The sequence below is a fragment of the Sparus aurata genome, chromosome 20 (assembly GCF_900880675.1).
Source record: "Sparus aurata chromosome 20, fSpaAur1.1, whole genome shotgun sequence".
In the NCBI taxonomy this organism is placed as follows: domain Eukaryota; kingdom Metazoa; phylum Chordata; class Actinopteri; order Spariformes; family Sparidae; genus Sparus; species Sparus aurata.
The window spans coordinates 3,079,874-3,151,962 of NC_044206.1; the positions used below are offsets into that span (position 1 = coordinate 3,079,874).

The 72,089-nt window shown below is 42.5% G+C and overlaps 2 protein-coding genes and 1 long non-coding RNA gene across 3 annotated transcripts in view; 2 read left to right on the forward strand and 1 right to left on the reverse strand.

Annotated features, from left to right (window-relative positions):
• Positions 1–2,308: 2,308 nt before the first annotated feature.
• On the forward strand, positions 2,309–17,844 carry hs3st3l (heparan sulfate (glucosamine) 3-O-sulfotransferase 3-like). Its single transcript, XM_030401464.1, has 3 exons — positions 2,309–3,184; positions 13,854–14,083; positions 15,421–17,844. Exons 1-3 carry the CDS (start codon positions 2,712–2,714, stop codon positions 15,807–15,809), a joined length of 1,092 nt encoding a protein of 363 aa, XP_030257324.1. The 5' UTR covers positions 2,309–2,711; the 3' UTR covers positions 15,810–17,844.
• Positions 17,845–20,573: 2,729 nt separating this feature from the next.
• gsg1l2b (gsg1-like 2b) lies at positions 20,574–50,363 on the reverse strand. Its single transcript, XM_030399250.1, has 5 exons — positions 49,686–50,363; positions 48,410–48,457; positions 45,287–45,439; positions 21,611–21,722; positions 20,574–21,144 (listed from the first exon to the last, which is right to left on the reverse strand). Exons 1-5 carry the CDS (start codon positions 49,984–49,986, stop codon positions 20,844–20,846), a joined length of 915 nt encoding a protein of 304 aa, XP_030255110.1. The 5' UTR covers positions 49,987–50,363; the 3' UTR covers positions 20,574–20,843.
• A 21,336-nt stretch (positions 50,364–71,699) lies between these two features.
• LOC115571710 (uncharacterized) overlaps positions 71,700–72,089 on the forward strand; it is a 1,428-nt gene continuing 1,038 nt past the window's right edge. The window contains exon 1 of the long non-coding RNA XR_003981972.1: positions 71,700–71,782. This is a non-coding gene — a long non-coding RNA (uncharacterized LOC115571710). The remainder of the gene's footprint in view (positions 71,783–72,089) is intronic.

Consider the following 72,089-nt stretch of genomic DNA (forward strand, 5'->3'; position numbering starts at 1 on the left):
ATCTTATATTTCAAGTTAGAATGATTTTTGTCAGGTAAATCAGTATTTTATATAGGATCTTTTGCACTTTAATGGTTCTAAATTATTGTATATGCTGTAATATAGTGCAACAACACTGAATCAGGAATGCAGAGATTTATTGCTTTTTTGTGCTTTTGCATAAGTACTTCAGGACCATGCAAAAAATAAAGATTACGTAAACAGAATGATGCAGAATCTCAAATTCCAGGGGTAGAATACAAATTACAGTAAGAGATAAAACTAAAAAACAACACATGTATACTGTAATATTCAGACCCTGTCATCTGCATTCGGCCACATGCTTTCCTCAACGTCACATCTTATATCTTCTCTGGCAAGGCACCTAGGGTAGAATCTTCTTGAATGTCTGATCCATCCCTGGCAGGCTTCGGGAGAAATATCTCCACAACCAGCATTCATTGCATCCAGCAAGGAGAGCTGGTTGTGTGGAGAGCCTTCCTCTCCTGGCTGCTCTTCTCACTCTACCAACTTCACTCGCTGCTCTTTGATCCATACTTGCACAGGAAAAAGAATCAGAAGCCACTCCTTTTGTATATGCTTTCTAATGAGGCCAAACGCAGATCACCTGAATCAGTTTTCAGCTGAAAACTACCATCAGCTGTTTGGAATTGCATCTTCGTTTTATTTATTTTTATTGTCAATATTTTGATATAATTTTCAATAGATTTCAATGTGGCTGCAGCAGAAATTCCCAGTATTTTTTCCCCTATCATTCTGTTTTGAGTGTGTTTTTAACTGTTTTGAACAAAGTGTGTTAGCATTTGAAAAATGTGCTGTTAAAGCATAGTGTTTTGCAGGTGTGAACTAGTGAATGAGAAAAGACTTCTTTCATTTCGGTGACTGTGGTCACTGAATGAACTTCGTCTGAAAGCAATGAAAAGTGAGACACAGTTTAGCCCACATGCATTTCTGTTTTGCAGACTGTGCTAAGAGTTTTGAACATGTCGCTTCAGTTTCAACAAATGCGTCTTAGCAATCGAAAAAAACTGTAATGGAGTTAATGCTAACTGGTGCTAACTGCAGCTTGCATCTTCAAATTCTTTAAGCTAAAATTTGTACATATTGCATCCTTAAAGACGGCTCAGTCTGGCTCAGTACAACTCATTTTCCATCAGGATCTGGTGACTCACTGTGTCCAAACCGACCAGGAGTCTTCTGGTGATGTTTTATTGGAAGAAGAGAAAGTGAAAACCTCAGTCGCACTTCAGCATTCAGGAGATCTGAACTCTCTTGGTCTACTGAAGACATTTTGTCCAATCAAATGGCAGCTGGCCAATAAATTAAATCATACTTCCTTTTGATTCAGCCAGACTAAATGTTTTATGCAAATGACTTACCATGAATATATCACGTATAGCTCACACCTTATATCACAGGTTCTGTATACAGTAAAGCCTGTCTTCTCTGGTGACTGCTTGTTTTTTCTCTTTGGACCACAAAGTTGAATCTTGCTGTTGGCAGATCAGTGTAGTCTCTCACTGCAGGACAATGCAGTGGTTTAAAGGCACGGGTCACATCTGCTGCAGGATAATGACAGGGGTAAGCCAAATGGAACATGAAGTATGTGCGTATTGGTGAGTGTGTACGTGCCAGCACGTGCGCGTGCCTGTGCATGTGTGGGTGGAGGGGGGAACTAATGAGTCTCCCATGAGCTATTATCCGTACCTTAGCTCCGCACTCTGCAATAATAAAAGCCAACAATGCAGCGCTCCCTAACAGGAGGCTACCGCATAACACACTCCTCTGATAATGTTGTGATAAAGCATCCACTCAGGACGTGCACACCTCTTCTTGGATCACTTTGAGTGTTGTTGGTGTGATTGTCACATTTGAGACGTGGTGTCTGGATGTGGGTTCACACGGGCCCTTCTCTGGGGTCAGGATCAGACTACTGGCAGCTGCACTACGTAGACACAGTCTGACCACTAAGCCAATTATGTGATCGGTCCTAGTGTGATAACCCAGTTCACTTGTTTACCTTCAGATTCTGTGGAGCTGAAGAAGACACAACACAATATGTGACAGAATCTCAGTCAATCAGTCAAATTAGATGGGAGTGGCACAAGTAAGGTAAGGGGCAAGACCATGGTCTGCCACTGGATCCATCCCATCAGGGGTTCCCCCAATAAATAATACTAGAATTATACCAGCCTCAGACCATGACTTTCCAATCTATAGAGAGAGACACAGAGAGGCAGATAGAGACAGACAGAGAGAGACAGACAGAAAGAGAGACAGAAAGAGAGAGAGACAGAAAGAGAGAGACAGACAGAGAGAGGGAGGGAGAGAGAGAGAGAGAGAGAGAGAGAGAGAGAATCCCGGAGAGATGAGCCGTGGTGCTGGAGACACGCAGAGTAACCGTGTGGCGTGGAAAGAGAGAAAGATCTCCGCAGGAGGCCGGCTCGGATATTACAGCTTTATTCTCTCTTATTAGGGAGGGTGAGTAAGTGGGTTCACACTCTGGATGTCACGCAAAAAACTAGCTCCCCTGATTGCTGGATTCGGGAGAGAGAGGGGTCTCCGCTCCGGACGCGCGGCATGAAGGAGGAGGAGGGCAGCGGAGCGCGCTGAGAGACTCTTCAAGAGTGTATCACCGGCGTCAGAGTATGAAGGGATGTGAGCTGAACTTGTGGTAGAATGGCACCTCATCCCACATGGATCTCTGAGGGATGGCAGCTTTTCACCACCATCACCACCACTACCACCACCAGAGCGCGGACCTGCGGCGGCTCTTCCACCGGGTCACCATCGCCACCTCTCTGAGCATCCTCTGCTTCTCTTTGGTCTACCTCCTCACCGGATGCTGCGAGTCGGAGCTGACAGAAAACTTTCAGATCAAGGCACCCTCGCGCGAGTTCCTCGTAGCAGGGTCAGAATGGCCGTACGACAGAAACGGAACCAGGGAGGTGACCGCCTCGGTTGGCGAAGGCGCGTCCAGCGCTCATCCCGGGCTGGAGGCGAACAGCTCGGGGAAAGAATGGACAGCCACGCGAAGATTACCCCAGGCTCTCATCATAGGGGTTAAAAAGGGAGGCACCAGGGCTCTGCTTGAGTTTCTGCGGCTCCACCCGGACATCCGCGCCCTTGGGTCGGAGCCGCACTTCTTCGACCGGCATTACGCACGGGGACTGGACTGGTACAGGTACGCACACATTGCGCAAAGATTTTGTCTCAGCAAAGTCACTGAATCTCCCAACGAATAGCCAAATCTGATCATCTTTAATTCTTCCTCTTGCCTTATGTAAAAGGAGACACTTTTTCTCGCTGGAAGTTTGTCTTCGGTGTATAGAAGTATAGAATTTCCCTGAGGGGATGAATAAAGTATCTATCTATCTTAAGTGCAATTCAACGCTCGACTAAAACTTAATGAGAACATTTAAATAAATGACTTTGACTCGAGTGTTTGTGCAGTTAAGATTTTGAAGTGTAAGTCAGAATGCCGAACAGGAGCCTCCAGCTCCACAACAAATCAATCTCTTTGTGTTTTTTTTTTTGCATACCCAGACACATCCACAGTTATTCCGCGGAGGGTTAGGTGACAGTCAAAGAGACTTTGCCATCTGGCTATGCCAATCTGTGCATGTGTGCATGCGTGTGCCCGCGGTGCTTGCTGCGTCTGTGTGTGTTTGTGCATGTGCGTGTGTACAGTAGGGAGAGAGGGAGGCCTTGCAGGATGAGTCGTCACACAGCAGCAGAGTAATCATCTCTGGAGCCTGAGCCAGATGTTACTGTTGTCATGTGGCTTTGTTCTCAGCCTGTTCCCTGAAAACTTGGATGTACTCAGAGCACATGCACACACCAGTGAGAATCAGGGGAACCGGATTCAAGTCAGTCACATTGCTTGAGGAAAGATTTCAGATGTCTGGCCCTCATTTAGCATTCTCTGTGAGTGAATGTACCTATAGACCCACACACTGCTCCAAATGTGGCTGATTAAAAATGCATCCAAATCTGGCCTACAGCGCAGCCTGCTAACAGCTTACAGTATATTACTGGGGCTCAATAGTATCATTGGCTCAACTCTGGGAGCCTCTGTGGTGTGTCAGCAGAAATGTAACCTATGAGATAAAGTGAGGGGATAAATTTCTGTTTTTAGGTTAATGTGACTCAGACAGACAGACAGACAGACAGACAGAAGAACTCTATAATCTGATGTACACAGAGGCAGAGAATTTGTAAAATCGGGAGGTTCTGGAAAGCTCCTGCAGCCTCTGTGTTCTGCCAGCATGTGTGTGAGTGTGTGTCACACCAGGTGATGTGCATGTGACACCAGATTGTCACGTCCTCCCCTCGGACCAGATGGGGCTCGCTGCGTGTCGAGACACTTGACATCAGTGTCAGCTCTGCCAGTTGACCTCTGACTGCAGGTCACTTTACGCTGGGAGTTAATGATGTGTTCACACCACTTCATAACAAACACACGCTCGCACGCACGCACGCACGCACACACACACACACACACACACAAACACACACACACACACACACACACACACACACACACACACACACACACACACGCACACACACTGTTCTGTCTTTGAGGATAATTCTGCCTTATTTACTTGGGTGTTATTTTTGTAGTTGGGTCTATTCTTTCTGTCAGTAATGATAACATTACGTAACTGCTGCGATCATGATGACATCACTGGAACAGAGCGGTCAGACGGCTTGTGATCACGAGCCAGAACTTACTGAAGCACATGTGGAGGGAAAACTCCTGGTCCACTGAGGATGATCCCGCCCCTGGAAACTGTGATGGGAGACACTCGTCATAATGGTACAACCTGCTAGTTGAGCTGGCCTGATGCTAATGAGCTAATCTGCTAGCATGTTTATTTGTGACGGACTGCTTTGTACTAGTAGGCAGCTACACTGTCTTCTTATAGACCGCACTGTGTGTCTCACTCATTTATACAAAAAACACGTTTTGTGAACACGTACCCCCTATGGGTATAGAGGGTCAGCTGCAGCTGTAACATCACTTCTCTGTGTAGATGCCTTTTCTCTCAAACCCCATCAAGGACAGCCAAAGAGGAGGAGACATGGTGTATCTTCCTCAGAATCACTCCTCGTCTCTCTCAGAGTAAAATGACATTTACCCTCACCAGGGCAATTGAGATCAGAGCCCCTGACAAAGATCCACTAATGGTGCTGTGAGCAGAGATTGGATCTGAAGCAAGGCTGCGATGAGCCCTGAGATGGACTGGAAGTTTCTTTCTCACTGTGTTGTCTGGGATCGATAGCTCTATCTCTTTGCTCTGACCTTGGGTTGACTCCAGCATTAGAGCAGTTAGCGTTGGTCAGCTCGGCTTCTGTTACAATTAGCAGGAAGCTTTATCCTACACTGGCACACGGGTCATGTTACACACAGCCTTTTCTCTCTCTGGAGCTGGGGGAATCCATTAAAACTGCTCAGCTGGAAATTCACATCTCACTCGTGATGGTTCGCTGCTGAAAGATGGCATGACAGGTGGACGGTGAGAACAGGGGGATAACATAGAGGGTGAAGAGATAAGGCTCGGGTGAGCTGGAGGTTAAAGGGTGAAGTCAGTCAGTCAACATCACACATCCTCGCTGACCTTTGCCTCAGCCAGGGGGACTGTCATCAGAGCCGGGCTGGTGTGTGTGTTTGTGTGTCAGGCTGACTTCTTCAGGTCTTATTTTCTTCTTGCTCTCTACAGCAACATTCATCGATGTATTATTGACTCTGAGTTACTGGCACAGCTTTAACCTGATAGGTTACATTGTCAATGTTTGCTGCTTGTGTTCATTTCCAAGAAGTCATATTTAAAAACAGCATAGAAAACAGAGCACTGTTGTGTTTTTTGGTGGACGACTGTCCTGTTTTCTTTGGACAAATCCTCAGCGTCATCATTCCACAGGATATAATACAATTAATAGGATGAACAATGCTTTCTGTAATTTTTTAATCTATTTTTGATTTTCACACAGAGATAAGAGAAAACAGCTTCACATTTCGAGCCAACAACCACCAACTTTGTGGGTTGAAATGACGACCGCATCCAGTGAGCAGATTTAACCGGCTATAGCTAGCTGGTTTAACATAATGCTAATGTTAAATTTAATGTCATGTGTGTGAGTTTGTTGAAAATGCGTAGGCTACATGAAAATATGAAAATGAAAAAAACAGAGCAAAAGCTGACTGCTGAGTGATGAACAAGCAATGATTTTAGCTAACACAATGTCATCTAATGATGTTTGGCTGTTCCTGCGTGAGCGCAAACTTCCAAAAGACAAATGCAGACCAGGACAGAGCAGCTAGCTCGATGTTTCGGTCCTGTACACATTTTCCTGTAAACTGACAACAAAGTGTAGTAATGCATAACATGAGCCTTCCATTTGCTAGCTAATGCTAATGCTAACTATAGTGGTAACCAAGTTAGCTGGAGATGCTAACCAGTGTAGCTAGCTACATTTATGCACATTGTTGCTTTTGCATGTTTTTTTTGTTTTGTAGAAGCTAAAAGAGCATATTCCTCTGCCAAGGCCTTACAGCCCCCTTTGTTTAATCAAGCTTAATCCAGGATTAAATGATACATATTTAAATCAACAGATTTTTCTTTGGATCGACATCAAATTGTACTCATTTATATATACGAGCCACCTTAATATGAATGAATTTTTTCATCAGGATCCATGCCTTATTCCTCGAGGAATTTATGAATATGTGAAAACATCTTATCTCGCAATGGTAAAGAAAGTGAGAGAAAATCCCAGGATCTGTCTCTTTATCTGGATCTGCACCAAAAAGTTAATGTGGTCTATTCTGGACACAGACCAATCCTCCACCCAAGCTTCATGGAAATCTGTTCAGTAGTGATTGTGTAATCCTGCTGACTAACCAACCAACCAACACCAAATGGACATGTGTTAAAACATACGCTCCATGGTAGAGGTAATGAAACCATTCATTATGTTTCTCTTTCCCTGTTTGTTGTACTGTCCAAACTATTTTAATTCCCAGAGGATCTTCAGTTTGACTCCTCTTCAACGCAAAGATGTATAAGAAGAACAGAGATACTAAATGCAAAGATGGTGCATAGAGAAGTGCTCACTTGGATTGATGGTAAAAAAAAAGGTTCTAGCCTCCTGTTGCACCTGCTGGTTATAATGCCCCCTGGTCAGAAGTGTTTCTCTCACTGTTTACAATCGACCTATATACTTTAAATTGTGATGAGTTCACAGATTTTTTTGTTTAGTATAAGGACATTTATCCAAATATAATGTAATATAGAGCTTTCATGGATCAAAAAGCCATAAAAGTAAGACACATAATCAGCTTTGGTTGCAGGTCGAGGTGTCCTGCCCAGTTTTAAAGATGTTGCTTATAAATCCTATGTGTGAGACCTCAGTTTGAATTCATTTGGAGGCACTATACCTCGGAGGCAGGGACAGAATCCCTCCTTCCTCTCAGAATCAGCTGCTCTGATGGCACAGATTAATTTGCAATTCATATTGACCTCGTTAAAGGAGGCTTTTATATTCATACCCATACATTGGTGGCTTTGTCCTGCCGTGACACAGCACATGGTGCTACTTGTGTTTTTGTGTTTGTACAATGGGATATAATTGCCATGCAAATGACAGAAGAATGGCTGCCAAAACATTGGCTGTCCAGCAGGATTGAGTGGGCGGGAATCAGCAGCAAGCACAGATGAATCAGATTTATTGATCTGCAGCAGGGGAATCAAATGTTAACACACAGTGAGATTCAAGTTTGGATGCCACACTAGGTTTTGTATGTGTGTGTGTGTGTAACCGGGGTTCAGGTGTGGTCGGTCCACTCCCTGTACTGTACTGGAGGTGATCACCATAAGGCCCAGACTGGTGAGGCGATCTGGCTCTCATTAAGGCCTTCCTCTGGGGATTGGGAAATGGGGGCGGGGGGGTCTGGGGCCCCTCTATGATGGATGTCTCCTGGAAGTGGACAGGGCACAGCCACAATGGACCGAGCCCTAATGGTCCCCCATACAGAGGAAATGGATGAGCAGTCCCCAATAATAAACACAAAACACACTTTCAAGCATTCATAAGGACGAACACAGACACACTCAGATATCTGATGAATAAATAAGTAGTCGAGTGTGTGTCATAAACACAGTCAGTACTCCGCTCTCTGATTGGTTGTTGTTTCCACCTTGGATCAAAAATCATATATAAACAAACCAGATTTTGACATCTTTGATCCAGCACTCCCTCACCTCCCACAATCCTTTGCTGCATATTTCCTGTGCTGTATGACTCTCATTGCAATTGCTTCACATTTATTAGTGCGCGCACATGCACATGCACACACACACAGACCCACACACACACACACACGCAGACACACACACACACACACACACACACACACACACACACACACACACACACACACACACACCACATGACACAGCATGCTACTGATGGGGCTCCAGAGGGTCCTGGCTCCCTCAGTCTCCACCTGCCACTCTTGGTCCCAGCTGAGGCCCCGTGCTGCATTACCATTCTCAGCCCGTCCCCTCCACATTCACACCAGCAACTTCCCGCTTCATACACCCCGTCATACCACACTCATCTTAATACACAAATCCCTACTGTTCCCAGTTGTACTCCATCCACACCCTCCTACGCATACTTACCCTAAGCCCCCACAGGATCAATAGCCAGTGGCCTTGGCTGGCCCGGGTTTATTCACCAGGGAGGGTTCCTGAAATATTGGGAAATGGACGACAAAAGTGAGGTTCCTCAAAGGCAAACAGAGGCTTATTATAAACTGCTGGATAATCCCTGTGTTCACCATACTGGATGTTTGATCTTACTCTCAATTGTAAATTGTTGCTGGGATTTCCTCTGGAACACATCGTGTCACCAGCTGCTTCTGTTCACCTGCTGGGGACGGGCTGTAACAACTCCCAATCCCCTTTCCACTCCAGCAGTGTGCAAGCATGCAGGCCAACCAGCAGGAGTCACTAGTGGGGTAACGAGGAGACGATCCCTCACTGGCTTCCCATCTGTGTTAATCATTTTGTGATAAGTAGCAAAGGGGGAGGATGACGTTTGTTTACATATAGAGGCCGGTGACCTGTCTAAGAAATAATATCACAGTCTATTTAATTTGTGACCAGACTCACTTGGCCCCCTCAGTTTCTTCATTTGCACCATTAAAACACAACCTTGCATTAAAGATAGCTGTTTTTTGCACAAGCTCTTAATTGGCCATGTTGCAAACTATAACTCATGAAACATTATTTACAGTGCGTCACCCAAGGAAGAGCCATGTGAAGTCATTGTCCAATAAGTGTAGTCATCTAGTTTACTACATCACTGCAGGCATTCCAGATCAATCACAATCACAATTACAATCACAGATCATGTCAGATCAGATCAGTTCAGATCATGGTTTGTTCATGGAACAGACTTGTGAGTCATAATGGAGGAAAGTCAGCTAGCAGCAGGCAGAAATTACTTTTGTTTTCATGTGTAATGCAACAGTGGCCGCACAGGTGTCAGTAGAGCTACCACTGTGCAGTATGTTCACCCGGGCACAGGCGATTCAGGGCATGGATAAAATGAAAACTACTCAGGTAATTTTATAATCCAGAAGTCTAGAGATACAAACACAATCTGATCTGACAAACAAGAAATCAATTTATTGTCATGCCATTGTTTGTTTCACACATGAATGGCAGCAGTAATGTGGACAGTGTAAAGTCCTGAGACTCTGAGGATGTGGGCTGAGATTAACTTAGAAGTTTGTCAAAGAAAGCCACTGTGAAATATAGTGAAGGGATCTTCCATATTTACCTGCCCAATGCAACACTGAAGGTGTGTGTGATTGAACCCTGTTGTTGAAGTCCATCCTTAGCACCAACACTCTCCACTGTCAGGGAGTCCTCCCTAACACCCTGTCACAGTCACTTGTGTAGGATTTAGCTACATCTAGTGTCACAAATGACTGAATACCTGTCATCTCATCCTTTCTTATGACCAAAGTAGCGTGAGGGCATATTTGGTTATTGGCTATTCTGTCTGTTGATTAGTGAATCTGTGCAGATCTTATGGCAGACGCATATTTATAATAGATGTGTTTTGTCCTGATGGTGTTCTGTGGGGCAGTGATTAGCTCTTTGTGCTCAGGTAATGGTGTGTGTGTGGGGCTCTTGGCGCTGGGGCCATTCACAGACAGATTGCTAATGGAGGCACGTTTGTATCCATCCCATCATTCCCTCATCAGTCACACCCCTCTCATTTAAAACACTCCAGCAAATGTTCTCTCTGTCTGTCTGTATATCTCTCTCTCTTACACACACACACACACGCACACACACACACCCACACACACACACACACACATACATACACATACACACAGACAATCTTTGAAGGGAAAGTCCACCACACCCACCCTTTATGTCTGCAGAATGTATGTTTGTAATTTTGTGATTTTCAGAATGTGTCTTTTGTATTTATGTGTGTGTGTGTGTGTTTGTGTGTGTGTGTGTGCGTGTATCCAGTGGGAGGCCAGAAGCATGATGGCAAATGCTTTAGTAATAACTGAGTAATGGGTTTATATTTGTGTTTGCAGTGTGTGTGTGTGTGTGTGTGTGTGTGTGTGTGTAACAGTGTGGCACCTAAAGCTTGGGGTATTGGAGTTAAAAGGGAAGTCTTCAGGCTAAGTGGTGGTAAGCGCTGCCTCTCACCGATCAGATCAAATGAAATCACTGTGCATGAGTGTGTGTGTGTGTGTAGGTAGGTGGATGTATTGACAGGAGGTCATGTTGCAGGCTCCTCTGAAACCTTAGCAGAGACCAGAGGACAGTCAGAGAGCGTCCTGTCCTCACTCTCAGTGTGTCCATGTGTTGTCTCTTTCTGTTCGTCCGTCTCTTATTAACGTCTCATTTATAACTCTTGGGAACATTTTTTATTGACTCTGTTTTGTGATACATCTATAAAATAGGACGCAAATGACGCGGTCACTGCAGTACTTTCTCACTTCTCAATAAGACAGAAAATACATTGAAAAGATCAAATGGTGAACACATTGTACTCATCTAAAACGGTGATAGCAACTATGAACAACTGAAAGCTGCTTTAAAAAATAATGTAATATTAGCAATGGGTCAGCTGACAATGTCTAATATGAAGGTCATCTCTCAAAGTGATGGTCACACAGAGAATCATCACTGACTCAGCAGTCCTCTCAGTGCTTCGGTGTCTTTCAGCTCATTGTTTTGGTTATCAGGCGACAACTTCAGTGTTTCTGCTCAGTCTCTCTTTCTTTGAAAAGGCTCTGATAAACCCATAGTAACATTTGTATTGAACAGAGACAAAAGGTGGATAATATTTGACCTACATTCATCACATGAACACAATCACAACTTCCTAATGAATGCTAATGTTACTCTGTGATGTGTAAAGTGCCCCCAAACAACAATCAAAAATAAAAAGAAGAACTGACGCAACTTTTAGGTTTTGGTTAGCCGATGCCATCTAATGAAGAGCCGACCTCTTCTCACTTCAAACCACAACCCCCTACCTACACTTTAGTGTCAGTTCTGCACCTGAAGGGCTCCGAGGTCAAGTTAGCAATAATATGTTTTATACAATATTCGGTTTGACTGACAAACAGTTCACACATTATGATGTTTTATGACTCTTGGACTGTTAAGATGTTTTGAAAACGCTGCACTCTGGTTAGGTTTAGGCACAGGAAGTACTTGCTTAGGCTGAGGAAAAGATCAAGGTTTTGGTTAAAACGATACATAAGAATGTGAGATCAGGTTGAGAGTTAAATAATTTTTGCGATGTCGTGGTTGAATACCAATACATTTGTTTTTTTAATCTTATATTTTATAAAGCTTTGGATCAGTCAAGAAACAAAGTCCTTTAGTTGGTTTTATATAAGTCTTTTGGGGCTTTTTTAGACAACAATTGACCTCCATTCATACCTGAACTAAATGAATGGCAACCGATGGCAAATTCACTTTAATCAAAATGTAATAGCTGCAGTTAAAATGCATTATTGTAGAGTTATAATATAAAAGTAATACCAGATAATTCACCCATGATGTTCACCCTCAAACATATTTAAAATCTAGTTGTTTTGACCGTAAAGAAATGAATGCAAACTAACAGATTCTTGGAAGAGTAAGAGAAATACAATCTGAATATCTGAAAGTGTACCTCATGCATTTGATAATGGTCAGAAAATATAAGGTTTAGATTACTTAGAGGAGAGTAAAGGAGATAAAAACACTGGTATCCGTCTTTGTACTTGAAACAAGCCGATATGCTGATTCAGGGCTGTGTGTGACCATGCTGCTGAGGCCGTGTGTGTTTGGTCAGACGGTCAGGTGTGTGGCAGGTGTGTTGGCAGATGTCCCTGAGTCCCCAGCCGGTCCTGTGGGCCCTCTGGAGTCATTTATCTCTAAATGAGTCCCATCTGCTGTGCTTCTGCTGGAGGTAGAGGTGAGCAGAGCCAGACTTGTGTGTTTCTGGAGCACGGCTGTCAGCGGCCTGCGTGTCTGGATCACTGGAGGTCTACTGTGTATAAACTCTATCACTGCTCAGTTTGTAACAGTATGTTTGTCAGAATGACTGATGTGCATATATGCGTATATGTGTGTGTGTGTGTGTTTCTGAATGCTGAACACACTGCAAAGGCATCGTGGATGATAACCTCAGTGTCAGGCTGTGGGCGGCTGTGGCTCAGGAGTAGAGCCAGTGTCTTGTTATCAGAAGGTTGCTGGTTTGATTCCTCTGCTCTGCATGTCAAGGTGTCCTTGGCGAGATATTGAACCCCAAACTGCTCCTGATGTGCTGGTCGGCACCTTGCATGGCAGACACCACCATCAGTGTATGAATGTATGAATTACTGTAAGTCGCTTCGGACAAAAGCGTCTGCTAAGTGTCAGGCAAATATCTTCATGCATTGTTTACTTAATGAGCAAATTTCCCTCTAAATCCTCCACAATTACTTGTAAAATGTTAAAGCAGTAGTTTGATGTTGTGGGAAATACACTCAGATCAATATCACTCTCCTATCTGCCTACATATGGACCAGATTCAGGAAACAGTTCGCCTAGCCTAGCATAAAGACGGTAAGCACGTGGAAACAGCTAGCCGGGTTCTGTCCACAGTTTAAAACATCTGCCTGATTACGCTTCTAAAGTTCACCAATGACCTCATTTATGTAGCTGTTTTGCCCCTCTTCCAGTCTTTATGCTAAACTAAGCTAATCCATCCATATTCTCATCTAACTCTGAGTAAGAATGCGAAGTAATAAGCATAGTATTTCCCAAAATGTTTCTAATCCTTTAAATTCACTTTATGAATACTGTATTGCTATGCTATAAAGGTGCAATATCCCATCTCCCAAAGCGAATCCCAAGAAGCTGCATGCAAAATGTGTAGTGTGCTCCTTTTTGTTTTTGATGTAACTGCTAATTAAATGGAGTCGATCCGTTCTGGTGCGCTGGATTATTGATTTTTTTTCCGTCAATATCCTGGATATTATATAGAATTATGTAGATAATATAAAATAAAACACAGTCTATCCAGAATATTTCCATTTTGATGGTGCAGTGCACCAGTGAAACACTAATTTAATAGTAAATAATTCCCAGTCTGGGATCATTAAAGTAATTCTATTCTAATGAAACAATCTCTGAGATTAGTGTAAAGCAACCTGAAGTAATTGTGGTGCAGTCTGATGACAAACAAATCGTGACAGTTTTATCTGCTCTTCTACTGGTATTTTGCCAGCAGTTTGTCTTAACAGCACATTTTTCTTGTACTTCCAGAAGTATGATGCCCAAAGCCCTGGACGGACAGATTGTTATGGAGAAAACGCCTCGTTACTTTGTTACTGTGGAAACACCAGCACGAGTCCATGCTATGTCGCAGGACGTGAAGCTGATCGTGGTCGTCCGTGACCCCGTGACCAGAGCCATATCTGACTACACACAGATCATCTCCAAGACCCCCGACATCCCTCCCTTTGCGAGCCTCGCCTTCAAGAACCGCACCACAGGTACGATTCTTCATCAGTTTGATCTTTTATTTTTCTTTACTGTGTACAAGCAAGTGAAGGCAGATATAGACATATACTGTAACTCATCAACAAACAGTAAATCCCAAGTGCAGATCTACAGGCAGGCAGCATGAGACAAAGCTTCATGATCACAGGTGAAGCCTCAGGCAGAACGGAGGGAACAGAGGTGTTTTGGATAGAAGAATCAGCTCCACTCATCAGTTCTATTTGTGTGAAATCCTTTACATCTTTAGTATCAATTTAAACTAAAACGGTTATTTGAAATTAACAATATCTTATGTAGTTTTAATGTATAAATATTTGAATAGGAAATTGTTTTTATATGGCAACACAGAGGACAGAAATTCTGCTGCTGGGACATCAGAGAAATTATAAGGAGAATTAGTTCAGACAATGAAGATGCAGCTTTATTTGTGTTGTTTAATGAAAAAAGCAAAATGTACAGTATGTCGAAAGCCTTCACAGAAATAATTCACCCAAAACATAAAGCCCAGTCATCATCTCCTCCCTCCATGCTGATGGACAGTCGAGTGTTTGCTAGTCCAAATTTCTGGAGCTTCACAGAAAAACACCGTTGCAGGATTCTCCTAAACAACTGAAGGAGCTGGAGACTTGTTCTAAAACGGAAAAAAAAACAAAAACAAAAACATAAGATGGCTTCATACAGCTCGTCTGCTGTAATCCAATTCTGCAATAAAGACATTATTAACACCCTTTGTTAAACTTAAATCTTCACTGTAGCTAATAAACTGACTTCCTGAGAGCTTTATTTTATAGTTTTCTCAATATTTTGCTGTCACTGTTAACTTTTTTTACTATGTTCGAAGATGCGTTTCTTGATCTGTTGAACTCTTCTGTCTTTACATATGTGTTTTCTGTATGGATGGCGGGCCAATCTTAATGTCATTTTATCTCTCATATTATTATAACTGCAGAACCTGCCTATGAACCATCAGTTTTTAAAGTTGTATTCAGAATTAAAGTAATCCACTGTTAGTCTGCAGTCTGAACATGTCACAAAAAACTGATAACAGCTGAGTCTGCATACCAATTTGCCTAAATGTAAACGAATATAGATGAACACGGTTCAAGTTGTCACCCACACCCACAACGATCTGACTCTCTAACATTATACTTCTTGCTTACAGTCTAAAATTAGTTCATATATTCCTGGAATATAAAAAAGTCTTTGGTCTTAGAAAGCCCCTGGACAAGGCCCATAGCTAAAGGGTAAATATTAAATGTCAAGGTTGGATGAGATATTTGGTGCCAGCAGCTCTGATGAGTTTGAATAAAGATATCTGTCTTGTCTCCAGGTCAGATTGACTCTCTGTGGAGCCCACTGTGGATCGGCCTGTATGCCCAGCACCTAGAGCGATGGCTGGCCTGGTTCCCCAGGACTCAGATCCATCTGGTCAACGGGGAGAGGCTCATATCCAACCCGGCCGGAGAGCTGGGCAAAGTCCAGGACTTCCTGGGTCTCCAGAGGATCGTCACGGACAAGCACTTCTACTTCAACAAAACTAAAGGCTTCCCCTGCCTGAAGAAGCCGGAGGGCAGCAGTAAACCTCACTGCCTGGGGAAGACCAAAGGGAGGATGCATGCCTTCATTGACCCAGAGGTGATGCAAAGACTGAGGGATTTCTATAAGCCACATAACCAGCGCTTCTATCAGATGGTGGGCCAGGACTTTGGATGGCAGTGACCCCGTGATTGTGCTGCTTTGTGCAAATTTTCCATCTGATTGAGACAGATGCAAAGAATCGGACAGCAGAAGATTCAGAGAACAGAGCTGCTTCTGACCAGCAGACAGACATGTCACCTAATGATGAGAACCCAGTGTCAATAAATCCGCCTCCATCAATCAGTCGTCTTGTTTTAGAGTTTGAAAGACAGGACACAGTTGTTTTACCCGTCATAGATGTTCAATAAAAGGTGCTTTTGTGGTCCGAAACAAGGCGGGCCCCCTGCACCTTTCGTTTGGCAGGATACTTCCTCCTACCTATGGTGGTTAATTGAAGCATTTGTGTGCACAGTCTGTCATGTGACTGTGGTTGCTATAGGTTACTGCTGTAAAAAGTTGAACGGTGAAATACGCAGTGTAGCTTTTAGTGTCTCTTGTCGGCAGTGTAATCCCGATGCTCTAGTTGGTTGGCTGTAGTGGCACAATCAACAGACACATCTTCCTTCACATTCCCCAATTTCCATAACTTTCTTTTTTTTTACCTGTTTGTTCTTAAGTCTCACCAGTTGAGAATTTCAAACCAATCAATGCATTCGTATTGAGTATTGTCCCCAAGCATTGCTCCTGAAAAAGGGGGGATGAATCTTTTATGTGGCGAGCAGCAGAGGGATGAGCAAGAGAATCTTTATATGAGCTCAGATTTGACTGAGTGGTTTTGTATTCCTGAATAATGAATGTGGATAAATGGATGTAGGGGAACTGGTGCACATCACTCGCCTCTCTGCCTATTGGCACATTTATGTGCTCGACTTAGGTTAGCATCCGACTGCAGAAGCATCCTGCTATCCCCTTAGAGAAGTAAAAGGACCACTGGAGAACAACCAAAACAAGACCAGGTCACATCAGTGAGAGAAGGTCGACCTATCGCTGGTCAGGGTTTTATTGTGTTACTGTGAGAAGGCGTGCTGACAAGGTTGTCTCTTTTCAGTTTGCATGTATTTGCACTAGTTTGGACGCATCAAAAATAAAACTATTTTTAAGAAAAGGACTTGCAATGGATTTTTGTGCCGATCCCCCGTCTTGGTAACACATTATAATAAAGGGGCTCTGTGAAACTTCTTTGTTGTGCTCAGTTTATGTAAGCGGACTGCATTTGTAGGTAACGTTAACTACTGTTGCTCTCTGTTGGTGAAGTGGAGAGAGGCCTTGGATGAGGCATTTGATAACATGCATATTCACAAAGAGTCCTTCACAAAGAAATCCACAGTCCAGCAGCATTAAACCTCTCCAACATATCATTCACAGGCTGGTATAGACAATAAAACAATGTTTATACAATAATAGTAAATGACTAAAAACTGTCACAAGCCCCTTGAAGGTTCCTTTAATAAACATTGGTTAGTAGGGAATAAAGTCTTTAAAAGCGATGCTTATTAATATTAATAAGAATCTATAAGCATTTAAAACAGCAATATAACACTTAACTTGGTAAACGTTTATAGATTCTTTACAGTGAGAATGTTGGTTAATGTGCATAGTACTTATTAACCTTGATAAGGCATATCTAGAAAAAGCATAGTAACCTGTTAATAAATGCAGAACTAACTGGTGATACATGTCTAATAACATATGTATTAATTCTGATAAAGCGACTGAAAAAGCACAATAAAATGTTAAGGACGACACAAAAGGTAAGTTGATTAAATGAATGTGTAATGTTATAATGAACGTTTTGAAAGAGCTATTAACATTCTTAAGCAATCTAAAAACTGATTTTCTTTAAGTGGTTAAAAATGTCTTAGACTCTAACAATAATCATGTATATTGTGTTTATAAGGGCCTCATTACTTATTGACTAATGCTTATTACAAGGAGCCTAATGTAAAGTGTCACTATCTCATTGGTTCTTAATGAATCAGCTTTGGATTTATGTTGAATGTGAGTTCTGCTTTGCAAAATGTAAATCTGCAACGCCAGAGATGTAGCTCCTGCTTGATAAGGTCTGGTGGTCCCTGTCACAATCTGAATGAAAAGAATTAAACGGGTTGAATTTGAAGGATTTTCTGTGATTGCTGATGTTGTTGGTGTGTGTGTGGGTGATTCTGATTTTAAAGTGAACAGTTGATGTCTGTAACAGAACCCAGTCTGCAATCCCGGTCCTGCATGTGTGCGCTGAAAGAACATTGAAAGTAACCAGGTTTTAAAGAACATGCGTACCTGCGTGTTAATGTGAGAGAACACTGCCATCTGGTGGTCAGTTAAGGAAGCAGAGGACGTGGTAAAAACAAGTTCATTCTTTATTATGCTGTTCCCTCCCCCCATTTATCTTTAAATAATAACTTCTCATAGAAATGTATTCATATCAATACATTAGGTTGCAATTAATTTTCCACAAGAAAGTAACTAAAGCACACTACACAAAAAGACACCACGATCCATGCTCCGGCTTATAATGCAACCCAGGCTGATGGAATAGAATTCAAACTGAGCCAGAGTCAATCTATATCTTGTTTACATTACATTTCACTTTCGATTGACCAAATAAATAAAATACACAAATATATAACGTACAGTTTCAAATGCACTTAAAATGTAAAGAACAACACTCCTGGTCTGTTTCTCCACCAATATAATTCTGAGAATACATAAGAAAAGTTATCAAGTAAATGTTACACAGAGAGCTTCAAAAGAGGCGCGCTCCTCTCGCTGATGACTTTTGGCAGTTTTGCACAGACAGCTACATGTTTCCTCTAAAGCAGTTATTAGTTATCAGAAACAGCATCGCCCTGGTTAAAATGAGCATGCTGTTCGATCAGAGGCATGCTGCTGTAAGTAAAGGCACTCAGCATCGCCTGCAGGCATCCTCCATCCATGTCATTCTCTCAGGTCCACCCTCTGTCACCTCCCTTGTCAATACTGTAGTAGAGGGATTAACACCTGATGAGGAGTGCTTCTTAAACTACTTAACGCTGTATGGTTCCGTTCTGGGGTGGAGGCAGTCTATCCAATATACAGTATGTGCACCATATTAGAAGCAATGTGTGGAGCTTCTTGTCACTGGGCTGTCCAGCAACGTGTATGTACAGCTGAGTGAGTCACAGAGTTACGGACGCGCAGCTTTAGCAACTTTTCTTTCCTCAATGAATAAAAATCCAACGGGCAGTGAGCTGAGAGGTGCGACAAACATCAGAGTGTGCTACTTTTGGATGGAAGAGTGTTGAAGAGGTCAGCGTCATCTCCACACAGCAGGCTTCATCTCTGTACTGAGGATCCTGGATTCACAGCAGTATTGCTTAAGCAGAGGTACACAGTAAGTTACACCCACTAACACAGCTGTAGGATCGATGTGGCGATTTAAAGATACAGTGTGTGGTTCAGCACTGGTCCTTAAAGGTTCTACATGTAACATTTACGCATCAATATGTCATCACCCCGTCAATTCTGAGACACTAATACAGTTTCTGTAAACAACTGAGACCACAGCAAGAAAGACAGCAAAACTTTATGAGCAGAGCTATGAGCAGAAACACAGAGGTCAAGAACTATTTCTGCTTGGCTTCAATAATGCCTGGGCAGAAGGACTGTGTTCAAACTATAATTAAATGTTAATTATGTAAAACATTTATGGAGGCTATATGTTAGCAAAGAAAGGCCCACTGAAACATGAGTTCCCAGCCATCTGGCAGATGGCAATTGCCAGGAAACAATAGGCCTATGATCTGTAAGACCTTGAACTTCAGTTCAGGACAGTTGTCCTGTATTTTAGAACTCTTTAGTAGTCCACAGTCACAAGTTTCTCATTTTGAACTTGTTAGGTTAGTAGTCTGTTTTCACCTACCTAATCCGTCTGTGCTGTTGGACTGTTGCAACCAAGCTAACTAACATGAGTCCAAAGAAGACACATTAAATGTTTGACATAACTTGAAGGTCTTATTTAATGAGGTTGTAACATCCATACGTTTAGCCTGTATGGAGCCGAATCTTTGAAACGTGTTTGCAACAACAGAGCCGGTGTTATGCCGAGAAGTGCCTGCACGCCGGGATGTGCATGCCGCTCGCAGCATGAGGGGGGTGCAGTATTCGGCAGAGCTGGTTTTGAACTTGCCAAGATATGCATCCCTGGCTGCTTAAGACAGACACACTGCTTTATGTATGGAGTCCATGTTCATATGAATAAACAATCTTAATAACAATTTCTCTAACCTCATAAGAGTGTTTATTTATATGAACATGGACTCCATACATGTAGCAGTGTGTCTGTCTTAAGCAGCCAGGGATGCATATCTTGGCAAGTTCAAAACCAGCTCTGCCAAATACTGCACCCCCCTCATGCTGCGAGCGGCATGTAGATCCCGGCGTGCAGGCACTTCTCGACATAACACCGGCCCTGGGCATAGGCAGTATAGGCAAATGCTAGGGGCGCCATCATCCGCGGGGGGCGCCGAAAAGGGGGGAGAAAAAAAATAAAATAATAAAAAATACAAATTTAAAGAATATATATTTTTATCAGTGCCATTACTACTATTATTTCAAAATATTATATAAGCCCACAGCAATATAACGTAATAGCAAGGACTATTAAATAATGGAGAAGCCTTTTTTTCTGGGTTCTGGCTCGGTGCAGTGTACCTGTCCTCTGTGAGGGGGGTGAGCTGCCTGAATCTGACCGGACCGAGACCCCATGACCCAGAGAGAGATTTACTGATGCTGTAGCGGAATTACAAGGTCCAAAAGACTGAAACCATCCGGCGCCCAGTGAAAGAAAAGACGGAAAGAAGAGGAAGAAATATGTGAAGAAGATACAGGTACAGTAACGTCAATGTGATGAAGCGAATGAAATTAATAGCTTAATGATCGTAGTTACCGTTGTGGGAGCAGAGTGTTAGCTTGCTAGCTTACTTCGGATGTTGGCAGCATAACTGTGTCTTGTTCAGCTTATAGTGAAACACCAGAGCCTCCAACTTGGTCTCACTTTGTTAACAGTAATTATATTATTGTCCCACAATGAACATGACAATGACCTGCTGATGTCTGAAAATGCTACAGGCAGCTCCTCTAGCAGTACTCCTCTCCCTGTGGGTCGGGCAGGTCGTTGAGGTCCAGGAAAATGGAGGTGTTGGAGAGTTTGCGGCCGTTGGACGACAGATCCAGCAGCTCCTCGGCAGTGCTTGGCACTGAGCTGATGTACATATCCCACACCTGCTCAGGAGAGTCCAGCTCCAGCAGCTTCTGCTTGATCTTCAGGTTCTTCTCAATGTTCCTCCGCTTGTGCTTGAACTCCAGGATAGTTTTGGTGTAGCGGTTGATGGTGGTGACCGAGGAAGCCATGCAGGCTGTGAAGGAGCTCCACGCCAAACTAAAGGGAAGAGACACAGTTTGTCCTCACTGTATGCACCAGGACATTATTGATTCAGATGTATCTGCTAATAATGGAGAAATATACATATGGTTAATGTATTAATTACAATAGAATGAACTAGATAATGGACCTCTTCTTCTAGACCCAACAATCCGTCAGGACCATTTTTGTCATGATCAAGTAACAATGACTGTGTGACAGGGAAACTAATGCTTGTTGTGACAAGTGAAGACGAGCAAACCTATAACTGATAACTACATGCCTGTTTCTGACAACTTGTATATCAAACTTGTAAAAGTTGTCAATTCAAGCACACAGTACAAGGTTGTGTACTTTTGCTCTGAGGTTGTTGTTCCAAATAAATGCACCAGGTATTAAATAAATGAGTAACTAAACATTGTGTCATCACTGGTAACATAAACCCTCCGTGTATGTGTGTGCAGAGTGCTGTATGTGAACTCACATGTATGACCAGCTGTAGTCCCATGTCTGAGGCTTCCAGTCCTCGGGGCCCAGACTGACAGTGAGCTGGAAGGCTGTGGTGAACATCATGTGGGCCACCATACCCAACAGACCTGCAGCACACCCAGACACACACAGAGGGGAAGAGAGGTGACACCGATCCTGACATCCCCCTCACACACCAATCGCACTTCTCCCTCAGCATCACTTGGTGGCAGTGTTACACTTTACTGAGTTGAATACACACTGTAAAGCTCAATCCTGTGTGTGTGTGTGTGTGTCATGTAAGAAATAAACTGATCAACACATTTAAATCTGTCATAAACCACATTTACACTCATATACAAGGGTCAAGCCACTTGATGATTTTCTGACAACTGTTCAAATCAGTGTCTGTTTTGTGTGACCTCTGCTTAACATTTCAAATTCCAACATAAAATATGAGCTTCCTCGCAGCAATGGAAAGCAATCCATTTGACTAAGTACTTTATGTGAGTAAAGGGGAAATACAATTTTGAATGCCTTAGACTTCTTTCACAGCTACAGTAATCTAAAGGTGTCATTTGTAAGAAATGGCCCAAATGCAAAGGTATGGGGACAGCATAACAGCTAACTGCTGCCCACTTTACTCCTTGCTGTAGCTATTTTTGGCTGTAGTGATTAGCTGCTGTTAGCAAGTAATTCTCTTAGCCATGGAGTGAGTAAGATTATATCATTTACTGATCAAACTAAAACTATGGGAGCTATCAGATCACCTGTTGTGGTACAAAGTGGTATTAAGAGGCAGGATGGGCTGGTGCTAGCTGGTTAGCATGCTAACATCCACAAAGAAAAAGACCTTTACTTGTAATGGAGTAGTTTGACACCGTAGTACTGATTATTACAGGCCAACGTGAGTTACAGTGAGTCACATTCAATATGCAGCACAAAGGACACAAATGAGTTGTACGAGCTGCTGAAATATTTGGGTTATATGGTAGATATATGACCATGGTCACAAATCCATATCAACAAAACAGAATGAACAGTTAACATTTTATCATAACAGTGAATGTTATTGCAGCAGAAAGTCAGATCACCAGCAGCCAAAGAAGCAAACAACGTTCGTCTTTCTTTGGTGGTTTGGGAACAATGTAGATAAATGATTTATTCATGCATGAGTCACAGGCCTCAGACTATGACTTACTAATAGGATCAACTGGTGTGATGGAATATACTGAGGGATGAATATGCTAGTCATCCAATCTCTGAGTGTTTTGTCTGCGAGACAAAAAGAGTGAGGAAGAGACAGAATCGACTTCATTCGTCGTTGCAATGCATGCAAAGCTGTTCTCACAGGGTGTACATGCAGTTTATAAGATAACATGGGCGGATTTATCACTCTAAATTCAGTCATTTTCAAACAATGAGTCCTTGATTGCAGAAGAAAGGCTTCTTATTTCCAGGCAGTGACGGCTGTCGCCAGCAGATATTCTCATTTATAGTTCACTAGTTTTGTGATGTTTTGTAATGCTGACTCTGTGTTGTCTATAAAGTACAGGCTGCTGCATCTTCAGGCACCGCCGTTGCAATATTTTTATTTTTTTTTTGAAAACTGTTGAAAGAACAGCCTCAGAGTTGAGCTTCAGATCAATGATCACAAGGTTAGAGATCCATTCACTGACTAACTATTCAACTGTTTTTATACACTTGAGTAGATATGGATGCTTTACTTGGATGATACTTGTACTAGAAAGTACATTATCTGTACCAGATACTCGTTTTTGGCTTAGTACTCATTCCACCCTAAAACTCCAGATGGTTTGTTTGGGTGTGCTGCTAAAGTATATTTGGCCACCCATTTTAGCATTTCATACTTTTATTTTTCCTATCTATCCAAGGAGACAACATCATTAATAAGTAGGCAAGTTTTGCTTCTTCCTGAAGCTGTAGAAAGAATGCCAATTTTGAACCATCGGTTGTAAGATGAAACATGTGTCAGCAAGGGAACAGACTCTGACACAACATCAGAGCGCTCTCGATCCACTGAATGCCTGTCTGTTCACTCTGGCTTTACCTCTGTTTCTATCTCTCTCTTACTTTTCTTTTGCAGTGTAGAGTTTCCACAGTTATGCCACAGTTACCTGTGGATAGTGACCGGGGAAAACAATGCCTCTTCCTACTTTAGTTGAGCAATGACAGGAGCTGTTCCTTCATGCTGTATTTTAACCTTGATTGTACCATTAAAAAACCAGCCTGGCGGCAGGCAGAGTGTCACAGTTAACTAGAGGTTGACAGTGAACCAGTCTGTACGTGGCTGCTGTCATTCTTCTCCAGCCGTTACAGTGTGGAACCACATCCCTGACCTCAGGATTTACTTCAGGATCAAAACTGATAGCAAGTGTCACAAGTTTCGGATCTAAAACTGAGATGGGTTTTTACCTAATTAGGTGCGTCACCAGAGTCATTAGCTGATCTGAAAACACCAAAGTAACACACTGGTGGAATCTAGAGCCTGACCAATATTAGTCAGAAATTAGGTAATTAGGTAGATATTAGAAAGTAAAAAAGAAATTATAACATAGATATGTCGGTCCAGAATACACACATATAGGCACATCTTTTGTATTGTGTGTGTGTGTGTGTGTGTATATGTACATACCAGACAAAGATACGTATGTAATGGAGGCAGTATATTTCGTAGTTTAAAAATTAACATCAACACATCATTATACGCTCATACCAATAAATCTGTGATATGCCAATATTGGCAGACAGTATGGATCAGGTTCAGGCTCTGAAGGAATCATGATAAACCTATACCAATAATCCTTCAGACTGATGGACATGATGGGATAGAAAGTTTGTCTTTCATCCACTTTCTCAATGTTTTTATCCACTCACTAATTCATATAGAAGCACACCGTCTGCTACTTTGAACGACAATGCTCTACTTTTACTTACTTTTAATGCATCGGGTTGGATTAACTAACGGACCCAATATCTTGTATAATGTTAGCTGGGGTTCCTGTGAACTTAACCAAATCCATCCAAGTGCAGGGCAGAGCTGCTAACATTAGCCTAAACTCTGTTATAGTAGCATTTTGGCTTCCTCAGAGCTATTTTTTCTCACATAACCTCTAAAGTATTAAACTAATGATGGCCTTTGGCTTGGGAATTAATGCTAGATTTCTTACCGTAGTAGTACTATAGTGAGCTGGTTAGCTGGCCATGCAAAGACATTGTTTAATTAGTTCATTAACATTTTGTTCTTTTTGAGGATAAAAAACCCCCTCTCTTTACGAGTAGGAAGCGTCACTCTCCCTACAGTCCCATACACAATGAAGAAATGACAGTGCAGATTAAGAGTTCAGTCAGTGATTATTTATATTCCACTCCTCCAAACAGTGCTACTCATTGTCCTTCTCCTCAAGTCTCCCTCTCCATGTCTCTTCTACTTTTCTAGCCTTTGTATGGTTTTCTCCACTTCCCCTTTCATTTACGTTTTTTTAAAAACATTTTTGTCATAGTTATGTTCCAGATTGTGTCAGCTGAAGCAGCTCCTCTAGCTCTCCTCACTCTGGATTTCTCAATGACTATAAAATAGAGCAGGAATAAAAACCAGCATGTGTAGCCACCAATCCGATTACCACATAAGCCCCTCAAATCCTCGGACTGAACAAGAGCACACCAGATTCAGCACCAAACACCTACATTCCCATCTCATCCCTATCAGTGCTCATGTTTATTCCAACAGATATCCCAGTGCAATATTATCATAATGTTATGCAGATCACAGGCAGCTCTGTGTCAGAATGAGAGGAACAAACCTGACACTGGAGTCATGGCACGTTGTGTCATGTGGAAATGATGCGTGTTGGGCTCACGCAAGGTCGGATTAATCCATCGAAGTCAATACGTGTCAATCCAGGTTGTTTAATGTTAACAAGGACTTGCAGGATCACAGACGAGACGCTCCTCTCGCTGTTCACATGTATCAGTGAGACAATGTGCTTTAGTGTTGTCACTAAACGTTACATGCCCAACAACAGCCACTAGAGGGCAGCAAGGTTAACCATGAATGACAGAATGAATCAATGGTTGAACAAGAACAAGGCTTTTGAAGGAAATGTGATCTATAGATCACAGAATCCCCTGTCTATCTAGTCTGTTTACTTTCTGTCCTGTTTTATGAAGACATGTTGTGCACAGGCCCCAACAAAAGCTTTCTGATAAATGTTATGTCTTCATTATTATGATGTTTATAAGTGCTACTTTTATTTTGGTCAATTATTGTATTTATTTAAAATGAAAATATATATATAAATTAGATTCACTAGGAGTACTAAACTCAGTTGAGATGGTATTTCCCCACATTAGGATACAGACACATTTGGACTCCAACATAAAAGCAAACTGGATCAATAACAGGACAAGAAAGCCAAAGAAATCATGATCTGGTCACAACTGCATGGTAACAAGCCATCAGAAAGAGATGCAGATTCATGGCATGTTACAGTTTAATACAATCACAATCCGTGTCAGACTGTATGATATCAATATTTAGGCATGTCAGATTGTGTGGTGACTGCGTGGTTAACTGTAACACTACAATGTCAACAGAAACAAACTTGAGTGTGGCACTGTTGCAATTCTATTTTACAGAAACAGTATTAAAAAAAAAAACACTTTATGGATGTTCCTAAGCCTGTGGACAATTTGATTTATCTCTTAAATAATGCTGAATAGTGTTGGGCGTGGTTTCAAGGTGACAGACAGTCACAGAGCAGAGCGAGACGGACGTGTTGGCTCTCTTGGTCATTATGGATTTAAAGCATCGTTTTACAGACGGGCTTTGTGGTGTCCGTGGGCTTGCCCTTACTGTCGGCAACGTTAGCGAAATATTTCCATATTTCTCTCCGTGCGTCTGCTTCTTCAACAAGCCTAGGACGGTCGGCAGGAGCACTCATGCCACTTTCAGCTGACAGACATGCGGACTTGTTCAAAGAGCTGCAGGTTAGCGATAGATAACATAAATATCCCCCGGATGGAAGTCAAGCGAACTATTTTCACCATCAGAGTTGCAGGAGGCAGTCAGGGGTAAAGCTAACTGTTTAACAGTCCGATGTGGTTCCACACATCTCTGTATGCAAACACAACGTTCACACTGGTAACATGAACTTCACCATAACATGTGCTGGTGTTCACAAGTATGCTGATCAACAACACCACTTATAAATGATCTTTTTTAAGTCAATCAGTACTAGTAATATAATCATAGCATGTACATTTTTGTCAATAATTCACAATATATATTATTAGAAAATGGTGTGATTAGAGCACCTCCACCAGGTCTGGGTCATTTGTGTTGTACTTTGGTGCACTAATGTAGTTTGCAGGCTAATAATCCAGGGTTTGAACTTTGAAATGAAATGACATGACATGAAATGCAAATTGCAAATTTCCAAATTATCTTACTATATGAATTGCCAGACTTACAGTTTATGTCATTTATGTTCATTATTTTTATGCTGAATAAAATTGTAGTTAATGTGCTGTTAATTTTTTTCTGCTACAAGCACTGAGCTTTTAATGGACACTTGTCTTCTTGGATACAGAAGCTATAAAGCTCAGCAGCTTTTACAAAATTTATATTTTTATTTTGACCTTTGAAATGTTATAGTTAATAAAAATAAATAAATCATTTTAAGTTCCACATTCTGTTATCTGATATTTTATTCCATTACTTTTGATGATGTTCTAGTTTTCTGCCGTGGTATCGTTTCAGTATCGGTATCAAGATATTTTAGGCAGGTATCGTACCAAAGTCATAATTTTGGTATCGTGACAACACTAATGCTGCAGATATGTCAGAAAAATAATGTTGGATTGTTTTCATATGAACGTATCTCTCCTGTCTCTTCCTGTAAAGTGTTGCTGATGACTCAGACTGAATTCAGAGAAATACACAATACATCTGTTTATCCTGTCAGATTGATTTAGGGTGATAAGCTAACCCCCGTCCAGCATATTAAACTACATTTGGCTTTTAGCTCATGGCTCGTAACAGCTAGCAGAGTGATATGGGTCAGTTGGCAAAAAAACTCCAAAAGAGATGTGGTTGTGCTCTCATTATTTCTCCCTCCTCCTCCTGCTGCTGGTGTACTACTGTGGGTGGAGTCAACAGCTCCTTGTCTGCTGTATTTACTAAGCCATGCCACTTTAGACGGATTTGATTTAAATCCCTCTTGTAATTATAGCCTGCCCGCATTTGTTTACCTAAGAAAAAACATCATTTTAAGGAGGATGCAGACGCTCTGACTCCTGTGTCTCTGTGGAATCACAAATGATGCTCTCAGTGTCACTTTTGCCAGTGCAGTCAGCATCAGTTCATGTTGTGCTTTGATTGGTTGGCATCAGGATGCCACCTCATATAAAGGGCAGATGATGTTGCTTGGCACCAGAAAAGTTCAAAAGGCTGAGAGAGCAGGAGCAATGTGGTAAAAAAGAATGCAGTGAATGATGGAAGATACTGACACAGAGGCAAAGTTACACTGAAAAAAAAAACAAGCTGGAGCATAATGAAAAAAAAAATGAATGAAAGCTGCAGCCTCACAACCAGCTGCCACCTCCCTCCTCTTCCCTGCTCCAGTTTATGTGACCCTCTCAAGCCACACCTAAAATGAACCTCCCGACTGACCAGGTACACAGATACAACAAAATGATTAACAAAACACTGATGTGACTGCTGACATCACAGTGTAACTATGGACACACACAACAGAACGTTCTTGTCTGTCCTCCTGCATGTTAACAGTACCTGAGCCTAAGAGAACATGATGATGCAAACCTGCTCTTTGCTCTTGTTCTGTGATGGAGCAGCTGATCAACTCCATCATCCAGACAGACCAACAGCAACACCATGGAGGGTCCCTTTTAACAGCTCAAAATTTAATGATTCTAACTAATTAAACGTGTTATATTTAGAGAACCTGGTTAATGTTTTATTGGGTATAATACATTGGATAAAGTGAAAGGTTTAGGCTGAAATGAACAAAGAGCCTGGTGAAAAGGGGTTTAGATCATCACACCAGCGATCACACTGTGAGAATTTGTTCCTAAACCTCAGACACATGCTGACCACAGTCAGCTGTCACAGTAAGATCCAGGAGCACTGTTTTTGGGTTGTCAACCAAAGATTACACCCAAATCCTCTCTTGACCGTTAACTTCAGGGACAGGCAAAAATCCTGCTGGCCCTCAACAGTAAACCACCCTGTGAGAGCAGCTTATCACGACTCATAGTTACATTTATTGTTAGATAGTGACCTCGAGTGGCCATAACAGGTATCACAGCAGCAAAGGAGGAAGTCAGGTGATGGATTAGACAGGGCGACACAGCCCACACGGAGGGGGTTTGGTTTGGGTGGATGTTGGGTCAAACACAAACCGGACTTTCACTGCTGTTCGTGTCCATTATAAAACTAAAAGTCAACTTTGTCATGTATTGTACTTACTCTGTTACATTACGCACATACATAAGGTGGCGTAACACAGAGTACTATATTCCAACCCAAACCACAATCTTTTCATAAACCGTAGTGGCTGAACCTAACCTAACTGCGACTGTACGACTAAGGTATGAGGGCAAAAATCACTCAGTGTAGGAACCGTAAGGGAACACAAGGCCAAACTGTTGGGAGAAACACTTCCCTGTTCCATTTCCATTTGGCATAACATAGTTCATTGTCTTCATTATTAAAGTATAGATCATGCAAATACATTACAGCTTGAGTGGCTATTTTCTCTCCCAAAGAGAAATGGACAGTTAATCACCCACTCTGGACAACAGGAACGATCTCTTTGTCTGTCTTCCACACACTCATCTTCTGTCATGTACTCACGGGCTTCCTCTCCATACACTCTCACCATCCCTGGATGATTGGCAGCTCTAATAAAGGTTAATCTGCTCTTGTCTATTGTTCCCCCTGCACCTCATTACCATAACCACTCTCAATCTATTCACCCCATTAAAAACAGAAACATCTTTTAAATGCCTTCCTAAATTCAAACATTTTACAAGCACACTAAACTGTTTGTGAGAAGCTTGGGAAGCAGTTAGAAAGCCAGTGGACAGCATTCTAAAAAATATTTCGTCATGAAACCTACACTGAGTATGGACTTACAGCAAAAGGGCTTCAGCTATCTGTTTATGCAAACAGCTCACTTGTGCCGACTAATAAAACATAACACATACAGACGGGGTTGACGGATTCACATACTGTTTGACTGTAAGTCAGAATGGGCCAAACACCAGGGCAGGTCCCTGAAAACATAACTCATTCGGGCTCGCGTTAGAGAGGCTTCAGCAGCGAGGCGCATGCTGGGCTCAGCTCCTGTCAGCTATAAATGAAAAGATGCGGACACCAGCAGTGGATCACTGCAAGATATCCTTTCTGTTCTGATGTGACACTGAGGATGTTCCATATGAATCTGAGGACTGCCTCTGTCGGATGAAAAACGCAACTTAACCCAAAATAAGTTCTTATTCTTCTATCGTGTTGAGATGAGGAGCCGGAGCTAATTTTTTATCGAAGGAATTTAGTTTACTCAGGACCTTGTAAGGTTTCCAGAATTTGTCTGCCAAGACAGAAGTGGCAAGTGGGAGCTAGTTAGGGAACAGTTCACATTGTAGCCTGCGTCTGTTTGAACGCCAACAATATTTTGGCTTCTGTACAAAAGCCCTCGTTCACAGAGGCACAAGATTCAGCCTGCTTGAAAACTTCATATCAAAGCTGCACTAATCAATTTGCAAATGAGCATAATAAATAAAATGTGAATAGGTAACTCATTGTAACAAAGACAAAGAGAATTACTTCACAACTCTGCAGTTAGCTTTCAAATCAACAGAGCGTTTTAGCATCTTTCAGTTCCTTTGTTTTGACCTAACAGCCCCAACTTCACTGTGTGGGTCAATCTCAAAACAGCAGCAGCAGGCGTGTGCTTCTATACAGCCCAGCACCAGCCAGTGAAATCAGTGGAGCATTTAAAGAGTGAGACATTTCCCCCAGGAGGTGGTTGAGACCAAAATACTGGACTAAGATTCACAGAGTGAGCAGAGTCTGTCTCTGTAAATAAGCAACTGTTTGCCAACAGCTTCACCAGTCCAGGTGACATATGTCACTGTGGTGTTAGCTGCTAGTTACACTCTGCCTATAAGGGCCCAGAGACAACAAGTAATGCCGCTTTAAGGCAGAGTTGTCCACAGTGATAATTTGTGATACAAAGTGACATCGCTGTTAGTGTTAGTGTGTGTATCTGAATTTGAGGTAGTGTGTCACCCGGGAAGTCAGGTGAAGTTCGAAACATTTCTGGAGCTGCAAAACAGAATTGCATCATTCCCCTAAACAACTGAAGTAGCTGGGGACTTGATTCACAACAACAAAATGGCTCCATACAGCTTTTCTGGTGTAATCCAAGTCTCTGAAATATCTGAGATCAAAAATTGATTTGCAAAGATGTTATTTACACCTTTGATAAGCCGAAACCTTCCCTGCAGCTGTTGATGCAAACAGCATGGACTTCTGCCTCAACTCTGAAGGGTCACAATGCGGTACACAAATTCTTGAGCAGTTCCCGGTGGAATGATAAAATATAATGAATGAACAAGTGTAATGATAGCTTACCCGAACAGAGATGAATATATACTAATGAGCCAGAGATGAATGATTATCTGTGAACATTGTTCCTGAATCTACTGCTAAATGACACATGGTAAATGCACTGTACTTGTTCTATATATCACATTTGAGCAGAACACTCAGAGTAGCTCACATTCATGACACACAACACATTTATTGATGTAAATCAGGCTTTTCAAAACGTTCTTAGCCAATCATAAAGCAGAAGATACTGTATGCATTACAATAATAACAGACTGTGTTTAATAATGAGCTATATTCAGACTGTTGTAGCTTATGATGGGATGTAGATGTAAATAGAAAATGCCGATGTGTTCTTAATATCGTAATTAAATTGTTTTGGGGAAAATCTTGCTAAATATGTAATCATGTGTGTATCTTGGGAGGCACTTGTTTGGTGGGATGACATTAAAAAAAAGTAGAGATGTCGTTTTCAGTTAACTTTACAACAGATGAATGTCACAGGACACTGATGAGGCACAGAGCAACTGTTACAAAGTTTGAAGGATTGTGACACAGTGAGGACACAGCCTGTTCGTGTCTCCACATGCCATTTAGATCAAAGGGGACTTAGCTGACTCCATACGCAGTCTAAAATCAAAGAATTAGTCGGACTGGGAGAATCCCATCTCTAACTCCAGACTGATCTATATGCAGTCACAGGCTGAGCAAGGTTTAAATAGCCCATGTTTCTGAAAAGAGTCTCTCCAGATCTGTGTCAGTGGAGTCAGAAGTGTTGCACACTAGATAACCTAAACTTTGTTGATCGGGGGCCTTTTTTTTAAATAGAAACAGTGCTGGATGCTTCATGGAAGGTAATGCATGCTGATCTCAAGACAGATGCAAGAATATGACTTTAAATATAGACTTTACTCTGTAAATCCAGTTCAGACAGAAAAGGAAATGTTGCTGATTTTCAACCCTGGTCTTGTATCACCATCACTCTTCAGTATCTTCTGTCATGGCACCCAGTGACACAAGTGACTTCTGGTCACAATAACATTTAATAGAAAACACACACTTGTCTTCTGGCCTGATAAGAGAGCAAACAGAGTGGTCCGCTGGAAACTGACGGAGCTAACAGACGTCTTGTTATGCATCACATTGCTTTTCTTGCTAAGATGCTCTGCCTCTGATAGGTCTTAATAAGAAATGTATTGGAATCCATAATAACGCATAACAGACTGAACAACTGAGAAAATCAGTACGATTCCTGTTTATGAGCTGACTGCGAAGTTTAGCATAGCATCTGGAGGCAGGGGAAACAACTTGTGTGGTTCTAGTAAAGGTATGAAATACACCTACCAACACAGTGAGGTCACATTGAAGTTGCCAGGTTTGTTAAACTCCTGCCTGTACAGAAACCTGCACCAGAACCTGTACTCACTGACACCAATGCTACATGCTAGGAAAGCTGCCCAAAAGTGCTGGGCGAGGCATTAACTGTTGCACATGAAGAATCAGTGAGTGTTTGAGGTGTTGGTAGCCATATTTTGGAGCTCGACGGGCAAGCTGCTTCAACTCTTACTATGCTAGGCTAATTGTTTCCTAGTTCCAGCTGTTTACTTAAAACACAGACATGAGAGTGGTATTGATGTTCTCATGTGCCATGTAATAATGTCAATGTGCCAAAATGTTGAGTGTTTGTAAAGCCACCAAAGCCGAGAGCCTGGAAGCTTTACAGCACCAGTCGAGGACAGGGATGGAGTCTGGAGCACACACGAAAGTTACACTAGCATTTTGACTTGAAGGCCGTCTTCACCTTAGAGAACACTTCACATGATAAACTTTTGTTGTTGCACCTGTTAAAATGTTATTGGCTCCATAAATGATGCTCTGCTCTGGTTGTTTTTAGGTTTAAGGTTGACAGCTGTACAGAGACTCCTTCATCACTCCATGCATCCCAGAATTTCGGCTATTCTAGCATGAAAAGACAGCCTTACTAGAAGTTTTTGGATGTTTCTATGTATAAAATAATGTGCATATCCACAGACCCAGGGTGTACCGGCTCTTCAGCCTGTGGCTCATTTAAACATTTCTTGGTCCTGGCCTGTCAAGTCAGTAAAATGCTGCGAGTCATTGCTGTTGAGCAGAGTAACTTTCACTGCTGATTCACTGCCTGGAGTGCGGTGGTCAGGATCATTTTCACAGAGTGGATTAGAGAGAAGGTCATTGTTAAGTCCTCCGCCGAGAGAGAGAGGCAGGCTACAAACCGGCTGGAAATCTTCTCAGGGGCTGAGAGGCTGCTACTGGCCTAAATATGTAACTGGCCCAAAGCCAGTGTGGAAACAAAAGTAGGACTCAATTATTTTAAGGTCTAACGGAAATAAAAATACATATTTTCCAAAAAATCTGTTTATATCCATCGCTTGTTTTGCACTTGGTCAGATCATTTGGGTTATAACGACATGAAGGTATAGATCCTAGTCTCATAATCTGACTCAACAGCCAATTAATTTTATGTTAATAATTTAATTAATAATTTTTTTTAGAACAACTATAACCAGCTGTGGTTAAATTATCAGCCACTCTGAATGAATAACTGAGGGTGTATCAGGCACAGCTGCAGGGCTTTGTCATCTGGTGCCACTCGTTGTAACCCAGAGAAGGGGCGTTTTAATGTCCTGCAATTTCTTTCTAACATGGTGGGTGCGTGTATTTATCAGTCTGCACGTGCACATAGAAATGTGCTGCCGGGGGTACGGTGATAAATACTATTGTAGCAGATCCCCCGAAAGATGGTCAGCCACTTACTGATGTTCTGTCAAATTTATCAAAAATCTAAACCAACAACGTAAGAGCTGTAAATAAAGCACATAAACCGAAAATGACATGCAATATATCAAAATGAGACAGTAGTGCAAAGTATGCTGACATTAATTCATGGACCAAATCAATTAAAATAAATCCTGCACTTCTTAGTGACTTAGGGCGTTTTCACACCTGCCTTGTTTAGTTCGGTTGAATCGAACCCTGGAGCGTTTACCCCCTTGGTGCACTTCGTTTGGGAAGGTGTGAACACATCAATCGCACTCGGGTGCGGACCAAAACAACCGGACCGAGACCTTGTTGAAGAGGTGGTCTCGGTCCGGTTCCAAACAAACTCTGGTACAGTTCGTTTGTGGTGAGAACATGATCCAAACTCGATCAGACCCAACTGCAGGAAGCATCAGTGCTTAACCCAAAATTTCCACTGGATACGTGTCTGCTGCGCTACGGCCAGATCAGGTGTTTTGCTCCGCCGTCCGGTATCCCCCGGTTGCGTTTTGAGTCGGACACGGTGCAGTACGGTAGGCAGCTGGCGTCGCGAGGCCAAGGAGTTCCCGCGATAATCACATGATCACTCGCGACCGCAGTTATAGGTCTGTGTCATAAAAACAACACGAAGTGTTCCCGACCGAAGGATCAGAAGAAGAGCTTGTGTTTGTCTCTTTTTTGAGATTTGTGTGCTGGTGTAATCACGGAGTGTTTTATTTTGAAAAGTAACCGGATGTCAAATTGTTGTTGTTTCAGTGCTTGACTTCCTGTCTGCTCGGTGCTAAATTCAGCTGAATTGCTGCCTCGTTTTCGAAATTTAGACCAATTAGAGAGCAGTTTCCTCGCGCATCACACATTTTGGTCCACTTGTAAATGCTGCTGTGTGAACACAAACCAAACTCGAGGCAATATGCAACATTGTAACAAGTTGGTCCCTCATTCGGACCAGAGCAAACGAACTATAGGTGTGAAAACGCCCTTAGAGACACAAACCATGTACCAAAATGACAATAAAACAACAAATACTAACCTTGTGCCTCTTCAGAGGGTTGCTAATACCTTTACCATTGTTATTTTCTGTAAACTTTAAACGGATATCTGCGAGTCGCTTTCAAAAAAAAAGCATAACCGGAAGTAACACCATAAGCAAGTCTTTCACAATAAAACAAACTTTTAGCAAGTAACACGAATTGGGTTATTTACACTCCCACCAAATTATGAGTTTTGCATCTAACAACAATCTAAACGAATAATTTTCTCATTGAGCATCTCAATGTCCCTTTCCAGTTATGCACTTAGGAAGTCTCTAACAACAGAACTAACTTCTGCACAGGACGTTCCAATATGGAAAGTTTGCCAGAGCGTTCACCCTTCTTGTTCAGTCTCTTATCTCCAACTGAGATTTTCACTCTCCTCACGAGTCCATCCAAACCACTGACAGTCTCTAAGACTCTTGCAAGTCTCCATTTGCCTCTTGGCAACCGTTCATCAACGTCCATCACAATATCGCCCACTTGTAGATTTCTCTTTGGGGAGTGCAAACGCTGCCTCATGATGATGTTGTGAAGATATTCTTTTCTCCAGCGGCTCCAGAACTGTTCTGCTAGAAATTGCACACGGCGCCATCTTTTAGATCCATACAAATCCTCTCTGAAGAAGTTTCCAGGTGGAGTGAGTGGCATGTTGGATTTCATGTGGAGAAGATGATTTGGCTTGATTGGGTCCAGGCTGTCTGGACTGTTTAAGTTATCCACTGTGAGTGGACGACTGTTGACTATGGCCATGGCTTCATAGAATAAAGTCCGTAGTGAAGCATCGTTGAGTCTTCCATGGGACAGTGACAGAGTAGTGTTCAGAACACTTCTGACAGTCTTAATCTGACGCTCCCACACACCACCTGCATGACTAGAGTGGGGTGCGTTCATTATGAAGTTACACTGGTTTTGTGACAGAAACGTACTGAGTCTCTCTGTATCAAGCTTTTGTAGGGCTGCCTTGAATTCATTCTGTGCTCCAACAAAGTTGGTTCCTTGGTCACACTGGATTTGACGGACTGCACCTCGAACAGCAATAAAACATCTTAGGCCGTTGATGAAGGCATCAGCAGACAAGTCCTCCAACATGTTTCGATGTGTATGGCTCTTGAGCAAAAGCAGGTGAAGAGTAAACCATATCTTTTGTTTTGTTTTCTTCCCTCTGTTGTCACAAAGGGACCAAACCAGTCCATGCCACAATATGTGAAAGGTGGAGAGGGTTCTACACGTTCCACAGGTAGGTCACTCATTCTTTGACCTTCTGGAGATCTCCTGAGTCTGCGACAAATCACACGTTGATGGATGTATGATGCAACTGCTCTACTCATGCTAGGAATCCAGTAGCCACTGGATCTGATCTCATTCATGGTGAAGCCTTTTCCTTGATGCTTCATTCTTTCATTACTGTGAGCTATGTTCTTTGGGAATGACAACTGGGTGTTTGAGTGAATCAGTGAAGGATGAATGGTGGAGTCTTCCTCCCACCTTGAGAAGACCATCTGTGTCAACGAAGACATCAAGCTGGTACAGTTTGTTATGATGTGGAAGTTGACCTCCTTTGTTTAACAGCTTTGTCTGCTTCTCATAGGCTTGATTTTGCACAGCTTGGATTATAACACGTTCAGCGCTCTCCTGTTCGCTAACTGTAGATGGAGCATGTGATTTGACTTTCTTTGCCCGCCGTAAAAGGCGGGCCACAGCCCTTTTTGCTCTGGACCATGAAGAGAACTTGGAGAGACGGTCTGCAAGACTCACTGGTTCTTCAGTTTTTGTTAGCAATGTCTGTGTCTTTCTGACTTCTGGATCACCTATGGGCAGATCCAGCACCACATCCTTCGGTGTCGCTAATTCTGGTTCCCAGAGGAACATGGGGCCAGTGAACCAGTTGGATGAAATCAACTCGTTTACAGTCTTTCCTCGGGATGCACTGTCTGCTGGATTCTCCTCTGAGGGAATGTAAAACCATTGCTGAGGACTTGTGCTTTGGCGTATCTTCTGGACCCTGTTTGCGACAAAGATATGAAAGCGCAGTGCATCATTGTTTATGTAGCCCAGGACTACCTTTGAGTCTGTCCAGAAGTACTCTTTTATGTTAGCATAACCCAGCTCCTCTCTCAACATATTGCTGACAGTGACTGATACCACTGCTGCAGTCAGTTCAAGCCTTGGTATTGTGATCAACTTTGTAGGGGAGACACAGGCCTTTGATATCACAAGAGAACTGTGAATATCTCCACTTTGGTTCATGACCCTCAGATAGGAGCATTGACCGTATCCGCTGGTGCTAGCATCAGAGAAGTGGTGAAGCTCAGTTTCTGCTACTTCTCCAAAATTGGCAGGTAGGTAACATCGAGCTATGTTTATTCTTTCTAAGTTGACGAAGTCTTGTCGCCAGCTCTCCCACCTTGGCTTGAGACTCTCTGGCAAGGGGTCATCCCAGCCAGTTCCTTGATTGCACATTTCCTGAAGGATTCTCTTCCCAGTGAGAATATATGGTGCAAGGAATCCGAGGGCGTAATATATGGAGGCAACAATCGACAAAATGCCCCTGCGTATTGCTGGTTGGTCTTTCAGCGTGTTGCTAAATCTGAAGCTATCCTTGTCTATGCTCCAGTGAATCCCTAATGCACGTTCCTGAGGCATGTCATTGAATGTCAGGTCCTTTGACTTGGTGTCCATCGCACATTCTGATGAAGGGATGCTTTGTAGAACAACATGGCTGTTTGAGACAAATTTGTGAAGACGGAGACCACCTTTGCTGCATATCTTTCTCGCCTCTCCTGCCAACTGAATTGCTTTCTCCACAGCATCTGTACTTGTGACTCCATCGTCCACATAAAAGTCCTTTGCAATAAACTGGGATCCTACAGGATGTGAATGATTGTTTTCCTTTGACTAGGTATTTTAGCCCATAGTTTGCACAGCCAGGGGATGATGCTGCACCAAAAAGATGCACCTTCATTCTGTATTCCTGAGGTTGTGTGCTTGTGTCGCCATCTCTCCACCACAGGAATCGCAGGTAGTTGCGGTCAGCCTCCTGGACGTGGAACTGGTGAAACATTTTTTCAATGTCACACATTAGTGCAATAGAATGCTGTCTGAACCTTAAGAGGATACCAGTTAAATTGTTTATCAGGTCTGGTCCTGTAAAAAGATGCTCGTTAAGGCTTGTGCCACTGTACTTTACAGAGCAGTCAAATACAACTTGCAGTTTGGTGGGCTTTCTTGGGTGATAGACGCCATGATGGGGAATATACCATCGTTCACCTTGAGTTCCATCATCGTACACTTCTTCGACGTCACCTCTTTCAATGATTTCTTTCATATATGTTGTATAGTCCTTCTTGTAATTTTCATCTCTGTTGAACCTTCATTGTAAATGACAGCCGGATTTCAGCTAGCCTTTTGTTGTCAGGTAAGTGTGGCCGTTGCTTAAAGGGCAGAGGCATTTCATAATGTCCCTCATCATTTCTCTTTATGCCCTTTTTGAGTTTGGTAAGGAACACAAGATCCTCCTGTGAGACAGTTTTGTCGTCTCCTTTAATGTCCTTAAAGTCTGACTCCAGAGCACTTATCACGTCCATCGGTGTCACTAGAGGGGCTTCTTTCACAGTGACTCTGTTACATAGGCTGGACTCTGTTTCATCAAGGTATGGTGTAGAGCCACCAACAATGCTCCACCCAACTCAACTCTTATGTCCTTGTGTTTACCTGTTTTCTTTTTTTCAATCATTTCTTTCATTATTGTTCCCTTTTTTTTCTTTTTTTGTTGCATGCTCACTACACAGACGTGTAGGTCCATGTACGTACATTCATGCACGCATATACACACATATTCACCTGGATACACATATATCTGCCTACACCACTCTGTAGGAGTCAGTCGGATAAAATCAGACGAATACAAAGGATAGTTTCTCCAAGGACTTGTCACCTGTTTCATGTGTGATTTAAAGGTAATATCTCTGAATGTCAATGGGATAAATAATGTCATAAAAAGGAAAAAGATTTTGTTGGAGATGGAGAAGGAAAAAGCTGACATAGTTTACTTGCAAGAATCTCACTTGGAAAAACAGGAACATGAAAAATTAAAGGAGTCATCACCAGGAAATTGCAATTTCTCTCGTTAAATCATGCATATTGATGCTGGACCTCTGTTGAAACTTGCCTGAAAAGCTGGAGTTTGAAAGTGGCTTATTTTTTTCGCTTTGGCTCTTTTTCTGAACAGGAATAGTGCACAATAGTGCGCGTTCCTAAAGCACGAGATTTTGACTCTGCTCCTGTGGTGACGTTACCACAGGAGGCTACTTGCATATGCATCGGCTAACAGCCGTCCTCAACCAGAGTGAGCACACCGAATCTGCTTATTTCTCTGTCATATTCACACCATACATTGTGACCGCCAGCATTAAAACTCAGGTCTTACATGTAAAACACGAGTGTGAAAAGTAAGAAGGACAAAAAAAAGAATTTACCATTCAGAGACATCCTGCTGTAAACGTGTCTCTTCCACCGTCTCTGCCTCTTCACTCTCCCGTTCGGTTTCTGACTCCGGCTCGTACATAAATGCCTGAATTCCGTAAGGTTCGTCATTTAGTGTGTGCGCCATGACAGGGGGCTGTTTATGTTTTGGAGTCTGTGTGTGCATGCAGGCTCGCCCCCCATTCCGGCTCTGTCCTTCCTGCGGCCAATCAACGCGCGCCTCATTATATATTAATACAATGCACATCTGGACCGTTCAAAACCTCGCGCATAATCTCGCGTGAGAAAGTCGCGGTATGAAAAAGTGTCAGAACAAGCTCTATGTTTGATTTAAAAAAAAAAAAAAAAAATTCTAATAAGTTTTGAGAATTGATCCAAAGCGATCCAAGAGGGACTGGATATGTAAAAAACCAGGTGATGACTCCTTTAAAGAAATAACAAAGAGCCAGGTATATTATAGCACATACAACTCAAAACAAAGAGGAGTAGAAATAATAATTAAAACTCATGTAAGCTTTGAACTAGAAGACTGTTATACGGATAAGGAAGGAAAATATGTTTTAGTAGTTAGTAAAATAGAAGGATTTGAAATTTCTTTTTTGAATACTTATTATCCACCTGACACGGGCCCTGAACTTACGGTACAGTTGATAGACTTACTAGCTACAAAGACAAAGGGTGTGGTAATGGCAGGGGACTTAAACCTGGTGATGAATTCAAAACTAGATTCATCAAGTACCAAGGTACATAGAGCAGAGAAAAACGGCAGTCTACTGAGGAAAGCATGCTCTGAATTGGGACTTGTAGATATATGGAGAGAGCTAAATCCAGATAAAAAGGAATACACCTGTTACTCTGGGAGACATTCAATCTATAATAGGCTTGATTATTTCTTTATGTATAAACAAAATGTAACGCTATTTAAAACATGCTACATCAGCTCAATAAACATGTCAGATCATGCAGCGATCTCCCTGACAATATCATTACAAACTAGTAAGGGCAAGAGCTTATGGAGACTAAACAATTCACTTTTGCAGGAACTAGAATTTATAGAACGAATTAAAAAAAGAACTAAAAGATTATGTGGAAATAAATGACACAGAGGATATAGATCCAATTACATTATGGGAAGGAGCCAAAGCAGTCTTGAGAGGATATATTATTTCATATTCCTAAATTAGAAAAAAAACAAGAAGCGCACAAGAGAAACAGCTAATTGAGGACATAAAAACAATAGAGACTAGAACTGCAAGCAGTTATCAACGGGGGCCAAGCCCCCCCACGCGACTCGGACCCCACGCACCGCAGAGCCCACGGAAGTTGGCCCCAAAGGATGACGGGCTCGGGGCAAAAGTGAGGACACAGACCAACGTCTGAGCCATGGTATTCGCTGTAATGGGAAGTGCACTGGAAGTGCAAAAGGCTGAATGTGTGCCGATTTGGATTTGTTGTAATAAGCCACGCCCACATTGACCAGTCATGACCACCTTCAAGATATGGCCTTAGGATTGGCCCTACATCATATGACCAAATTTCGTGAAAATCGTTGTAGCCGTTCAAGAGATATAAAGTTCCCATATTTTCAGCGCCCCTTAGTGGCCAAAATTTGTCAAATTCGGCTCATCCCTTCCCAGTCTTATGGCAACCAAGGATCTAAAATTTGGTGTTAATAGCATTTAGTTTGACCGAGATATCAAACAGTTTACATTTTTATAGCTAGCTACAGAAATTTGTTCGTTAATAAGTTGCGCATTTTTTGACCGAGCACAATTCTTTTGATAACTTTAGATGAGGACCAGCTGAATAGTGTACATGCCAAGTTTCACGCAGATCGGACAAAATCCCAAGGAGGGGTTGGAAAAAAGTAGGGTTTGCATATGTGGCGATTTAGCGAAGGAAATTTGCAGCAGAAGTGGTCATGTCCTATATGTCAGAAAACCCAGCTGTGTTCAGGGAACATATGGATAAAAGGTTTGCAAATGTGTTATTTGAAATGTGGAAGTTACAGGCAAAAGTGCGATTGCATCCATTATGGCGCCACCTATATTCCAATTTGCACCAAATTTGGCACAGAACCTCTGGATGACTTCAGGAATAATTGACTTTGATGTTGAAAGTATTCAGTTTGACCGAAAAATGAAACAATATGTGTTTTTTTGCTAGCAAAAAAGATTGTTTGGTTATAACTAGCAGATTTTTTGGAGTGCCAAAATTCTTTTGATAACTTTTCATCAGACACATCTGGAGATTCTACGTGCAAAGTTTCAGGCAGATGGCGCTTAAATTGTAGGAGGAGTTCGAAAAAGTAGGTTTTGCATATGTGGCGCTTTAGCGAACAAAATGTGCAGCAGAAGTGGGTGTGTCCTATGTCAGAAAACCCAGCTGTATTGAGGGAACATATGGATATAAGGTTTGCAAATGTGTTATTCAAAATGTGGAAGTTACAGGCAAAAACGCGATGGCATCCATTATAGCGCCACCTAGTGGAGTACAAGTGCAATTTTTGGTATGGAAGAACTGTGTCCTATTCTATATGTACCATATACATTTCAAAGCTCTCAGCATAATAGTTTGGCTGAAATTAATGTTTGTTGTTTATGTTGTAATAAGCCACGCCCACATTAACCAGTCATGACCACCTTGAAGATATGGCCTCAGGATTGGCCCTACATCATACCGACCAAATTTCGTAAAAATCAGTGTAGCCATTCAAGAGATACAAACTTCCCATATTTTTAGCACCCCCTAGTGGCCAAAATTTGCCAAATTCGGCTCATCCCTTCCCAGTGTAATGGCAACCAAGGATCTAAAATTTGGTGTTAATAACATTTAGTTTGACCGAGATATCAAACAGTTTTTTATAGCTAGCTACCGAAATTTGTTTGTTAATAATTTGCGCATTTTTTGATCGAGCAAAATACTTATGATAACTTTAGATGAGGTCCAGCTGAAGAGTGTACGTGCCAGGTTTCACGCAGATCGGACAAAATCTCAAGGAGGAGTTCGAAAAAGTAGGTTATCCAATTTTTTCGATTTTGCAAAAAAAGGGTTCTAACCGGAAGTGGGCGTGGCCAATCGCAAAGTGATTCAGCGCCATTCAGGGAAGGTTTTTTTTGAATGGACGACATACGGTTTGGGAGTTATAGGCAAAAACGTGTTGGCCTAGGTTATAGCGCCCCCTGCAGGCGGATATATGTAGTTTTTTGTGTCTGAGATATTCGCAGGAGTCTGGACCAACCCGCCAAATTGCACCACCCTCCCTTGGCCCCCTAAAAATCTTTACAATTACAATAGGGTTCCTAGCACCGCTGGTCCTAGGCTGGTCCCTCAGCCCCTCAGGCTTGGCCCCCTAATAAATCCTGCACTTCTTAGTGACTTAGAGACACAAACCATGTACCAAAATGACAATAAAACAACAAATACTAACCTTGTGCCTCTTTGGAGGGTTGCTAATACCTTTACCATTGTTATTTTCTGTAAACTTTGCCGTTTCTCAACTTTATTTTTTCCCTCGCTAAAACAGGAATTCCGAACGGATATCTGCGAGTCGCTTTCAAAATAAAGGCATAACCGAAAGTAACACCATAAGCAAGTCTTTCACAATAAAACAAACTTTAAGCAAGTAACACAAATTGGGTTATTTACAACTATGATAGCAACGATTTTTAAAATTTCTGAGTAAAAAAAATTGACGTAGCTGCCCCATGTTGTGCTCACTTTACCTGCGTCATCTTTGGAGACTGAGCGTCAGGGTGACAAATCCATCCACCGCAAGTTCTCCCAACTGTTGCTTCAGTGACAGAGGCTGAGCAAAAAGACTGCAAGGGGAGGAGCTGTCTCTGTCCATCAGCACCTCAAAGGACCACTCCACTTCAAACACACTATGATCTGCTTTTAGTACTACAATGCTGTTTATAAAGATCAGGAAAAGTATGTGTGTTTCACTAAAATTCTTAATATGACTTCATATCCAACAGCAACACAAACATTCAGTGTTGTGATTGTACCCACAGGGTAACAAAAGGGTGCTGACAACTATTCCCTGCTGCGAGTGCTGACAGTTGTCTGTCACTATATGTGGACCCATGAAAGAAAGTCAGCTGATGATTGCTAGAACCCTTCATTCCACAAGGTTCCTGGGGAAGTTACTGGAGAAAAGAGGGTGGGTGATAACTCTGGTGCTCAGCAAACTAGTGCAAGTAACTAAGTATCTTAATGACAGAGATATCGATGGCACATTCAAGTTCATAGAAGCTTCAGATCAGTGTGATAAGCCATAATATTAGTATTCATTGGATAAAGTTGCTGTCTTTAATGTTATATGTTGTTAGGGAGCTCAGGGACAACATGCGCTGTTCCGAGCTTTTTCAAATTGCTCCTTGCCTTACCATCACAGGCTAAGGAATCATGGACCTACTACTACTGGACACAGCCTTGGAGGTGGAGCCCCATTCATTCCTATGAAAGCTACTCAATGGTGCATGAATCCAAAAATGCTTTTTCTAGACTTTTTTTTTATTGAACAAAGGCTGAAAATATGACAGTGAAACAATGTCAGAGCACCCCATTAACGTGGAAGACACTAGTTCATGTTCAGTAACAGGATATTATGGGGACTGAAATAAGATGATTACTGTGTGACAAATCTGAAGGAACTGCATTCGACTTAGATGTAATGAACAAAAAAGCAGTGAAAGCCCCGCTTGTTTGGTGGAAGCTAGTTAACCGCGCCTGCAGGAAGACCGCAAGCTATAAAGCTGTTTACCATGGAATTACAACATCAGGTGATGCACACGGGTCATTAAAGCTTACATTGTGGAAAAAGTGGCTGTAAAATGATGGATACATTTTTCTGAAGGTCACAATTCTTAAACTATCTTTGTCACACTGCGGTGAGGGATGTCCTGTCTTGGGTTTTTGTCTTGTGAATTCCCGGTTTTATTTTGAAAATTAACTCTCCTCTCGTTTCAGGTCACTTGCCCTTCCTCTGTGTCACCGGTCTGGCGTCTCCCCTGATCCCTGATTGTTTCCACCTGTGTCATCCCTCCTCATGTGTATATAGTCTTTGTCTTTCCCTGTCCTCGTCGCCAGAGTATTTTGTTCGTCACTGTCCGTGTACATCCAGCCTTCCTTCATAGTCTTGGCAGCGCCACGCTAAGTTCCAAGTTTGATCTTGATTTTCTGTTTGCCGCTGAGAAAGAGTGATCTTTTGTTTGTAATTTTTTGGTCAGCCTTTTGAGCTAGATTTCTGTTTGTAGCCTTGCTCGCCTCCGTTCTTTGTAGCCTTTTCAGCCTTAGTGCAGTTTAGTTAATTTTTATAGCCTTTTGGTTTTCCTCATGGTGAGTGAATTTTTGCTGTTTAATGTTTCATAAGAAGTTTTGCTATTTAGATCAGTGTAGATATTAGTCCTAGTTTTCCTAGTGAGAGTGATTTTCCTTGTTCTTTTCTTTTGTTCTTGTTTGCCTGTCATAGATTCAGAAAGTGTTTATAGCCTGTTTGATTTGTCGCTCCTTTTTGACGAGCGGACAGTTAGTCCTGAAATAAAGCTTGTCTGAACCGTTTGCTCTTCTGCTTCTGAGTCCTCTTTCTAGCACCTGCCTGACAATCTCTCACAAAAAATTGTGATAATTTAATATTCAGATATTACTTCATCATAATGAAATTGATACAACTAGACTGCAATTGATGTCAAAGAAGCAAACATATCACGACGCCACTCACCTGACAGCACGGTGAATATGGCGGCGAAGGCGTTGAGTTTTAGGCCGTCGATGACATTGCCAAAGTGACAAACCTCTATGGACATGAGGATGCCTCCGGTGGCTAGCAGGAGGATGTACAGGCACTCCGCAACAATGCACAGCCACAGCACTCCTATGGAGAGAGGCGGTTATGACAAAGGAATAGCAACGAGGATGTAAAAAAAACACCATCTTCATGTTGTGGGGGTGACCACAGTTGAGTGAATGATGGACTGGGTGTAGTGATAGGAATTGGAAGAGAGGGAGATGGGGGGATGGGGAATTGAGGAAGAATATGGATAAGCAAGGGCGAAGGGAGAGGAAAGAATGAGGAATGGGAGGAGATCGAGTGGGGAAAGGTGGACTATTGACCCCGTCACCCATATCATTAACCTTCACAGTCAGAGGAAGGATACATGATCTACCAGGAGATGTCCAACATCCTGAGCTCAGGTTGTTGTGCGTGGTGGAACTAAATATCAGCGGATTTGAAATCCTGGAAATGTAAGCTGTGGAGTAATTACATATATCACCAAAGGGCAGGGAGCTTTGGTGTGGTTAATTAATCACTAAAGTAATATGCCTGTTGCCTAAATATTCCATTCATCCATCCCTATTAATGAATTATGAATAGAGTTACATCCTTCAGGTAACAATGTATTTTCTACCTGCTCCAAATTGAATCCCACATGTCCGTAAGAGATATCTTTAATTAAACATATTGTAGGAGAATGGAGAGGACTCAGGACAATGTTATTCGAGGACATTCAGAGTCTTCAAAGTGGCTGCAATTAAGAGCACTTTGTGAGCGTTTCCCCTCTCGTTTTGCTTTGATATATGCTTTAAGATAATATCTTAATCTGCTACCAGCATGTGGGAGAGTGCAGCAAAAGAGACGGATGCAATGCACTGGAAACCAAGCCGTCATATCAGCGTCTGAAGATCTCTTTCTCTCAGTGGCCTTTAAAAATACCTTACAAATACAAAGTTTCATTATCTAAAAAGCCACGTTAAGTTTCTGTCTATGTTTTCTAACAAACATAGTCTCTCATCTCCACAGCAGTGGTCATTGCTAGAGAAAGGTCTGACTTTATCAGTCTGCTATAAAGGAAGCGATCACCGTGGCCTGTTTGTATTTCATTAAACCAATCGCATTTGTCCTGGTGGCACGAGCCCGAGGGACCTTATAAAGGAGAAGAGCTGCACGATATGGTCAAAAAGGGATATTGTGATTATTTTGACAGATTAAGCGATTGCAATATAATTCATGATTATTATGGGTAATTACATTTGAAATTGCAATTTTCATTGTCATTGAAAACTAGTAAAATCATGATGATGTGGCATTTCTCCAGTCTCTGCCAAACAAACATGTTGTAATACATCTGGAGAAGAAGCTTTATAGGCCAGAGCATCCCTGCAGCACTGGCACATCTCATCAAAACACTGTTTGTGACACATTTTACCTTTATAACATAATTGCATTCGTTGGGATTTGAATATAGTCATATCCAGATTTCAATTATTTTGCGATTAATTGTGCAGCCCTACAGAGAAGGAAGGGTGATTACGTCACTGAATCAATTTTCATTTCATTTCATTCCTCTCCTTCAGTTTTTCATGGAGGTTCTTGCTCACGTAACATGTCTTGAAAGTTAAAAGGCCCCACGTCAGCATCAACAGGAGCGCCTCATTGCTCCTGAAGTGCCTGAAATGCTTCAACAACAACCCCGCCTTTAATTCTGTGACTTTGTGACATCACACTACACCTTCACATCACACATTGCATTGAATAATTGATGTCTTCATTCATTGTAGAAGTGAAGCTAACTTGAAACTGAAATCACCACAGAGTCGACCAGAGACTGGGTGAGAGGAGCTGGCTCAGGCGTGTGTGAGCTGACCAATCAGAGCAGCCTGGGTATTTGGGAGGGGCCTTAAAGGGACAGGAGCTAAAAAAGAGTGTTTCAGACAGAGTTGGAATACAGCGCTGCTGTATGAGAAAACTGATGTGGTTCTTTTAGCATTAATACATTCAAACCTGTTCTAGTAGTCACACAAAATAAAGTGATGAGCCTGAAAATGATCAGAGTATGTCATTGTGGACGTTGTGGACAACTACAGGAGTGGATGAGACCGACGCAGACACTATGAGACTTGTTGTAAGTGAAGTTACAGATATAACCACTTTCAAATCAATACAATACTTTTATCAACATGCTGCTCTTGGACACCTCGACTGCAGCCTTCATGTCTTCTGAAAATCACTGTGTGGTTGTTTATGTCATTGATTCAGGCAAAAAGCAATCCCTCCCCAACACAAAACTGCTAACTTGAGCAGAATGTCAGTCTGAATAAAGGAAGCAGTTGATTTGTCGGAGACCACTTTACTTATGGAACAGAGTCCCACTGCTCCGTGGCACTGCAGCCCAGTAATTACAGATTTTGCCAAAACCGTGTAATAAGGATGGCTCAGCCTTGGTTCTATGTTGCTGACTTGATTACTTTAGGTGTAGAAAAGTGATGATTTATTCATTTTGAGCAGGGAAACTGTAAGCTGCCTCAGAATGACATGATAGTCATATTTTCATGACAAGTAACCAGCAGTAAGCCTGTTCAAATTTAATTGGAGGCTTAAAGATAAACAGAATGAAAACATGCAGCGTTTGGGGGCTGACAGATGTTCTAACAAGTGTCTGCTCGGTACAGAGATGGTGCCAGTATTCCATCACACTGCCAAAGATCTTCGATTCCATTTCCAAAATGTCCACTTCAGCCAAAATGGTCTCCACAGGGGAAGCAGCTAACTCGGAGTGATCAGAAAACATCCCAGAACGTTGAGAGGGGTGAAAGATTTCAGACTCAAAAAGGTTTGTTTTTGTGCTCAGAGCGAGCTCTCTGCCTCCGTCACTCTCACAGCAACACAGAGAACTTTTTATTAGATTGGATTTCTTGCTGGATCTTACAAACATGTTTTTCTTTTTGCATTTAATACTGGCAACAAGCTTTTAATCCATGTCCATTTAGCATCAAGGTGATAGTACTGTGTTGCCACATGCTTCTGTATTATTGGGGGACTTGGGTGTATGCATCATGTTCTTACCTCGTTCGTTTGACGGTGCAACATAAAGGAAACTTCTGCATTTTTCACCTGGAAAAGATGAGAAATTGGACACTTCATTGGCACTCAGTGACTGTACATTCACTACTGCGGCATGCTGATAAGTGAGACAGGGACTTCCATCAATTCTCCAGCCTGAGATAGAGAATCACAGGTAGTTAACTCACTCTGTGTGACAAAGAGAAAGCTGTGATGTGGGAAAAAAAAAATCCCTGTGTGATGCAATCTGTGAAGGGATTTCCTCTCTGTGTTTGTGCAATAACAAGCTCTCTGCCACTTCCCCCGACATGTCAGAAGAGTCTCCTGCCTCAAGCCCAGCTTGTAGCAGCATGCTGGCCAAATATTCTGTGGGCTTTCACTGCCAACAGACCAAAAGCCTGTCAGCAGTCTGGAGACAGACAGATACTGTGCACACATTTTCCTCGATTCACAGTTGGGGGAAGATGCAGCTGGTTAATCTGGAGCTGGCCCAGCTCTCACACACTGTAGTACATGCTGTATGTTAGTAGAGACAGGCAATTAAAGGTTTTATAGCAATTCAAACACACAAGTTGATGGTAGTGAATTTCATTATCGCGTTAATCGTGTCAGTGAATGACAAGGACACAGTATTCTGATCTCCTCTGAACTGCCACAGAGTTTCAGTTACAGTGTGTTGTGGTGTAGTTTTAGTTCAGAGAGAATCACTATCAGTTTGACCAAGACTATTACAATCATTCATTTTCATATTTTTCAGTATATGCCAGAGAATTCAACATTACATTTGGAGAGGACATAATGAGCCTTTAATTTGGCATTGAAATGAATCCGCATGATGAGCGGATTAATCAGCTGACAGAAAGTTGATCAGCAGCTGCTGTGATTCATCAGAACCACCTGTGTACAGTCACATGTGAACACGAGCTGCTGCTCTCCCTCTCACGTCTCACTCTGAACTAAATATCTGCACAGTTTGGGATTGTTGTCGTGACAAAATAAGAGATGAACATGTGGACTTGATGAGACCTTCAGTCGGTTCGCTGAGCGCCTTTTATGAAAGTCCTGCATCAACTCTTCTTGTCTCTATGAAACAGGTGTTCACATGTTTTTTTAATCTAACTTTTGAATTCTTTTCTGAGATGAATCCTCGGATCTAGTCTGTGGCACAGCGGGAATGTTTGTCTTTTATGGAAACGGTTCTAGAAGCAGTGGCTGGGTGTCCGTGCCTCTCCGTGGCGCACAGCCCGCTGCGCTCCGGTGCCTTTCCTCACATACTCACCGGTCATGTTGATGTTCTGCTCGCAGGAGAACCAGATGCCGGTGTGAAACTTCCTCATCACGTACTTATCCTCCCCGGTCTCCCAGATGTACTGCACCAGCCGCGTGTCGTTGATGTTGGAGCTGTTGAACCGAATGCAGAACGACTGCTTGGTGGTGACCGGTCCGGTGCAGAACGGCTTCACCACCTTCCGAGTGCCCTCGCACCAGTAGCTGGTGGTGAGAGCCGACACGGCCAGGAACAGGGCGAGGAAGTTCAAGGTGAGAGCCAGCGATGCTCTCCGCCGCCGGTCTATCCCCATGACGGCGACCGGAGGGGTGAAGACGCTTGATTTAATCCCTCGCCTTGTATGACACCGGATTCCTGCGATGTCTCCGCTCAAATCCTCATAATCCGGTTATTCCCGGTAAAATACCCGCGGCTAATTATCGCGGTGCGTCTGGCCCCGACTGCGCGCCTCTCACATCTGCTCCTCCACTGAGGCGCACTCTCATTTTGTAGGCTGCCCCCCCCCCCACACCTGACACACACACACACACACACACACACACTCCTCTCAGGGCTCCTCGTAGATTTTCTCGCGGTAAAAGTCGTCACATCTAACACTCAAGATTAAATGAATTCCTGCTTTTCTTTCACCAAGTTGTGTCACAGTGCGCGCAGCTGCTCGTGTCAGGACAGTTTATGCCTCAGCGTCTTTAACAACGCGGGATGGTGCACCCATGACTCACTGTCAGTGATCAGGAGCCAGACACGCTCCACAGAACACAGGTGGCCTCCCACTACACATTATTCAGATTTGTTTGACAGTCATTATAAATGATTTATTCCACGGGACACGTTATATAAAGCTTTCACTTTCCAGACTGCTCCCACGACTGCACGAGCAAATGTACAAGTATTCAGCCCTCTATGTGCTTTTTAAGGTGCCACCGCAGCGATTTAGTATGATCACGTGGAGCAGAGGGACTCAGGAGGGACTCATGAAACAATGAAATACATTAGAAGCAGCTGTGAACAAAGACAGACATATCTCCATCCTCATACCTCCTCTCAACCCTTTCTTTAAAGTGGATTCATCAGGATCACATAAACGTTTATTGTTACGACAAATGTTTTTCTTTTTTTTTATTACGTTATAACACAATATTTTACATAATCGCAGCGCACAAACTTCCCACATTATAACAAGGAACATTTTTTGTGAACATTTGAAAAAAAAAATCTGGTTATGAAAGGTTTCACGATAGCTATAACATGAAAATATCATGTTCTAATGTGAGTTGTTTTATGTTATAATAATCTAATCTAATCATTTTGTATAGTCCGGTAAAGTTGGAAATATATTCACAGATGGTTATATCAACTAATACAAACGTTTCAACTTAAAATTGTTTTAAAACACTTTACACTATGAAATGAAATCTTTGATTTTATAACAATAAGCGATCACGTTTTGATAAGTAGTACATTGTTATATAGAGAAGTCTCTTGTTCAGTGTACTTCGCATGGTATCAGGTGAAAAGGGCCTTATTATTATTATATAATACAATAACACAAAACAGTATTCAGAAAATCAAAGATATAAAGTTGAACATATAAAAACTATATAAATGATGCAACAAGGCAAGCCTGCATGCTTTAGTTTCTACTCTATTAGATTAAAAGAGTGAATGCTGTCAGGAAAACAAATTAAAAATATGTCATCTTGAAACATATGGCAGATTCATTAAAACATTTCCTCATTATGGTGATAGAATTGTGATTCCAGCAGCATTATGTTTGTCTCATTACCTATTTGCAGTTTGTAATGAGCAGCGTGCAAACGCAGTTACTGAGAAACAGTCTGGGCTGAAGATGAACTCTGTCTGGTGAGATGTTCAGGAAAATGAAGTCTTGATGAGCGTCTGATTGAATTAGAGTCAATCTGTGAAGGAAATAAAAAGTGAAACATGGAATGAAGAGGAAGATTTTCTTCTCACAGCTGTATTTTGTAAAGAAAAGCTCATATGAATCCATATCATACAATAACAAGCTCTACTTGGGATCCATGACTGAACTTATGTTGTAAACCTGCAGGATGCCACAAATGTTATCACATATTATAAAGTAGCTTAATTGTATTAGATGTTTGCGGATTTAGATGCCTTACTAAATCACTGCTGTATGGTATTTTTATGTCTGTTATCAGTCTTAATTCTGAATTTATGTTTGACCGCCATCAGCTGAATTCAAGATGTACAACCTCACAAGCTACTGACGAGATTTGTAAAGGAGAGGACAGAAGCCAAAACACTAGAGAGCGTTTTGGCAGCCATGGCTAATGTAAGTGTACATTCTGGAGAAACTGTGAAACTGTGATGTTGCTGCACACATCCTGCAAATATGACTGAGACATAAGAATAATAACCTGCTGACTTTGTTTATTTCTTTGCTCATCTCTGTCCTGACCAGGTTAAAACTGTTGTGGACAACTCCTTCAGCCTGAATATGGCCTGTCATGTATGTCTATGTATGTGAACATTCCTGACTCTATCCGACCTTATTATTGAATGCTGACATTTAATCTAATTTTTTTTTATATTTTGTGAATTTGGATTTTACAGGTCACAGATCATGCAGCTCTCATCCAGGAGTCTACTCAGCAGCCCACAGTGGATATACATGTTATGAAAGACAAAGATACCAGTGTCCACTTCAGCCAGGATGACTGTCGGCATCTGAAAGAGGACATACTGTATTCCTTATGAGACAGCATTGGTTGATATAGCTGTAAGATGTAAAACATTTTGTGTCACTAGGTTCAAACACTCACATCTGAAGGGTTGTATTTTTCCTAGCTGAGAATATTTGATTTTTTATTCTTGCACATTTAATGTTGTGAATATTTGCTGTTTTTTCCAGGTCCTGGAATAAAGGTTGTAACCGTTCCATCATTTAATTCCATAATCAAATTGAAAAGTATTAGACAACAGGAAAATGATTGGCTAGTTACATTTTAATTGTTTCAAAATTGATTTGAATTAAAATAAACTAAATTCAAATTAATGTTAGAGTAAATACTGTGTATACACAAAATTCATTAATTGTGATTTAACTATTACATCTATGAACATGTAATTGACATTAGAATATTTAAATAACAAATGCTGTTAGAATAAAGTGAACAAATATTGTTGCAATAAAAGGGATCCAGTTGTGTTGGAATAAAGTGATACAATTATGAAGAAGTAAAATGTTTAAAGGTCCCATATCATAAAAAACATGTTTTCTCTGCTCTCTCTCTCTCTCTATAAGCTGGTCCTCCCTGAGCCTGCCAACTCCCAGAATGAGGAAACAAGTGATTCCTGCATGGTCTCTGCAGCCCACCCACTGGTAACACAGCGCTCCTACAGGCTGTTCAGATTCTGCTCCTTTCGTTACGTAACAAAAGGATTCATTATCATAGGCCAGCCTCCTCTGCTCGATGATAGGAGATATCAGAGAGGGGGGCGTTCATCCCTGAGGTGAAGTTTGGTGTGTCCAGCGGTGAGACAGCATTGTTTTGCAACGTTGTCGCTCAGAGCTAGACACGCAATTGCTCTGTTGTTGGTTGTAATAATCAACAAGTGCCTATATTCTGTCCCAGCGACAGAACAACAGAAGAGACAGTGGTTGTGTTTCATTTTTAATGACAAGGTGCCGGCTGCGGTTCGTGTGAGCTTGTATGTGTGTGCTAACCACTTCACATCGGACTGCTTCAGTAACGAGTGTCAGTACAAAGCTGGCTTTGCCTCGACAATGACCCTCGTAAAAGGATCAGTCCCAACCATACCGGACCCAGCAACTGCACCCGAGCCAGCGATAAGTGTAGCCGCGGTTTGATAGTATTTACAGTTGCCGATGAGTATGGTGAAGTCAGTTGGAAATTGGCTAACTAGTTAGCTCCACTTTGGTCCGCTATGCAATAGCGTTTGAAGCAAGTTTAATGTTAATAATATAACGAGGGAGCTTGGTTGTCACAGTAGAAAGTCTGGAAACATGTGCAGACTGGAGACAGAGACGATGCGAACAGTGTCCAAGAGTTTGGAGACTGTGTTGGAGACAAACACAGCTTTCGCTAGCTGTTAGCCATTAGCTACATGGTAGTAACTGTAACAACACATACAAACAAACGAACATTATTCAGACACACTAACCATTCTGAAACGTCCTGCTGCAGCCACAGAGTCTGTACTACTTCAGGAGCCTCTCCTTCTGGGTCCAATTCTGGGTCAAACTGGTTCGGTTGAATGAAAAAATCTCCGCGAGCCATAGTGTTACATCCACTGTAAACATTAGCGTGTGCTACCGTTAGCATAAGGGGCTTCCTCTCCCTGAGAGTGACTAGCAGGAAGGGCTCCCCAAGTAGGCGTTGACAGATGGAGCTCATTAGCATTTAAATGTGCAGGCACAGAAACAGACTGCTCTGAATAGAGCTCAGCAGAGCGACTTTTAGACAGCTGGAATTCAGGACCACGGATGTGTTTGGGGCAATACATATCGAATACAGTGTTGTTGGACCTCTGACAGCTGTGTGAAATTGATGAAAAACAGTATAATATGGGACCTTTAATTTTTTTAGTTTAATTTACTTTGCTGAATCACATTTTAATCATTTTTTTGTCAACACTGATTACTTGTGTTGATTGAACACACACAGTTTGTGTTGCTTTATCACAGTATTGCAAGTTTCTGCTAAACCAAATGATCCCGGTGCAACCGTTGTCCACTATCGAACTGAGTCAATCCAATGCAATGTTTTTTTAGCGTATGTAAATATTTTGAGTGTGAACCCAAAAATCCAACAGTGGAGCAGTCGTACAGATATCAGCATTTCCTGCATGCAGACATGGCTTACTGTTTTGGGCTATAACAGCAGGGACCTCCACAGACCCCCCTGAGAGCGCAGGGGCCAGTTTATCACCCTGCAGACACATCAACCGCCTCCCTGTAACTGCTACCAGGGGAATAGCTCTCCTGGTGTTGCTTCAGTATCTCCTGGTGTTGCTTCAGTATGGGCAGGGCAGCGTTCAATCTGGACAGAGGCAAAGAAATCTATCAGGGTGTTAAACTAATACTTTACTAATATCTGCGGTTTATCTGCAGGCTAATATTCTGCTTATTGCAGTGTGTATATGGACTTTTCTGGGGATATTCAGTGCAGTATGATGTCCATCAGTAATTTCCTCTGACTACATGGTGCAGATATGAAAAAGGGTGAGAAAAAATGTGTGTGTGTTTGTGTGTGTGTGTGTGTTAGAAGGAGGCTTTCGAAGAATTGCAAACGTTTGTCCCCTGAGATTAAAAGTCATCATTCTTTCCTCGCTACCCTCCCCCTTCTTCTGACCTATGCAACCCCATTGCATGCACGCGCGCGCACACACACACACACACACACACACAGACACAGACACACACACACACACACACACACAGACCCAGTATCATCGCAGCCGTTTCATGCTGCTGTACCCCCAGAAGCGATACAAATACTGTCGTTCAATTTCAGCTCCCTTCACATTCTTCCCAGCGTCGATCCAGAATCGTAATTAATATCAGTGATGTATGCACTGCCTCTGCTTCCCATCATATCTAACATATCCTCACTGTGTGTGTGTGTGTGTGTGTGTGTGTGTGTGTCTGTGTGTGTGGATGTCACTCCCATGGGGCACCAGGGAGAATCAATAGTGGGATACAGTGCATGGATGAGACACACACACTGTTTGATCCTGTGTCCTCGGGCCTATTATCCTGATTTGAGGCAGGCTGAGAAGCCTCCCGCTCTCTGTCACCTTCAGGTTGATGTATACTGTTACTGTAGAGGAGGGAGGACTCACCCCGACTGGAATATCTTGCTGAAGGCCATTGCTAATGCTTTACTTCTTTTCAGCCTGAAAGCATGAGAAGAAAGACTCCAAGGACAGCCAGAGAGATAGATCCTTGTCATATGTGCTGACCTTGCGGGAGCCGCAGAGGGATAAATACTGGAGATGTTTCATGTTCGCAGGACAGCCCGTCGGCATAGTCGGCTCAGGTGATGGACTATCAGAGGAGCCGCTGCTGTTTGTGGGTGAGGTCAAAGAATGCTCAGTGGGAAAGTCATCCATTTTTTTCCAAATATCATTTGCACTTATTCATAAATGTGATTTATTCATTTGTTTTAAAATTCTTATCTTTTTCATAGCAAGGTGAGACAGGGCAGAGCAGATTTCCAGGAGCACCCTGCTGCAAACATGGGAAACTGTCCTCCAACAAAAAAAACACAGTATCAGTCACTTCAGTAAGGGCCCAAAACAACATATAATCACACTCAGGTGACAAGGACCTGGAGCCACCTCCCAGCTTGGTCAATGGCCATGAGTTTCATATGCTGCTATACACCCCTCAGTTTTACATGTGAGCGGCTACAATGTCAAGTTAGTAATAATATGAAATATGCAATGTCTGGTTACAGTTTTAAAATAAAGCTTGCTGATTAACAGTTCACATATTACAACACAGTGTGACTATTATTGTTGTCAAACGGTTGTGGTTTGTTTAGGTTAAGAAAAAATGGTACTTTGCATTAGAATAACTCAGTTCAGTCATGTCAATCACGTCACGTTAGTATGTTAGTTTACTTAAGTGACATAACTGACAAATTCATCTGAACTCTTCCGTCACATTTGGGACACAAATCCCGGGCCAGTGTATTATAGTGTTTTTTAATCGCTTAAACTAAAAAAGCTTGTGCCAACAAACAACAGGAGGGGCACCAAAGAAGAGGAAAGGTATTTTGTAGTTCATTTCAGCTACCTGATCTACTGCCACAGTGTGTCACTGACATCACATTGGCACACTGATCACTCAGCCTTCTACAGCCTTCATGGTGCTGAGTCTGGAGGCAAAGTCTATGTGACACTGTACTGAAGGTTGACATCACTGTCATATCAGTTGAAGAACCTGCAGCCCGTCAAATTACTTCATGATCAAACATCATATCAAAAATGTTTTTATGACCGGCACTCTAGATTAGAATGGAAGTAAATGATGCCCATCTGACCTTCAGCATGTTTGACTAATAAGTATCAGCTATAAATCCAGATGGAATTACAGCTGTCAAAACATCCCACTGTGCTCTGTTGTAACTTGCTGTGAGAGAGTGAGTTGTTGAGCTGCGAAGTATAGAAAAACAGAATTCAGTAGTTCCTGCTGCAGTAATGAGCGATGCTAGCAGAGCTGACAGTAAGTGGCTCATTTACATTTTACAGGTTGCCCACAAAAATGTGGATATCTTATGTGGTTAATACTGAAGTTTAAAAACAGCAGGTTTATCATTTTTAATGCAGAATTAATCACATAAAACATATTTCAATTGCTTCACTAATTTTACTGCATACTTAGTGCAGGATGTGTACAATGTAAGCTGTTATCATATAAAAAATAGAATTGAAATAAACTGGATCATTAACTGTGTTCAGGACAGTAAGTAAAAGTGAGACAGAGACACGAGGAGTAAAAGACACCAGTGATCAGATCACAGGTGACCACATAAGTCATGCAATCACATACATGAGCATGACCATACCATAAACTTGATGAATAACAGGATTGCTAGCCTGCCTGCACTAAATAACTGTAGAAGTTTAGGTGAACTTCATAAATAAAAAAAATAAAAAAATAATATGGGATAACATTTTTGGCCAGCAGATTAAATGTAGGGGATCCAGTGATATCCTGTCAGTAGTTTTTAGCCTCGCACAAGCACCTCTCTGATCATACAACCTTCTACAGCCAATGTTGATGATGCGTATGCTCACATATTGTAAACCCGTGAGTATATGTGCCATACCATCTGTCTAATATGAGCTGATCACAGCATCATTTACAGACTGCAGATCAGTTGTTTCATGAAGCATTCAGCTGACGCTACTCAGCTCATTAAGTTTGGAGATTTCAAGTGAACACGTCAAATTTGTGTTAAGTGGTCATCAGTCATGGTTTATATGCTACTGACACTACTACTACTACTATACATCACAGGAAACTAGATCAACTGGAGTCCACAATATCTGCTACAGCAAAGAAATAATAGAAGAAGAGACTCTGTGGCTTGTTTGTTGTATATAGATTTATTTACCATGAACACACAACAAGAGGGTTAAAATCATGAATCACATCAACCAGTTCAATGCCACTGCCTACAGTTTATGCCCTTAGTTTTTATATCTTTTTTTATAGGTGATGGTATCACCATTCACAGTCTCTGACTCTAATTAAAGGTGCAATATGTAAGAAACATTTTTAAAACATGCGACTGAAATTATCTACAGAATCTGTTAAAATCAACGTTTGATGTAATGTCTGAAAATCTGATAGTATACAGATGTCTCTCCTTTCATATGACCTGTTTGCTGCTGCGTTATCACCGTACGTTCCATATTTCAGCTTGTTGACTCCACAGGAAGCAGATGTATGTAGTCTAACGCAGTGGTTCCCAACCTTTTTTCCTTGAAGCCCCCCTTGCCTGTGTCGAAGAAAAGCCAGGCCCCCCCAACCCCAACCCGCATACACTAAGAATAAAGTGATTAATTACAAACTTTTATTTGCAAAAATAAACAACAGTTGTAGGTTTTTGCTCTTATTCTCCTTGTTTTACAATGTATATAGATACATTTCTTCCTTTTTTGTGTCATCAGGTGTATCACACACAAACACACACACACAGTTTACCTACCTACCTGCCTACCTCATAGGGGTGTTGGTGATAAATAGCTTAATGAATTTAAATGTGGACCAAAAATACGTTCAATTTGGATTATACAGACTTTTGATTATCCAGTTGGGTATGTTACTGGGATTTTATACATTTAATGTGCACAGATATAATTCTGGTAACCTCACAACCTCAGAGCAGACAAAGTTGTGCGCCCCCCCTGCGATCTCTGGCGCCCCCCTAGGGGGGGCCCGGACCCCAGGTTGGGAACCACTGGTCTAACGTTATGTTAATATGACTGCCTAGCCTGGTAATTAACTTTAACAGCTCTTCTGTGTACTAAGTTAAATAAAGTTACTGTTTGTATTTGCATAAGCCTATAAATGAAATATACAGTCTGAGGTATAAGTTTACAACCAGCTTAAAGGCAGTGTTGAGATTGAGCAGTAAAAGTCACAACTCTCAACTATTGCTCCTAAGGAATTTTAGGAGAAACAAATGAGAAATGTTTGAGACCAAAAAAGACTACAAGGAGACTGAAATGAGAACTCTCATTGAGCTCCTTTACAGCTTTATAGCCATAAAGGAGCGAGCTTTGAGCAGTAAAATTTTCCTCTGGGGATGGCCGTCTCAGTGAAGTGAGCAGTCCTGAAACCTGACTGTTTCGGATCAGGATAATTCGGTAGTTTTGTGAAAGACAAGAGGACTTTTAGGGTTTTAGAGAGGAATGAAAGAAAAGATACAGGTCTGTAGTTAAAGGGATATTCCGGTGTAAGTTTAATCCATGGTCTAACACACCGTGAAACTGTGTTAGACTCCCTCTCGAGAGATCAAGTTAGCAGACTGCTAATTTACGGAGTTTTATCAACCTCAGACACGACCGCACGACAACAATACACTGCAGTAAATGGATCCAACTATAAACCGCCATCAAAAAAACACATATAATGCTCAGAGCAGCACCAAACTTAAGCAACAGTACAAATAGGGTCTCAGCACATAGTCAGGGGCATTAAAACTCCACTAGCTTAGCTGGATTTCTACTGAAAAGCTGACAAAATTTACCACTCTTCTGCAGCAGCTTCCTGTTGACCGGAAGTCCTGACGAGTCGATTACCGAGTGCAGTAGAGTTCTGCGGCTCGAGGATGAACATGTATGATTATGACTCCATGGAAAAGCAATCAAAGTTCATATGTGTCTTACCTGCCAGTTTATAACAGTTATTATCGAGAGCGGACAGGGAAAAGAACAGAATTGAGCATTTCTAACCCCACTCGGTAATCGTCACGTCGGGACTTCCCCAACCCGGAAGCTGATGAAGGAGAGTTGAAATCTGTTTTTAGCTTCACAATAGAAATCCAGCTAAGCTAGCGGAGGTTAGATGCTACGGACTGTGTGCTGAGACCCAATTTGTACTGTTGCTGAAGTTTGGTGCTGTTCTGAGCATTATTTGTGGCTTTTTGGTGGCGGTTTATAGTTGGATCCATTTACTGCAGTGTATTGTTGTCGTGCGGTCGTTTCTGAGGATGCTAAAGCTACGTGAGCTAGCGCTCTGCAAACTTTATCTCTCAAGGGGTGGTCCTACTCAGTGTCATGGTGTGTTAGAACATGGATTAAATTTACAATGGAATATCCCTTTAAGAATGTCAGCTGAGTCTAGGCTGCTCTTTTTAGGAGTGGCTTTACTGTAGCTGTCTTGAAAGGAGCTGGAATAAGGCCTGAAGTGAGGGAGGAGTTGATCAGGGTGGTGAGGAATGGTGCATTCAGCGCATTGTATGCAATTCAGAAAATCTAAAAAAATGCTTCTCCTTCCAACCCCTCAGTCATCACATAATCTGTGGCTACATGATCCTAGTTTCTTTCCCAATTTAGGCAGGTTCTAACCTTGTCCGGGATTTCCCCCAGCTTATTCCTGGCCACTGCTTCTGTACTGGGGCAGTCTCGATGGCCTCCAGCCAACGGGCCCCAGAACACGATTAAAGCCTACCAACACTACATCCACTCTGATTTTTTAAATCTGCACAATGCCCAGTCTTAACTCTGTTTTTTCAGGGTCTGCCAGCCCCAGAGCTGCCACTGATGTTTAAAGAAGGCTTCTCCACACCGCAGCTGCTCAACACTTGTACTCACTTGCCTTCTTCAACATCGTACTTATATTTGGCCTTAATAATCCATCATATACATCTCATTGATGGTTTTGTCCTTCCTCATGATCAACACCTAATTAGCATTACAGTGGACCTTTTTGTTCACTTAACCCTCCTGGGTTGGCGGATGTGCCGGTGCGTCCAAATAACTTGACCGATTTAAGATGATGGTGCAGCAAGACGCAGCCTCAGTGAGTCTCGATTTCAATTTATGTGAAGGTGCGGCCTTCAAACCAGTTTTTAAATTGTGTTGATAGGTCAAGTCAAGCCAGACTTACGATAAATAATGTATGCCACGCTTTTTCGCTCACATTGCCGTCACGTTTTGTGTGCGTTTGGTGCAGGAAGACATACACTCAAAAAAGTGAACTTTGTGTGTTGTTGAATTTCATAAATGAACCTATACCCAATTTAATTAACATATGTGTTAGCTTTTTAAACCTAGTCCACTTTAGCAGATATAACTTGTCAATACCACAAAAACCGCTTAATTTGTTACAACATAACAGTGCTGAGTAAATCGCACAACGGATTACGGTATATTAAGAATGTCCTACATGAGCTCCCGTAGGACAGACTGCATGCGCAAACGTAGACTCAAACGTGCGACAACTGGGCAGAGGCGCGAACAGGTGCGACCGTTTTCACCGAATCCAGACTCTTCCGACTAATTGATTGAGTAAGTATGTTCTCTTTCATAATATTTTGCTCGATGTCTCACTATGGGGTGCACGCCCCCGCTTGCAGCCCTCAGAAGCATTAATCTCATTACGCCAATCCTGATTGGCTGGTGAAACGTGTCCGTCCGCCTCAGGTAGTCCCGTCTACCTTAAGTAGTGCAGGCGGGCGAGAGCACGTCATTCAAACACCTCTTCTCACTCGGAGCATATCTCACGTCCAGGGCTAGGTAGCTAAACTGTCCACAGACAGATCTTATTCAGCTTCTGTCACCGGGCGCTACTAGCTTTGGATATTTTCTGCTTCATCGGTCACACCAGATCGAACCCAGTGCTTTCCTTGCCCTCCACGGCTTGGTTAGCACTGTCCTCGACACCCCACCACGGCAGTTCGAGCACCGAGAATTAGCACACCAGCTAATCTCTCGACTTCTTCATGGTTAGCACACCAGCTAACTGCCTCGACTCCCTGCCTGCACACCAGATCGCGAGGAATGGAGGCTAGAACCCCTCACACCAGAGGGCTCAGAGACTCTGGAGCCCGACTCTGGAGCCCGACTCTGTCGTTGCGGGAATAAGATATCGAGTAAGTGTAATAGGTAGAGCTCCCCCTCCCTCCTCTGGCAGCTCGGCTACACCCCTCTAATCAGTAATGATTCCTAACAGCCGATGCTAGATCACTTCCTGGTCATCTTTAAATGTAGCTGCAGACAGCCGGCCTGCCTCACTCTCTCCCTACCCAGCACTGTCATGAATGACGATGTCTAGTTAAGGTATGCTTTTTCTCTTTTTGTTAGAAATAGTTTTGGCACATGCACTTAGCACTTTCCTTGCGTTTGTACAGGTGCAGGGCTGAGCATTTGAGCTGTTAGTCCGGTGCCCCCTTCCCCGTTAGTGCAGCGCCCCTCATGTGTGGATGTGTGGCTGTAGCATGTGAAGTTCCCTGGTATGACGGCTTTTGGTGTTTGAGTAACTTTCTGTATTTTCCTTACGGTGCTCAGATATTCAGTGCATATTAGTTATTTTGCATCTTGTGTATGATACTAGGAACGGTGAAGTGACGTCGGCTCCTGGTGCTGTAGCTGAGCTCTAGGCACTGCTGTTTTTGCCCCTTTGTTAAATATACTTTTGTGAACTTGCGGTTACCCTATTTATTAAGCGTTTCATTATAAATTGTTGGAGTTATTTTGTTTTCTTCCTAGTTAAGTTTTATTTCTTTGTGTGTTTTCTTTTGTAAACCAACATTGAGCTTTTATTGCTGGAGTCCTCTCAATGCCAGTACAGGCGGGCTGGTCATAGGCTTACAGGTGGTGGCGCACTAGGTGGAGGATTTCCCCACTCTTTGAGTTTTATTTGCATGTTTAATATTTTTGTTGTGTTCTAATCTGTGTGTCTTTTTACTTTACAGTGAGTGTGTGTGACTTCCCCTTCTGGTACCTGGTGGAGGCCCCTCTCCCCTTCACTCTCCCACCCCTGTATGCCTCCCTGATACAGTTGCCTTGTGCTGGTAAATGCTTCAGTATAGTAACCTGTTCTTTTATCAGAGTATATTTTTGTAGCGAAATAGCTTGAATTTTGAGCCAAATCGGCATGTTGTCTAAGTGTGAAATTTATCTGTCTAAATTAAACTTGAATCTTGTTGAAAACTAGAAATCCACCTCTCTGCTCTGTTTTACTTCAAATCAAAGAACCTGTATTCAGTGTGGTATTCTCTGGGTGAAACTCCCAGAGTGGCGTTGTCGCATTGTCAGGGGTGTACAGCTGCCCCGGTTACATAAGGATCCACACCAGGTCTGCTCGAGCTGCCTTGGGCTGGAACACGCCCGGCTAGCTATCGACGTCCCCGGCTCGTGTCAACACTGTGTAGTGTTCACTATCAAGAGTCTCCGCAGACGGCTAGCCCGCCAAGCTAGCTTGTCTGGACATGACCCCTATCTCCCTTCCAACGGCGCTGCCGTCGAAGCCGGAGAGGAGATGGGGGTCGTTGCGGTGGCGATGCCGGAGGCTAGTGCCAGCTGGGGCTCCCAGCTCGACCTAGCCGCGGATCCCCCGCTGGAGGAAGACGTCCTGGAACTGGACTATCGGGACGATGATGATTGTGCCTCGGAACTCCTCATATCAGAGGATGAAGAAAAGGACTGCGCAGCTCGTGGCCTCCGCCGCCTCTCAGGATGAAGATGAGAGTAGCACACCAGCGCACCGCATGCCTCCAATGGAGCCACTCGTTGCAGCGCACCTTCACCCGCGGCTGTCAGCGGTGTCCTACCGGAGCCCCAGCCTGCCATCCAAGTCCTACCGTTTTCAGTCAGCTCCGACTGAAAAGGCGTACAAGGCGGCGGCGCTTTCGGCCAGAGCGCTCAATGTCCTCTCCCTGCTCATGGCTTACCAAGCAGAGTTATGCAGCAAACTCAGGACCCAGCCACCTGGGAGGAAATACCGGTCATCACCGACCTGTGTCTCCGTGTCCAACGCTGCACGGTCCAGGCCACGGGAAGAGCGCTGGGGACTATGGTTCTGCAGGAACGAGCGGTGGCTTAACCTCGCCAGCCTGTCAGACAGAGAGAAGGACGATGTCCTGGACATGCCCATTGTCCCGGAGGGGATTTTTGGTTCCGCGTTGGCCTCGATGCAACGGCGGTGTGAAGCCAAAAAGAAGGAAGACGAAGCTCTCCAGCTCTGTCTCCCTTGGAAGCCCCCAGCTCCCTCTCCGCCTGCACAGCGAAAAACCTTCGCGCAGGCTGCTTCTCAAGCCTCGCAGTTCAAGAAGAAGAGAGGAAGAGAAGAAGAAGAGAGCCGCCTGACCGCGCCTCTCTCCACCGGTGATGCAGCTGGAAGTTCCCCGTTCTCCAGCTCCACCTGTTTGGCTTTCGAGCGTGCACCTGAGGGCCCCCCACGCCCCCATCTCCCAGCTGCCATGGACCGTGCCAGAGCAAGCCGGGAGAGACGGACATTTGGGGGGGGTTTTCACTGCTCCGCCAAGAGAGGGCGCCACCGCACCACGGCTGGGGCCTCTCACGGTGGAGGAGCTGTGGTGTGTGTCCACTCTCTCCCTCAGACAGGAGAGATGGGCCACGCTCGCAGCTCCACCCTGGGTGTTACGGACGATCTCGAGAGGATACAGGCTGCAGTTTGCCGCTGTTCCTCCGCGATTCGCCGGTATAATACACTCCCAGGCTCAGGGAGAGTCAGCTCGCGTTTTACAGGAGGAAATCCTCTCACTGTTAAACAAAGGAGCAATTTGTCGTCCCTCCCGCATAGTGTCAGAGCAGTTTTTACTCCAGGTATTTTCTGGTCCCCAAACGGGGGGGAGCGGTATTCGCCCTATCCTGGATCTACGTGCTCTGAACAAATATCTCAGGAAATACAAGTTCAGGATGCTTACGCACGCATCACTGCTGCCCCTTGTGCGACAGAACGACTGGTTCAATTCTGTCGATCTGAAAGACGCGTATTTCCACATCCCGACATATCCTCCCCACAGAAAGTATCTGAGATTCGTTTTCCAGGGGATTTGTTACGAGTACCGCATGCTCCCTTTCGGCCTGTCTCTGAGCCCGAGGGTGTTTGTGCGGTGCACGGAAACGGCAATAGCCCCGCTGAGACGGCAGGGCATCCGCTTGGCCACATATCTGGACGACTGGCTGCTGCTGGCACAGTCGGAGCAGGAGGCCAGAGCGCACACGCGTATTCTCATACTACACCTATTCTATCTAGGTTTCGTGATAAACGCGGAAAAGAGCATGCTGTCTTCAGTGCAGGGTATAATCTTTCTGGGATTATTCCTGGACTCAGTGACTTTCACGGCGCGCCTTTCGGCGGAACGAGTGAAAACTGTCAGGGCATGTCTCGCGCTTTTTCAACCAGGCAAATCTGTTCAATTCAGATTGTGTCTTCGGTTACTTGGGCTGATGGCGTCTGCCATCTCGGCCGGCTCCACATGAGGGAATTCCAGCTTTGGGTGGCCTCATGCGGGCTGGATCCCGTGCGTCATGGCGCACGGAGAGTGCTGGTCACACCGGGCTGCGCCAGGGCGTCCCGTCCCGTCATTTCTGACACACGGGGTGCCCATGGGCTCCGTCCTGTCCAGGAAGTGCATAAGTGCTATGATTGAAGTGCAAAGGGTAAAAACATACAAGGTGTTTTTTTTTTAGGGGGGGGGGTCATGCTATGCGGGGTTGAGGTGAAGTCTGACCAAATGAGTCTTGAGTCTTTTGCGAAAGATGGCAATTGTTTTTTTTTGTTTTTGTTTTAAAGATTTTTTTCCGGCATAGACACCTTTATTAAGCAGTAGACAGATAGGAAACATGGGAGAGAGAGGGGGATGTGACATGCAGCAAAGGACCTCTGGCCAGGATCGAATCGGGGTCAGCTACATGTGTGGCATGCGCTCTAACCACTCGACCACCTGTGCGCCCAGAAAGATGGCAAGTGTTTCTGCTGTCCTGACATTAGGCGGGAGTTCATTCCACCACTGTGGCACCAGAACACAGAAGAGTTGTGACTTCGCTGAGTGTTTGCTCTGAGTGATGAGGGTACCAGATGGATGGCTGATGTAGTAGAGCGAAGTGCTTGCACTGGGGCTTGAGTTCTGAGCAGTGTTTGGAGGTAGATGGGTGCAGTTCTGTCTTGAATCCGATGCGGGCCACAACAGGAAGCCAGTGGAAGTCACAGCCAGGGGGGTCACGTGGGAGAATTCGGATAGATTGTAAAAAAGGCACGCTGCTGCATTCTGGATACACTGCAACTGTTTAGTCGCAGAGCCTTGGAGTCCAGCCAAGAGCGAATTGCAGTAGTCCAGGCAGGAGATGACCAGTGCTTGGACCAGGAGATGCATTGCGTCCTTTGTGAGGAAAGACCTGATCCTGCGGATGTTGTAGAGGGCAAAAATGCAGGATCGGGCCACAGCAGTGATGTTGGGGATGCAGGAGAGTCTGTCATTGAGGATTCCACACAGGTTCCTCAACAACGAAGGCGATATTGACATCCTCGACAGTGACTGACAGGTCCATGCAAGGGCAGTCTTTCACTGGGATGAAGAGGAGTTCAGTTTTACTAAGGTTGAGCTTCAGGTGATGCACAGCTGTCCAAGCGGAGATGTCTGCCAGACATTCTGAAACGCATGTTGGCACCAGAGGATGGGGGAAAGGAGAGGAACAGTTGGGTGTCATCTGCATAACATCGGTAAGAGAATCCATGTGATTTGACAGCAGAGCCTAGTGATCTAGTGTATAGTGAGCCTTGAGGGACACCAGTTTCCAAAAAGCAGGGTTTGGACAAGGATCCATTCCATGTGACCTGAAAGGTATGATGTGAATCAGAGCAGAGTCAGAGATGCCAAGTTCAACCAGAGTGAAGAGGAGGATTTGGTGCTTCAATGTGTCATACACAGAAGATAGGTTGAGGAGAATGAGGACTGATGAGTGGGACGAGGCTCTGATGTCACCTATTGGCCCAGTCAGTGAGGACCCAGAGGAAACGAAAATTAGAAAAGAGATCTCAGTAGTGTCTCATTCATTTCTCCTAGACAACTATGAGATCTATGTGAGACCAAAGTGAGGCTGTGGCTGATTTCTCCTGTTTCTCATTTGTTTCTCAACAACAAAATATCAACTTGGGCTCCCTGCAAGTTTCAAAGGAGATCTCATGAAGCTCTCGATGAAGTCTCAGATTGTGTCAACTCTTGTGTCTCTGTTTGATCTCAGGCAGAGACATCAGAGAGGTCTCTTTATGAAATCGATCTTCTCTCATCCCAGTCTCCTCAATTCATGTATCTCAGGTTGACCTCACCTCAGAGCAAATAAACAGCTCTCTGCAAGTGCTCACTGAAGTTTCATCCAGACTTAAAATGTTAGCCATTTTCCTAACATGCATACCACTGGATTCCCACTCTATGGGTGCATTATTCAGGTCTGCAATAGCCCATTTTTGTATCATTGCAACTTTGTTTCATAAACCACAAAACAAACCCTTTAAATGTGATGTATTAGGTCTATTTTATACTGTCAAATCAAGCTATTGGTGGCTGGAGCACAATAAAGATACTATCTCAACACAGTATAATATCAACATAAAACCCTTGTTTATTTTCATCTCCTGATGACTTTCACTTTTGTTTCTGACACTCATCACCATAGACATATACATAGACGCCTCATTGAGTGGGTTGGCCGGCTGCTGCAATACGTCGACTTTGCCACCATGTTGGAGGCGGCAGCTCAGCCCTGTGAACTATGACAAGTCAATGGATTGAACTTTATAAAGCCACCTTTTACAAAGTGCTATTAGTTAATTTAATTCATTTACACATTCACACACATACTAATATATTCAGGAAACAGATAGGAGCCAAAATTGATTTTTATAATGTTTTTCAGTGTTTACAGCTGCCAATGTATATGACACTGTTACTGTGATGATACATGACAGTTAAATATTTAATCTGTGTATAATAACCAGATCTTGACATGTAAATGTCATGTCTGTGGGAATAAAAAGCACCAACGTCGTTTTTATAAATACAGTGTTTTTTGATAATCTAAGTACTAATAATAACAATCATGGAGACAAACAATTAACAAAGTCTGCAAATCAAGATAAGAAACTGCAACTCGCAGTGAGCCTGTTGTCTTTTCTTTTAGCAGTGAAGAGATATACTCTATGACAGAACATTATAAAATATTATGTTGCATAACTTGGTAAGGAAAAAAAAAACTAAGGTTGCAGTAGGCTACTTTTATAAATATGCAGCATATATAGTTTTTATTATCATTATTAGATTTGATTAGATGTAGTTTATTGTCAACTAGGGAAATTCATTTTGCTCAGGTCAGTCAAGACAGTAATATGCAAAAACAAGACAGTACAAGACAACAATATACAAAAATAATCACAGTATAAAAAAAGAATTATTATCATTATTATTATTATCATTATTATTATTATTATTATTTGTTTTATTTATTTATTTTTTGGGGATTTTTTTAGTTTATTTTCTGAATATTCTTGACTTTGAATGAGAGCAGCTGTAACGCAAGCAATTTCCTGTCGGGGATCAATAAAATATTTCTGATTCTGAATCATATATTATTCAGTCAGTTGTACTTTATATATATATCTTTTAAGTTAACCAAGTTGTCAGTATGGTAGACAGATGTCACATTTACATGTCAGGATGTGGTTATTATAGACACAGATTAAATATTTAACTGTCGTGTATCATCACAGTAACAGCGTTACATACATTGGCAGCTGTAAACATGTTGTAGCTACACATTAGCCTCTTAAAATGAGCAGAGGACACCAGCTAACTCTGCCTACAGCTGACGCGGTTTGAAGCTGTAGTTAAAATTCTGTTTTTGTTTTAAACTACACGACCTAAGGTGACTTTGGTACCAAGCAGGCCATCCTAGGGTATGGGCAAGGGGGTAAAATAATGCTCTAAAATTAGGTTAAATTTTGCTGTGGGGAAAAACTGACATGGCCATTTTCAAAGGAGTCCCTCAGTATAACTGTATGAAAATAGATGCTTCGGGTACCCGCAGGTCTTCCCTTTGCAGATTTGCCCACTTCATGTTTAATGCATGCAATTTAGGGTAGAAATCATGCCTTTTGCATGCAGTTGTAACAGGGTTGTTATAGATTAATCAAGTTCGTCAAAATGTACTTTTATATTCCTTCAGTATTTATTTTATTTTGCAAGCAAGGTATTTTGTTATTTTCCATTCTAATTATTTTCTTGTGAAACAAGTTAATATTTTTTGTGTTTATCCATGCAAGGCTCCTTTCATTTGTTAATTACGGCAACATCATCAATTTCACCCTGTTGCCATTGACGACCGCAGCATTGGTATGTACTGTGACAGCTCCGTGATTTAATCAGATATTCATCTATGAAACTGCCTTTATATAGGTTTAAGTTCATGTTATGTTATTTGAGTTTCCAGTCACATTTTTTTACTATCACTGTGTCACCGTTTTATTGTTTATTATTTCTGTCCTTTCTTTCTTTGAGTGAAACTGTCAGAGTCCATTAGTCATGACAACCATTGAGCCTCGAGCAGTACTGTTTGAGTTGTAAAAAGTAAATCATGTAATATGGCGACTGTTACAGTTGTTTATTTTATTCATTTTTAATGTGTAGGGCAAGGAGCTGTACAGCAGATCACCACCAGTAACGTTATTTAATTATTCAACAGATGTGCTGCGCTGCTAAATAATCTGCTGTGCGGTTAACCCAAGGCAAAGTCATTGAGTGGTCTCTTCAGTCTGTTGAGGTTGAGCTGAATGGATGAGGTAACACACAGGGCTGGACTGGGACAAAAAATCGGCCCTGGCATTTTTGGCTTAGACCGGCCCCTCATAATTAGCGGAGCACAACCGAAAAAAAAACCCATAACTTTTTGTCTTTAGGCTTATTAGAAATCTACAGTTTATTATTACTTTAGAAGTCTATCAAATAACCATTGTGGAAAACAAATAAGTAAATTTACTCAACACATAGTTGAGTAAAGGTATATTCTATTTCAAGCATGATGTATCATCGGCATCCTAGATCTCAGAAGTTTAGCGTCTATTGTTAACTCTACCACTTTTGTCTGCTCTGTGTAGTTCAACTGACTATTTTATCCTTTTTATTGAAATCATCTCTAATATGTATTTTCTGAATTTCCCTGATATAGCAGCTCAATTCTAATTCTTCAGGTTAAAAGGTGCTCCCTTTAAAAAGCTATAAAATTGTTATATCAGGCTAAAAACAGGGCTGCTTTATGAACTCATGCAAAGCAACTTGTTTTAAAAGCATTTGACAGATCTACTCTTGTTCAATGTGGGCAAACCTTTTGCTAATAATAATTTTATACTTTTTTTTACACTTTAGTAATGCTTAAATTGCAAAGCTTTAACTAATCATTTAGCAGTTTTAAAATCTGTTTTTTAAAACATGTTTAACCACAGCATAGAGGGTTGCTACACATTCAAATTACTATGCAGCCTTTCAACACACCTTTAACCTAAATATCTAAAATGCTATGATGGAGCCTAAAATAGACACTTAATGCTCATCCGACACTTCTCAGCATTGACCGTTTGCTGTTTTATCAGAATAAGGTGCCATGGCTGCCAGATTTTGAGCACAAGTATTGCAACACCAATTAATATCGATACTAATCAATTGCCATTGCTCATCATTATCATGTAATTAGAGTTCTCAACGGGCCTGAAAATTACAGTCCGAACCCGACACAGCGCTACACACCCGCATGAATTGTCTGCCGCCCCCACGTTAACTCGGCCAGAGCCCGCGGGTCCGGTCGGGTTTGTCGGGCCGGCCCGACCCTTTGAGAGCTCTTCATGTAATAGAGCTAACGTTCCCTCCATCACCTCACAGTCCCTGTATTAACGTTACTACCTGCTTACCGGCTGTACTACACTGTCCCTGTCAGTCAGCATCATCTCTGGCTGCTTCTTTCCTGCCCGCTGCTGCTGTCTTCACCTTCAACCTGCTGTTATTGGATCATTGCTGTCTCAGAGGACATGGAGGCTACAGCAGCCCCTCCAGCAAACATGTCTGTGATTTTAGTACATTTTGCAGCATCTACAGTGAGATTCTTCTCTTAGCACGCAACTTCTCCGCACCCAATCTCTTTCTCTTTGGTTGCTCCATGTTGTCAGTCCTCGCGCTCAACACTTTGAAACTAGCAGAAGTTACAGGAGACAGCGCAGGGAGGGGTGGGACCGCCTTCGCACTATATTCTGATTGGCTCAGTTGACTGTCTATATTGAAGACGGACCAATTGGCCGCCCCCTCTAAATTGTGCACTTAGAAAAAAAAAGGAGGGCTGAGAGAGATTGGATTAGCCCAATGTCCTTCAAGAAAATAAACCAGTGGGCCATCGCGGTCCATAAAAATGATTTATAATAAAACTTTTGGATTAAATTATGAAAGCCCGGCCCATAAATGTGCGTCGGCCCACCGGGCATTGCCAGGTATGCCAGATGGCCAGTCCATGCCTGGTAACACAGTCCAATCGCTCTTTTCACCATTTCTTAAATGAGGCATTTGATTATCTTTGCATAATGTGTACCTTAAATAGTGTGTGTGTTGCAAAAAATAGATATGAACAGAAAGCTGTGACTATTGTTGATCCAAAGAACATCATATTATTGATCTATGGGGATCTGAGCTCTCAGTACTAGTCGTTTATAGTAAGAAATAATTTCAGTAAGCCCATTAACAACCTTGAAATAAAGACCTGTAGGGCATTTAGAGATTGTATTCTTGGTGAAGTGACTGTAGTCTCAGTAGTAAGGTTTCTGTGCACTACATGATATTAATGTAAGATTTGCTGCAAGAACTTAATAAATATAATGTAAAGTTGAAGTTTACTAAGAGCCACATTTAAAAAAAAAAATAAAAAAAATTGTACTTTGATGTATTTCACAGAAAGAAATGTTCAGCAGGAACAAAAAAAAAAAAAAAAGAGATGGCCAAAAGACTGCGCTACCCACTGAAGATGATATCAGCCAGAACTTGGCTCACCCAAGGATGACCCAAATGGTAATGCACAGTTTTACATTTTTAAAACCAGTGTTTCCCCTAGTTTGACCGTTTTGGGGTGGTGGTGGGTCAGTAGTGCTTTCAGTGTCAACCTCTCTTTTCCTTGTGTTTCATTTTGTGGTTTAGAAAATTACGTCTCCTCTACCTTTTGAATGATAATTCCTGTCTAGCAACAGGGTTGCAGTCGTTTGACCTATCTTGGCTGCCAGTGCTCTGACTTAGAGCCATCAGCAGCTAGTTTTCTAGCTTGCCACTGTGGAGAGATTCAGGTTGGGTGGGTTTAAAAACATAGATATTTAGGCCCAAC

Excerpts from the sequence above, each read along its gene's own strand:
- hs3st3l (XM_030401464.1), top strand. The coding sequence starts at position 2,712 with ATGGCAGCTTTTCACCACCATCACCACCACTACCACCACCAGAGCGCG. Across the intron at positions 3,185-13,853 it reads CGGGGACTGGACTGGTACAG|AAGTATGATGCCCAAAGCCC; the intron begins GTACGCACACAT and ends TTGTACTTCCAG. Across the intron at positions 14,084-15,420 it reads CTTCAAGAACCGCACCACAG|GTCAGATTGACTCTCTGTGG; the intron begins GTACGATTCTTC and ends TCTTGTCTCCAG.
- gsg1l2b (XM_030399250.1), bottom strand. The coding sequence starts at position 49,986 with ATGGGGATAGACCGGCGGCGGAGAGCATCGCTGGCTCTCACCTTGAAC. Across the intron at positions 45,440-48,409 it reads TGCACCGTCAAACGAACGAG|GAGTGCTGTGGCTGTGCATT; the intron begins GTAAGAACATGA and ends CTCTCTCCATAG. Across the intron at positions 21,145-21,610 it reads GACTACAGCTGGTCATACAT|TTTGGCGTGGAGCTCCTTCA; the intron begins GTGAGTTCACAT and ends TCTTCCCTTTAG.